A 65,699-nucleotide genomic window follows, 5' to 3' on the forward strand; every position below is an offset into this window, starting at 1 on the left:
TCCGCCTGCATATACACGTGTGTACCATGTGTGTACCTGGTGCCCACAGAGGCCAGAAAAGGATGTTGGGCTTCCTGGAACTGGAGTTGAATATAGATGGTTGTGATGCCATGTGGTATGGGGTGCTAAGAATCAAACCTAGGTTCTCTAGAAGAGCAGCAAACACTCAGGCTCTCCAGCACCCCATTTTAATTAAACAAGGAGACCCCATATTGACTTCCATAGTGGCTACACCAGTTGTATATTTCCACCCAAAGTGTATAAGGGACTCTCCATAGATTCACCAGTATTTATTGGTTCTCTCTCTCTCTCTCTCTCTCTCTCTCTCTCTCTCTCTCTCTCTCTCTCTCTTTCTTTTTTAAAATTTTATTTTTTATTTTATTTATTTTTATGTTTTGGTTTTTCTTTTTTGAAATATTTATTTATGTATTATTTATACGTATTCTGCTTGTTTTTGTGTGCCTGCCTGCCAGGAGAGGGAACCAGATCTCATTGTAGATGGCTGTGAGCCACCATGTGGTTGCTGGGAATTGAACTCAGGACCTCTGGAAGAACAGACAGTGCTCTTAACCTCTGAGCCATCTCTCCAGCCCCTGTTTTTTGGTTTTTCGAGACAGGGTTTCTCTGTGTAGTGTTGGGTGTCCTGGACTCACTTTTTAGACCAGGCTGGCTTCGAACTCACAGAGATCCACCTGCTTCTGCCTCTTGAGTGCTGGGATTAAAGGTGTGCGCCACCATTCCCAGCTCTTAAAAATGTTATTTTTATTTTATGCATATGAGTGTTTTACCTACATGAATGTATGCACACCACATGTGTGCCGTGTTGGGCTTTTGATTCCTTGAAACTGGAGTTACAGAAGGTAATTTATTTTTTATGTTTTCAAAACAGCGTTTCTCTGTGTAGCCCTGGCTGTCCTGGGCTCATTTTGTAAACCAGGCTGGTCTCAAACTCACAGAGATCCAACTGCCTTTGCCTCCCAGAGTGCTAGGACTAAAGGCATGAGCCACCACTGCCTGGCTTACAGAAGGTAATCAGGTAAGCTTCATGTGGATGCTAGGACTCCAACCCAGGTCCCCTGAAAGATCGATAAATGCCCTAACTGCTGAGCTATCTCCCAGATCTTATTGTCTTATTGTTATTTTCTTGACCATAGCCATCAACGGCAGGGCGGAGGTGGGGGGGGGTGTGTGCTTTTGGCAGCTGAAGCAAAATGGGCCCCTGGGAAATTACGACATGCAACAGACCTGGTGAAAAAAAGGTTATTGGGGGAAGAAAGAGGAGTGCAGACTTCGGAAAGGGATAGAGGTGGGCAGACAAGTGGATGTGTAGAGGAACAGACAGGGAACTGAGAGAGCCATGGGGGGTGGGGTGCAGAGAGGGAGAGAAAGTGGGTGTGTGCAGGGAACAGAAAAGAGAGATGAAACACAGGTGAAAGAAAGAAAGAACCCTCTCTCATCTTTCTCCTCTCTTGCTGTCTCTGTCCCTCAGTCTCTGTCTTGCTCTCAGGGGTGCCCCCCCCCCCCGACTTCCCTGCTCTCCCATGCTCATATAATAAACTTCTCCATATCATAAAAAAAGAAGAGAGAGAGAGAGAGAGAGAGAGAGAGAGAGAGAGAGAGAGAGAGAACCCCAAGAACAGAAAGAGAAAGCTGGGGTTCTGCTTTTGGTTTTTTGTTTTTGTTTTTGTTTTTTTGAGACAAGGTTTCTCTGTGTTAGCCCTGGCTGTCCTGGAACTCGCTTTGTAGACCAGGCTGTGTGGGAAAGACTGTAAGCTTTGACACAAGTGAGAGCAGTCTTGGGGGGGCCTTTACCCTTGGGCACCCCATGGATACCTTGTGATAGACTGAGTGGAGCCATCCTGGGCCTGGAATTCAGGAAGCAGACCTGGGGACTTGACTTGGACTATTGTTTTTCTAATCGACCCGCAATGGGAGAAGGAGACCGCCCTTCCCACGTGACACAGACAGGCGGAGAGGAGAGTGCAGCAACAGGTGCAGATCCGGCTTGAGCGCACGTGGATCAGTGAACAGGCTGGACCAGCATGCAGGCCAGAGACACCTAAGGACCCGTCCCGTGGAACAGATACCGGAAGGTTCACTCTTTGTCCCTTTAACCTTTTTTCCCTCTTGGGTAAGCTAGTTGGGTTGTATAATAAAGTTTAATTGTTAAGAAACAGAGCCTACAAGGCTGGCCTCGAACTCACGGAAATGCTTCTGCCTCCCGAGTGCTGGGATTAAAGATGTGCCACTGCCACCACCACCCGGCCAAGCAGGGCTTCTTTTATAGTAGCACAGACCTGGTGTTGGCAGGTGATGAGGTAAGCAGTTGCTAGGTCCCCGAGAGCAGGCTAGTGGAATGCCTCTATGCTAACACCCGGGACGTAGGTTTAAGTCTCAGCACCCACATGGTGGATCAGAAGCACTCATAACTCCCGTTTCGTGGGATCCAATGTCCCTTTTTAGTCACCAGGCACACACGTAGTGCAATAGACACACATTCAGGCAAAACACCCATGCACATTAAATCTAAAAAAAAAAAAACTTAAAAAAAATTAAAAGTAGGTGTGCATGCATGACTGGTTGAATGAGCCCTGTAGCAAATCAGTTGAGGTTTCTATTGTAGTTACCAACTGAGGCATGTCGCTTGCTAGGCTGAAACCCTGTGAGCATAGGGTCCTCTTGGGTCCCTATACCAAAAACACGGTATGGGCAATTCACACTTTATTTTTTATTTTTTCTTAGATTTTATTTATTGCATATAAGTACTTTATCTGCAGGAGAGGGTATCAGATCACATTATAGATGGTTGTGAACCACCATGTGGTTGCTGGGAATTGAACTCAGGACCTCTGGAAGAGCAGGTGGAGCTCTTAACCACTGAGCTATCTCTCCAGCCCACGGCAATTCACACTTTAATGAAAAAGATGCACTGGAAAGGCCTGAGTCCCTCAGGTTCTGAGTTGCTCAGAACTGGCCGCTTGGAAGGACAACCCGCAGTGGACTGGGAGGGGCACCAGCTAGAGGGCTGTTTGCGTTTAGGGTGGACCGAGGGATTTCCCCAACCCAAGCTTGGGGGGCGGGGAAGAAGGTGGTTCCCAGTTAGCCCACCCACACTTTCCAGCCCACCCACTAGGGTACAGGGGGAACAAATGGTTATTTTTCTTTGTTTTTATGTCATCACCGGTGCCATCACTCCAGGACTTACAAAAAAAAAAAAAAAATCCAGAACCTCAGGAGACCCAGCACAGAGGTAAGCTTTAGGTAATACTGGTATCACCAATTCCCTGACCATTAGACTTAGATTTCCTTAATGGACTCTGGATGGCGATCCTAAGAAAACCTGAGAACCTGGGACTAGGGGGAAATGTCTGTGGAACTATGCGGTTCTTTCCGGAAGGGCCTCTGTCGATGTCTCCAACTGCCCAGCTTGTCCCTTCCAGAACCCGTGGGGCTAGGTCACAGGGTGGCACTAGCAAACTGGGCCCCAGGAGAATTCGAATCAGTGGCTGGCTGCCAGTGTGTGTGTGTGTGTGTGTGTGTGTGTGTGTGTGTGTGTGTGTGTGTGTGTGTGTGTGTGTGTGTGTGTGTTTTGACTGTCCATCGCGAAACGGTGAGAGAAGGCAGAGGCGAGCGGAGAGGGTGAAGGGATTGCACATTAGGAGATGGCGTCCTCCTGCACATCCCGATCTGTGCAGCTGGATCAGTCCATCCCCAGCGTTCCAGTGTCGCAGATGTCCCAGGCACCACCGCTCCACGCCGTTAGGTACCCGAGGATGCTGTAAGTGAACACCTGGGAGTGGAAGACACTAAGGATCTCTGGTTCTCTCAGGGATTCTAGGGGGCGCCGTTGAGACGCGGACGCTACTCCTTGTCTCTTTAAAAGAGTTAGAAGAAGGTGCTGTAGAGTGCACGCCTTTAATCCTAGCTCTTGGGAGGCAGAGACAGATGGATCTTTGTGAGTCCCAGCCACCCTGGTCTACAAAGCAAGTCCAGGACAGCTGGGATTAAAGGCTTGCCTCACTACACCCTGCTGGGAATGGGATGACTTCTTGGTTTTTTGTTTGTTTGTTTTTGTTTTTTTTCCTTTTTCGAGACAGGGTCTCTCTGTGTTAGCCTTGGCTGTCCTGGACTCACTTTGTAGACCAGGCTGGCCTTGAACTCACAGCGATCCGCCTGCCTCTGCCTCCCGAGTGCTGGGATTAAAGGCGTGCACCACCACGCCTGGCTTTGGGATGATTTCTAAGACCCTCTAAAAGGGAAAAGGAGAAAGCTAGAAGGAAGACGGACGTCACCAGTCACCAGGGGAAGCAGCTGAGGGCGGCTGCTTTTGTCCTATGTGGAGAGGAAGAGGACAGAGCAAAGGTGGTGGGAGGCCTTCACTGTGAGACAGGCTGAGGGTGACAGGCTGAGGGTGACAGGCAGCCTTGAAAAATCTCTCTTCAAAGACCTGGGAGGAAGCCACTTGACCTTGAGCAAAGCAGTCCCTGGAAGGTAGGAGCAGTTGCAGATCCCAAGGATGCTGATCCTCAGTCACATTGGGGGTTTTCAGGGCATTCCAAGTCCCCTCAGAGCAATGTACCCCATTGCAACAAGGTGGATTACCCCAAGGGTTGTAGCTGTTCCTCATTTGAATGTGGAGCCCTCAAGGGAATAGAATAATTTCCATCAAACCAGGGCTTTTTTTTTTTTTTAAATATTTGTTTATTTATTCTTATGTATATGAGTTTTTATCTGCTTGTACGCCAGCATGCCAGAAGAGTGTATCAGATTACATTATAGACGGTTGTGAGCCACCATGTGGTTGCTGGGAATTGAACTCAGGACATCTGGAAGAGCAGAAACTGCTCTTAACCACTGAGCCATCTCTCCAGCTCCCAAATCAGGGCTCTTCAATGGTGTGGCAGTTTGAATAAGTATGGCCCCATAGACTTGCCTATTAGAATGCTTGGCCCAAAGGGAGTAGCACTATTAGGAAGTGTGGCTTTGCTGGAGAAAGTGTGTCACTTTGGGGGTGTTTCAGGACAACCAGGGCTACACACAGAGAAACCCTGTCTCAAAAAACCAAACAAACAAACAAAAGAGTTGATGTGGTCATGGTGTCTCTTCACAGCAATGATACCTTAATTAAGACAAATGAGCCCCATCTGGGCATAGTGGTGCATGCCTTTAATACCAGCACTTGGGAGGCAGAAGCAAGTGGATCCACGCTGTGAGTTCGAGGCCAGCCTGGTCTACAAAGCGAGTACAGGACAGCCAAGGCTACACAGAGAAACCCTGTCTCGAAAAAACCAAAAAAAAAGAAAAAAAAAGAAAAGAAAAACCAAACCAAACCAAACCAATGTGCCCCATGTCTCGATAGACTGGACTCCCCAAAGGGTCCTTGTTTATGAGGCGGGCTTCTGGGAGGGTTGTGTCTCTTTTGGATAGAACACTTGCTCTATCCCAGGCTGGGATCACCAAGAACCTGAGCCAGGGAAACAATGACCAACCGTCATTTGACTAGAATGTGTAGGAGGAGACCTGTCCAGGAGAGCCTGGGAGGCCACTGAGGCCAGAGACAGAGAGAAGCACATAAGAACGTTGTCTTGGTTGGCTAGAATGTATGTATGAGGGACCCGGTGCTATCTTCCTGGCAGCCCAGAGCATAAGATAAGGTTCCTACCCCAGGAGACTGAGGGCAGGCATAGCTCTCAACCCTGGCACAAAACCACGGCTTGGTGAAACACTCACACCTCTTTACTTCTTTTTTTTTTTTTTTTTTTTAAAGATTTATTTATTTATTATTATATATCAGTGCTCTGCCTCCATGTACACTTGCAGGCCAGAAGAGGGTATCAGATCACATTACAGATGGTTGTGAGCCACCATGTGGTTGCTGGGAATTGAACTCAGGACCTCTGGAGAACCTCTGGAAGAGCAGACAGTGCTCTTAACCTCTGAGCCATCTCTCCAGCCCCCACACCTCTTTACTTCTAAACATACAGTCTAGAACCCAGCGAGCATATTTTATTTTTGTCCTGGCCACCCGGGCAGGGAAGGCTCCAGTTGCCGGTGTTCATAAGCCCTGGGCCCACAGGGGAGGGTTCTGTATCCTGGCACACAAGGTTGAAGGGGTTTGGGATTTTGCTGTCTGGGCCCTTTGAGCTCCCCACACTATTCTCTCTTTGGCACATTCTTTTCTTCTTTTCTTTCTTTCTTTTTTCCAAGACAGGGTTTCTCTGTGTAGCCTTGGCTGTCCTGGACTCACTTGTAGACCAGGCTGGCCTTGAACTCACAAAGATCCACCTGCCTCTGCCTCCTGAGTGCTGGGATTAAAGGTGTGCGCCACCACTGCCTGGCTTGGCACGTTCTCTTCAACAGTGGAGAGGTGAGCTTGGAGAAGAGAAGCCAAGGGCAAGCAGAAAATGGCAGATGCCTGCTATCTCAGTGGCCCACTTTTAAAAGATTTATTCATTATGTGTACAGTATTCTGCCTGCCATGTGCCTGCTCACCAGAAGAGGGTACAAGATCTCATTACAGATGGTTGTGAGTCACCATGTGGTTGCTGGGAATTGAACTCAGGACCTACCTCTGCAAGAACAACCAGTGCTCTTAACCTCTGAGCCAGCTCTCCTGCCCTCGATTTTTTTTTTTTAAGTGAATCTTCTCTCCAGTTTCACACTTCTTTTCAACTTCCAAAAACCCAGAAAGCTGGTCCACAGCCTACTCCACTCCCAGCCAGAACTGCACTCCTACCTCAGCAATGATTACAGAGCTTGCAGGGACTGTGGCGATTTGAATTATAGCCCCCAAAGGCTGGTAATTTGAATGCTCTGACACCAGGGATTGGCACTATTTAGAGGACTTGTGTGACTAGGGGTGGGCTTTGAGCTTTCAAAATGCCCATTCCAAGCCCAGCTGTTTTCTTTCCCTGCTGCCTGTTTAAACTACGCCTCCAGCACTGTGTCTGCGTGCTGCCATGCTCCCCACTATGAAGACAATGGACTGACCCTCTGAAACTGTAAGCAAGCCCCAATTAAATGCTTTCTTTTCTAAGAGTTGCTGTGTTCAAGGTGTCTCTTGCCGGCATCGAACACTAAGGGGGGAAGAGAGCTTGCTCTGCACACACAAGGCTCAGGCTCACTCTCTAGGACCACAATTAAATCATTTTTCAGACATGGGTGGCGACACAGACTCCTACCACTTGGAACACAGAGGCAGGTAGCCTGGTCTATACAGTGAGTTCTAGGACAGTAGGGGCTACACAGAGAAACCCTGTCTCAAAACAAACAAGCAAACAAATAAAAAAACACCCAAATATATTTAGGGGCTGCAAAGAGCTTAGTGGCTGAGTATTTTATTTTTGTTTTTTTCAAGACAGGTTTTCTCTGTGTAGCCTTGGCTGTCTTGGAACTTACTCTGTAGACCAGGCTAGCCTTGAACTCACAGAGATCCATTTGCCTCTGCCTCCCAAGTGCTGGGGTTACAGGTGTGTGCCACGCCACCACTGCCTGGCTCAGTTGAGTATTTATTATTCTTGCAGAAGACCTGGGTTTGGTACCCAGCACTCACATGGCAACCCACAACTGTCTGTAACTCCAGTTCCAGGGGATCTGATAATCCTCTCTGGCAAACCCACAGCACATATGTTACAGTGTGTGATATATGCATGTAGGTACAGGAGGGTCAGCGGACAGCTTCCTGGTGAAGCACACAGGCCTATATCCTCCTGGCCTGTATGAGGGTCAAGGGACAGTTTTTGGGTTTTTTGTTGTTTTTTGACACAGGGTTTCACTGTGTAGCTGTGGCTGTCCTGGACCCGCTTTCTAGACCACGCTGGCCTCGAACTCACTGAGATCTGCCTGCCTCTGCCTCCCAAGTGCTGGGGTTAAAAGTGTGAGCCACCACCGCCCAACTAGTAGAGAGTTTTGAAGTGTTGATTCTTTCACTTTGTGGGTCCCAGGATTAAACTCAGGTTACCAGGCTTGTATGGCTACAGGCAGTTGTGAGCTGCCCGACATGGGTGCTGGGAGCTGAGAGCCACCCTTTCTATATCCCCAAACCCTTAGCCACGCGGCTTTTTGTGGAGTCCCAGAACCTGTGCCTATGGTGAGGCAGCCCCAGCTGCTCCCTGGGAGAAGTCTCTCCCTGCTGGGTTTCTTTGCCTTTCTTCCTCTTTAGGCCTTTTTCTCTGCTGGTCCCATCCACCCAAGCCAAATGAGTCAAATAGTGACAGAACAGGAGAGAAATTCTTAGCCCTCAGGCTGAGCCTGAGTCCCACCTTAACACTCACTTCCTTCTTGAAGGTGGTGGAGTGGTTGGTACTAACCCTCCTTTGATGAAGGTGTCTGCAATAAAGGCTAGCCCAGAGCATTGCAGCAGATGCCTGGGGCAGACAGAAGGCCTGAATAATAGTCCTTATTATCAGGAATATATGAATATTTTATAGGAATTATTATATGAATATTAAATGAATTATTACATGAATGGTACTCCTTATTAACAGGGGTGGGGAGTCAGTGATGAGAGAAAACCAGACAGGCTGTGCAAAATGTCCAACAAGTAACTATTTTTAACAAACTAATTTATTTCTCAGCCTCCCTGGTGTGGATGGCGACTCAGCCCCTTAGGCCTCAAACTCAAACTCAAAGTACTGTGGGTCGAAGTAGTGGATGCGGACGTAACCGTCTTCGCCACCGCTGCTGTAGCTGGGAAGAGAAGGAGAGGGGTGGTCAGACGCCGCTGTGGGCGGGGAGCCACACAGGGCAGTGGGCAGAGGCCGGCCACTGAGCCCAGTCCCTCACCGCGGCCGTACCTCTTGCCATCGGGGTGGAAGGCAACGCTGTTGATAGGTCCAAAGTGGCCCTTGACCCTTCCAAACTCTTCCTCAAAAGCCAAGTGGAAGAACCTGGGGAGGGTGGGGAGAGGAGACCCAGTTACTTAAGTGTCCACTTCTTTCCAAAACACATTTAAGGCAGCTTTCTAGAAAATGAAGACTGCTGAGGCAGTGTCCTATGTAACAAAACAGAGGGGAGCATTAGAATAAAGGAAGGAGCAGAGGAAGTGAGGGGAAGACTTGGCCAACACCTGCCTCAGCATACAGCAACCACCAGCCTTCAGGGCTCTGAAGCTTGGTCTTACGTCGCTTACTTAATCTGCACACATTTCTGAGGTGAATATATTATGCCTGCCCAGTAAACAGTCGAGGATCCCGGGGACAGACAAAGACAGTGACACCTAGGCCCTCAGAATTCAAGATCTCTGCTGCTGTTTAGAGTTAGGGTCCCACGTAGCCCAGGTGAGTTAGAGCTGACGGAGGCCAAGGACGACCTTAAAGTCATTCTGCGCCTCTGGAGCGACTGGGACTGTATTACAGGCTTGGGGCCACTGCCCGTTGGTAGTGCCAGCAACACAACGTGGTGTGCTAGGCAGGCACTTTAGCCAGCTGTCTGCCCAGCTGAGTTCATGACCCCATCTGCTACATCCAACATCTGCTGCACGCCCTGCGACCCTTAGCGGTCAAGGAGGCTGGTGTTCATTCTGGAAGGAGTTCGCCGTGTGGTTTCAGCATGGAAGACTGTTCTTCCCTTTACCTGGCCTCGAACTTGCCAATCCTGGTGGAGGTGGTTGTTACGTCCATGGCTTCCTGACCACCTCCCAGCACCACCTAAGGAAAAGAAAGTCCAGTGCAGCCAGGACTGACTGACTTCAGCTCTCTGCTCCCACCCAGAGGGAGGAGCCTCAGCTCAGGGACTGGGCGAGCAGCCATTTAAAGGACCTCCAGCCCAGTTCCCTGAGCTACCCAGTTGATCAGCACTGGAACAACGCTAGGAGTCCCCTCTGCCTGAAACCATTTCCCCCAGCACTGCTGGGCTAGCATCCAGACTCCAGAAGTTTTAGCAGGAAGCCTGAGCCACTTCTTCTTACATGATCATAGTTGGGAGAGAGGGCGGCTGAGTTGACAGGACGCTCTGTTCGGAAAGTCTTCTGATGTTCCAGGCTTGTGGAGTCGAAGAGCTGGAGAGAAGAGAGGGGCAGAAGCCGTGATGGGCACCTCTCCGACCAGGTCAGACTGGTCCAGTGTGCATCACAGGGCAAGCGAGGCTCCACCAGACCCTTACCCAGGCTCACCTTAGCAGTGTTGTCCTTGGATGCGGTGACAAACATGGTCATGTCTCTAGACAGCTGGATGTCGTTGATCTGCCGGGAGTGTTCCTTAACGTTCACCAACACCTCTCCAGACTGGGGGGGGAGAGGAAGAGGAGGGGGAAGAAGAGTTAGACTAACTTGCCAGAGTCCCAGGTCACTACTCCCCAGAAAGGGAGACAAGCTAGACATGACTTTACCCTTCCTTACCTCCTTGACCTAAGCTTGGACCCAACCCCGCCCTGCAAGCCTCATTCTTGGCACCAGGATTGGCTGACCCCAAGCGCTCTATCACTGAGCTGCATGCCCAGATATATTCTTTTATTTAAAAAAAAAAAAAAGGTATGTGTATGGGTGTGTGCCTGCACATACACTTTATGTCAGTGCCTATGGGGGGGGGGGGCAGGGGGGACCACGGACACAGAATCCCCCTGGAATTAGAGTCACAGGTAGTTGTGAGCTGCCTCCTGATGTGGGTGCTAGGAATGGAACTCAGGTCCTCTGCAAGAGTAGCAAGTGTTTTTTTTTTAAAAAAGATTTATTTATTATTATGTATACAGTGTTCTGCCTGCATGTATACCTGCAGGCCAGAAGAGGGCATCAGATCATATTACAGATAGTCATGAGCCACCATGTGGTTGCTGGGAATTGAACTCAGGACCTCTGGAAGAGCAGACAGTGCTCTTAACCACTGAGCCATCTCTCCAGCCTCCTCCACGCCCCCCCCCCCTTTTTTAAATAATTTATTTTTATTTTTTTGGTTTTCGAGACAAGGTTTCTGTGTAGCCTTTGCTGTCCTAGATGCACTTTGTAGACCAGGCTGGCCTTGAACTCACATCAACCCACCTGCCTCTGCCTCCCAAATGCTGGGATTAAAGGAGTGTGCCACCAGGCCCGGCTAGCAAGTATTCTTAACCAATGAGCCATCTCTCTAGGACAGATCTTTTTTGTTTTTTAGTTTTGAAATACAGCCCCACTAAGCTGTCTAAGGTCTGTCCTGAACTCACAGTGTAGCCCAGGCACACCTGAACCTTTGCTTCTTTTTTGAGACAAGTCTCACTACGTGTGCTTGATTGGCCTGGAACGGGCAGTGTAGACCAGACTGACCTCAGACTCAGATTCGCCTGCCTTTGCCTCCAAGGACTGATATTAAAGGTGTGTGTCACCTCAGCTTGCCTCAAGCCTGGAACTTTCTGTCCTCCTGCTTCACTGGTCCCACCTATTACTAGGTCGGTTACAGGTCTACCACCACGCCCACCTGTAAATGCGGTGTTTTCTTTTTCTTTTCATTATCCTCTCTCCTCTAACTATGGTCTTAGACTCTTGTTACCCGGCGATCACTCAAACTTAGCTTCCCAGGTAACTAGGACTACAGTGTACACTCTTCTACTGGACGTCTAGATATCATGTGACTTAAAACTCTATATCCTCCTGTGTACTGCCTAGTTCAGGCCTATTCTCCAAGCTGTAGCTGTAGAGGCTTTTTGTTTTGGTTTTGTTTTTCCCAGACAGGGTTCCACTGTGTAGCCTTGGCAGTCCTAGACTCGCTTTGTAGACCAGGCTGGCCTCGAACTCAGAGATCTGCCCACCTCTGCCTCTTGAGAGCTGGGATTAAAGGTGGGTGCTACCACGCCTGATCTGTAGAGTCCTTCTGAATGGAAAATAAACCATCCACTGCCCAGAGAACCAGATCTGTGCTTTCTGATATTCAGACCTTCAAGCTCTAGTCCAGCCCACTTTTCAGAGGACAGCGTTCATGGGCTTTGACTATACCACTTGCCCTAGGACTGGGAGACTGAACTCAAGGCCTAATGCACGCTAAGCAAGCGCTCTGCCCGTGGGCCATACATGAAACCTTCACTGCTACTATTCCTTCTGCCTATAGAAATCTACCCTTCTAGCTGGAAGATATTTCTATTTTAAACATTTGTTCATTTTTGTTTTGTTTTGTTTTTTATGGTTTTTTGAGACAGGGTTTCTCTGTGTAGCCTTGGCTGTCCTGGACTCACTTTGTGGACCAGGCTGGCCTTGAACTCACAGCGATCCACCTGCCTCTGCCTCCCGAGTGCTGGGATTAAAGGCGTGCGCCACCACGCCCAGCCATTTGTTCATTTTTATTTTATGTATTGTTAAGTATTTTGTCTCTCTGAGTACGTATGCGTGTGCCACATACATGTCTGGTGCTCAAGGAGCCAGAAGGTATCAGAGCCCCTGGAACTGGGGTTCAGGACAGTTGGGGGCGGCCATGTGGGTGCTTGAATCTAGTTCTTCTGCAAGAATAGCTCGTGCCACCCGGCTTGGTGGCACACGCCTGTAATCCCAGCACTCAGGAGGCAGAGGCAGATGGATCACTGTGCGTTCAAGGCCAGCCTGGTCTACAAAGCGAGTCCAGGACAGCCAGGACTACACAGAGAAACCCTGTCTCGAGAAACCAAAAAGAACAGCCGACCATCTTCTCTAAGTGCTGAAAGCTGTACTTGTTTTTCATGACTCCATGTACACATGTACACGCCACCTCCTCTGTGACAGAGGACACTCTGGATTTAACTGAAATCTCTGTTGTGGCATAAACTCAGCCTGACACACGTACTGGCTGTTGATAAGCTGGTGTCTGATTCTCATTGTTTTCCTAGGAGCCTCACATACGGCCTAGCATTCTCTACGGGCTTACTGTGACCACCGTAACATGTCCCGAGTGCCTGGCGACACTTCCCCACATCTCCTGTGTCCTTACCTTGGCGCTGTACTGGTTGAGTTCACCGCTCTCGTGGCCTGCGATGATGCACTCCCCCAGTGGCCCCCACACGGCACTGGTGATCTTGGAATCATTGCACGGGATCTTCATGTAGGGCTCATTGCTGTCTGCGCAGAGCAGCAGAGGTCGGACCCTGGGACCTGAAGCCACACCCTCCCTTTAGCACCGCCCCCCCACCCCCACCCCCCCATCCTGCCCTCACCGATCTGGCTGGGATCCCGGAGGTCAAAGAAGCTCACGAAACACTGGTACCCCATCTGCTTGTCTGTGGAGAACATGATGATGTTGCCTCCGAAGTCAAAGCCACAGGTCCGGACGGCCGAGTTGGTCTTGAGGAGAGCCAGCTGCTTCCCTGGGGACGGGCAGCGTGGTTACTCTGGTCTAATGGGGTCACAGGGAGGACTCACCTACCACGTCTCACAGGGTTCCCTCCCTGATGACTGCAGGCCACCAGTCTCCTCCCCAGTGCTGCTTTCTAGTCCCTTCCTCATGAATCCTGCTGATGTGGCTCTACGCACAGTGGGTTCCAAGATGTCTCCCTCTCAGAGTCTGTTTCTCTTGAGTGTCCCAGCACACAAGCAGCTGCACAGCAATCACTCAGTAGTAAGAATATAATGCCCCCCCCCTCGCTCCCCACGGTCAGTTCCTTACTGCATGGATTTGTTCAAACCCACCAGTCCAAGCCGGGCGGTGGTGGCGCACGCCTTTAATCCCAGCACTCGGGAGGCAGAGGCAGGCGGATCGCTGTGAGTTCGAGGCCAGCCTGGTCTACAAAGCGAGTCCAGGACAGCCAAGGCTACACAGAGAAACCCTGTCTCAAAAAACCAAAACCACCAGTCCACTACTCTTCCCTGCTGATCAAACTCCTCAGGGCTATGTTTTACCAAGTTCTTTGTCTTTTAAGAGCTTAAACTAGACAGGTGGTGGCTGCGCATGCTTTTGATCCCAGCACTCAGGAAGTAGAGGCAGGCGGATCTCTGAGTTTAAGGACAGTCAGGGGTACAAAGAAACTCTGTCTCTAAATATAAATAAGGAAATAAATATTCTGAAGAAAAAACACTAAAACTTATACCTAAACTGGAGAGATGGCTCGGTGACTAAGAGCACTGGATGTTCTTTTTTGTTGTTTTTTTCGGGACAGGGTTTCTGTGTGTAGCCTTGGCTGTCCTGGCCGTGCTTTGTAGACTAGGCTGGCCTTGAACTCAAATCAATCTGCCTGCCTCTACCTCCCAAGTGCTGGGATTAAGCGCCACCATGCCCAGCTGCACTGGCTGTTCTTACAGAGGACCTGGGTTCAATTCCCTGCACCCACAAGCTGCTCTTCAGCTTTCTGGAACTCTGGTCCCAGTACATCTGATGCCTTCTTCTGGCATCCATGGGCAGTGTACACACATGGTACCAAGATGCATGTGAAGGCAAAACAGCCATCTACAAGAAAAATCAAAAAACAAAAACTTGGGATGGAAAACTGGAGTAGCAGTCAGGAGGGCTGGCTACTCTTCCAAAGATGCTGCATTCAATACATGGCGGCTCACAACTGTCTATAACTATAGAGGCATCTGAAGGCCTCTTCTGGTGTGCTGACCAAGGCAGCCAAAACATCCTACACAAAATGCAGAAATCTTAAACTGGTGCTTTTTCTTTTTATGCTTTTCTTTGTTTTGTTTTCTTCAGACAGGGTTTTTCTGTAAAGCCTTGGCTGTCCTGAAGCTTGCTGTTGGCCTCCAACTCACAAAGATGCACCTGTTTTTGCCTCCAGAGTACTGGGATTAAAAGTCTGTGCCATCACTCCCTGGCTTTTTGGTTTATTTGCTGTTTTTCGAGACAGGATTTCTCTATGTAGCCCTGGCTGCCCCAGATTCGCACTCACAGCAATCCACCTGCCTCTGCCTCCCAAGTGCTGAGATTAATGGCGTGCACTACCATGCCAGGCTTTTTTTGTTTGTTTGTTTTGAGACAAGGTGTTAGCCTTAGCTGTCCTGGACTCACTTTGTAGACGAGGCTGGCCTCGAATTCACATTGATCCGCCTGCCTCAGCCTCCCGAGTGCTGGGATTAAAGGCGTGCAGCATCACGCCCAGCTCGCTTGATAGTTTTATATGCATAGATAATATATTGACTACTCTCCTTCCCACAGCTGTCACCACTCTTCTATGTCACCCAGTCTATCTCCTAGGTTCATCACTTTCTAGTCTTGTTCTGTGGCCCATTTAAGTTGACTAGGGCGGTCCGTATGGCCACAGTGGACTGGAGTGTCCACGAGAACCTGCTGGGATCTTCCTTCTTTCCTTACTTAGAGAAATCCACCTGTTTCTGCCCCTGGAGCACTGGGATTAGAAGCATGTGTCCTCCACCGTCCATCTTGAAACTAAGTTTTTTGTTTTTTCAAGACAGGGTTAGCCTTGGCTGTCCTGGAAATTGCTTTGTAGACCAGACTGGCCTTGAACTCAGAGATTCGTCTGCCTTTGCTTCTGAAATGATGAGATTACAGACATGCGCCACCAAGCCAGGATGAAACTAAATTCTTTTTTTCTTTTCTTTTTTTTTTGGGGGGGGGGATGTCTTTCAAGACAAGGTTTCTCTGTGTAGCCTTGGCTGCCCTAGACTCACTTTGTAGACCAGGCTGGCCTCGAACTCACAGCAAGAAACTGAACTTTTAACTTCAACACTCAACGCTTGTCTGGCCTCGGCCTCTTGTTTCATCTACCCCACCCCAAGCTAGCCTACAATTCTCCATTCTCCTGCCTCAGCTCCCCAGTGCTGGGATAGAGGTGTGTGCTATCACACAGCGTGTCCTAGTCTTTTACCTGGAAAATACTTGCTTTGATTCCTGCTGGTGCCAAAGTGAGCAAACACTTTGCCACTCATGAAAGCCCAGCTCACAGGACAGTTCCCTAGATACCTTCCAAGGCCACTCCTCCCCACTCCACGAGGTCCACTGGCTCTTTCTCGCCCTCCTTAAACATGGCTCACTATCAATGTAAAGCCTCTTTTCCCAGCTCAGGCCCCTGCTGTTTTGTTTGTTACCTCTTACGCTCTGGACCGGAAACCATCCGTGAATTTGCTTAGACAGGCACACTGTAGTTGGCAATTTTTTTTGCTGAAAAAGTGAATGACCCCCAGGCTTACCTGTTTCACAGTCCCAGAGACGACAGCTGTTGTCAGCTGAACCAGTAAGGACGTGCTTGGTGTCCCCTGGAAGAGGTGTTAAGAAGCATGACCAGGGCTGGAGAGGTGGCTCAGTGGTTAGGAGCACTGGCTGCTGTTCTAGAGGCCCCAGGATAGATTCCAGTACCCATGTGGTGGCCCGCAACTCCAGCTCTAGGGCATCCAATGCCCTCTTGTGGCATCTAAGGGCACAGGCACACATACATACATGCAGGCAAATCACTCCTAGACACAATAAAATAAAAACAACTAGGGCTGGAGAGCGCGCTCAGTGGGTAAGGTGCTTAGTGTGGAAATAGGAGGACCTTAATTCAGATCCCCAGCACTTACATAAAGACTCAAGTGCATTACCTAGGTGTGGTGGCGCACACCTTTGATCCCAGTACTTGGGAGGCAGAGGCAGGCAGATCTCTGAGTTCGAGGCCAGCCTGGTCTACAGAGAGGAAGTTCATTCCAGCACAGCCAGGGCTATAGAGTGAGACGCTGTCTCAAAAAGGTAAATGAATGAATGAATGAATAAATAAATAAATAAATAAATAAAAGGCAGGAGACCGAAGAGATGGCTCAGTGGACCCAGGTCAGATTCCCAGCACCCACTTGGTGGCTAACAACCACCTGTAACTCCTGTTTTAAGGGCTCTGATGCCTTCTGCTGGCACTGCACACACACGGTACACAGACACATGTGCAGGCAAAACATGCATACAAATAAAACTAAATCTCCCCCTCCTCCTTAGTTTTTCGAGATAGGGTTTCTCTGTGTAGCCCTGGCTGCCCTGGAACTTTCTCTGTAGGCCAGGCTGGCCTCGAACTCAAAAGATTCATCTACCTCTGCCCCACTGAATGCTGGTACTAATGGCACGCGCCACCACTGCCTAGTTATAAAACTAAATCTTTAGGGGGAAAGAAAAGGTTGAAGAATGATTGAAGATTGCCGGTCGTGGTGGCGCATGCCTGTAATCCCAGCACTCGGGAGGCAGAGGCAGGTGGATCCCTGTGAGTTCGAGGCCAGCCTTGTCTACAAAGTGAGTCCAGGACAGCCAAGGCTACACAGAGAAACCCTGTCTTGAAAAACAAACAAACAAAAAAAAAGATTGGTTGAAGACAACGTGATGCCGACTTCTGACCTCCACAACACACACACACACACACACACACACAAACACACACACGTGCGCGCGCGCACACACACACACACACAGGAAAATGACTCAGTCCACCTGAATCCATGTCCTCTTGGAAGCCATCAAAGCATCTCCCAGTTCAGCCCCAAAGAGCCTGGCTCACTTTTACCTCTGAGTGTTCTGACCTTCCCATCCAAAACTCGAAGCACCCGGGAGGAGGGAGTGTTTTTTTTAGACCACTGTAGCATGTCAAACTCCCATCCTCAAAGGCGGCATCTCCAAGATGGGCCTGAGCCACAGCAGGAAGGATACAGTCGGCGTCCACACACCACACAGCTCCAGTATGGCCCATGTAGGTGCCTAGCCTCTCTCCATTCACAGAGTACCACACATTGACGATCTGGAAGAGAAAAATGACAGGACGGGTCACATCCCTGCAAACGCAATAGCTTGTTTTGCCTGACAAACCCTCTGTAGACTCCAGCCAAGCCAAGTCTGAATTTTGCTCATTTATTAGTGGAGAGCTGATTTAAAAAAAAAAAAAAGCCAGGCGTGGTGGTGCACGCCTTTAATCCCAGCGCTCAGGAGGCAGAGGCAGGCGGATCGCTGTGAGTTCGAGGCCAGCCTGGACTACAAAAGCGAGTCTAGGTCAGCCAAGGCTACACAGAGAAACCCTATCTCACAAAAAAAAAAAAAAAAAAAAAAAAAAAAGGACAAGCTCAGGTGGGCACAGTGGCGCACACCTGTAATCCCAGCACTTGCCAAGGCAGAGGCAGGTGGCTGGCTCTCTGTGAGTTTGAAGCCAGGCTGGTCTACAGAGTGACTCCAGGACCACGACCAGCTCCTGGGTTTTCTTCCCTTCCTAAAGGTGAACAGAAGTGGAGTCAGGCCTGCAGTAGCATCCTCATTATCTACTTTTGTTTGGACCCGGCATCTCTCTGAAGAATCGAAGGCCAAGTTGAGTTCCAGTCTAAAAAAAATACCTTGCGTGTCCTGTCCAACAGGGAACAGATGGTAGTAAAGACTGTATGGGCCTCCAGTGCCCCATCACTAGCTCACTGCATGAACTTAAATACAGTGCTTCTTCCCTTGGCTGCTCTTCCGAGGAGCTGGGTTCGATTCCCAGCACCCACACGATGGCTCACAACCATCTGTATCTCCAGTTCTACGGGATCTGATATCCTCCGCCAGCCTTCTCTGGCACCGGGCACACACATGCTGCACAGATATGCAAAGCAGGCAAAACACCCTGTCATTCTACAGATACAGAATATATATATATATATACATGCATTTTAAAAAGACTGGGACGAGCTGTGTGTGGTAGCAGACACGTGTATTCCCAAGACCAAGAGGCTGAGGCAAGAGGATGCAGCAGGTGCAGGCCAGTTTGCAAAGATACCTTACCCCCACCAACAGCTCTCTTCAAAGGGCAGCTTGTGAAGCGCCAATAAAATGCTGTCTACCGAGACTTAAAATGTTAAGTGACTAACATACACCAGGTATGGTGAAAAACTATTTACAAGGATGACTCACTTTGTTGAGGGAGGTACTTAAACTACCCATGTTTTATTAAAAGGGAAAATTGTAGTTTAGAAATCGAAACGTCATGTTCGGAGACACACGGCTAGTAGGTGCAGGAGACCTCAGACTCCTCACCTGTTAACCATCAGTTTACTAACTCCTTACGCAAATGCCTCAAAAAGCAGAACCCAAAGGGACTGTGCACTGAGGACCCTTTATGGCGTTAAGGAACCAACCCCAGGGCTGGTTGGATATAAACCACTCCAGTTTGAACTACAACCCCAAGACCCCCATAATGACACAAGCTCACTGCCATGGACCAACGTTATCCTCTGAGATACCGGTTCTGATTCTTCCCATCCTCGGAGCCATTAGAGTTGACCTCGTCCCCGTCCCTGTCTCCAGTCCCCCTTCCACAGTCTCTAATTTTTCTTCTCCCCAGGTACTCTTTCTTTTCAACCATCAAGTTCTTCCAAGTCTGACGCTAACCTATCCCCGTATGGATGGCTTTCCTTTTTATAGGAATACCTCTCAGGAGGCAAAGCTCGTTCACCCACTGTCCCGGCGGCGCGAACTCGCCCCTCCGGCTGCCCCACCCGCCCGCGCGCGGTAGCTCACAGGGTCTTTGGCCACAGTGAAGAGGAGGTCTCCTTCGCGGTTGTACTTGATCTGCGTGATGGACCGCTCATGGCCCTGCAACAGGATGGGCTTCTGTAGGGACAGAACCGGAGTGTCAGTGCCGTGAACCCCATGCCATGCTGACAGAAGCCCCGGGACCTTGGCGCCCGCGCATGGAACTCACCATCCTTGCGGTGACGCGAGGAGAGAGGCAATGTGAGTAGGACCGGAAAAGGACTAGGGTGACTTCCGGATGCATGCATGGTCTCCGCCTTCTCGCTCCCGGAAGTAGAAGGGCCTGGCGTTTCCATGGCGGCGTCCCTGGGTGGGTAGCCGGCCCCGCCCCTTCACGGATTCAGACTCTGGCTAGAGAGCATCTTTTCTTACTCTCCTGGGACCCCAGAAACCTAAGCTTGTTAAGCCCTGGACCCTGGTCCCTCGGACTCACTTCCGCCGGCCTCCGGGCGGGTCCTCACTACCTATCGCTGCCGGGTGCTCCGCGCGGGAGGGAGATGGAGATGGGTCAACCGGGCTGGAGGAGGCCGGGTCGGGCCCGGGTGATTCTCTGCGCTTTTGCTTTCAGGGCAGGTGCTTGCCCTGGTACTGGTGGCCGCACTGTGGGGAGGCACGCAGCCGCTGCTGAAGCGGGCCTCCTCCGGCCTGCAGCAGGTGCACGAGCAGACATGGGCCCGGCAGCTGTTACAGGAGATGAAGACTCTCTTCTTGAATACTGAGGTACGCTCTCTGGGAGGAGCCGCTGAGCTTTTGATCACTGGTCGGCCAGATGTCCAGCCCACCTCCTACTCACTAGAAGCAGCTCCAGGAAGATTCATTTCTCCTCTGTGAGCCTCAGCTTCATCATCGGTAAAATGGAAATGTTAATGACAGCCTATGTCTAGGACTAATAATAAGAATTGAGCCGGGCGTGGTGGCGCACACCTTTAATCCCAGCACTCGGGAGGCAGAGGCGGGCGGATCGCTGTGAGTTCGAGGCCAGCCTGGGTTACAAAGTGAATCCAGGACAGCCAAGGCTACACAGAGAGACCCTGTCTCGAAAAACCAAAATAATAATAAGAAGAAGAAGGAGAAGGAGAAGGAGAAGAAGAAGAATTGAGGATAGACACGCAAAACACTAGCATTGAGCGTAGTACAGCATATATGTTCAGTCTATGGTTGCTATTTTTTAAATTTTATTTTAGTTTTTTGCTTTGGTTTGTTTTTGTTAATAGTTATATATAGTTAATAACGTTAATAGTTATTGTCACCCTATCAATTATATAACTGTTGTGAGCCTTTGCAGAAGCTTCTCCGGGCTCAGCTTGTCCTAGGGTAGAGCACAGGGCTATCCGTGGCTGCCAGTGTAAACTAGCGAGATACGCAGCACGCTCAGGACTAAGGGGAAGGAGGGAGGAGGGCCATCCAGGCGAAGTACTGTATGAATTGGGAGTACAGAGGTGGAGTTGCAGGACTTGGAAGGGGTGACAGGGCTTACACCTGTGGGGAAGATGGGGCCTTGGCCACGAGGAGGGAGAGGACATTTAGGGCAATAGTGTACACTGAATGTGTTTCTCTCTTTGCCCTAAAGGGTCCTCAAATACACCAGGTTTCCTTGGGCATTTATTTTTTTAAATATTTTATTTAATTTTTAAAATTTTTTTTATTTTTTTATTTTTTATTTTTTGGTTTTTCCAGACAGGGTTTCTCTGTGTAGCCTTGGCTGTCGGGACTCGTTTTGTAGACCAGGCTGGCCTCGAACTTACAGTGATCTCCTGCCTCTGCCTCCCGAGTGCTGGGATTAAAGGCGTGCACCACCACCGCCCGGCTAATATTTTATTTAATTTTTTAATTTTATGTGCATGTGTTGGTATAGGGGTGTCAGATCTCGGAGTTACAGACAGTTGTGAGCTGCCATGTGGGTACTAGGAATTGAACCAGGGTCCTTTGGAAGAGCAGGCAGTGCTCTTAACCACTGAGCCATCTCTCCAGCCCTCCCTGGGCATTTATAACCATCCTTGCCCCCCTGGGGGAAAGGCATATGCTGGAACAGGAGTTCTCAAACTGTGGGTCAAGATCCCAAAGGGGTTGAAAATCAGATATCCTGGGGCTAGAGAGATGGCTCAGTGGTTAAGAGCACTGCCTGCTCTTCCAAAGGACCTGGGTTCAATTCCCAGCACCCACATGGCAATTCACAACTGTCTGTAACTCCAAGATCTGACACCCCTACACCAATGCATATAAATTAAAATAAAATAAAATATTAAAAAAAGAAAATCAGATAGCCTGCATATCAGATATGTATGTTATAATTCATCATAAGAGCAAAGTTAGTTATGGAGTAGCCATGAAAGTAACTTTATGGCTGGCGTCACCACAGCATGAGGAACTGTGTTAAAGGTTCGCATTATTAGGGAGGGTGAGAACCACTGTGCTAGAAGATTAGAGAGGCTGTTGCCTATGTAGCAATCCCTGACAGGTTTCATCTCTTTCCAGTACCTGCTGCCCTTTCTCCTCAACCAGAGTGGCTCCCTTCTCTACTACTTGACCTTGGCCTCAACAGGTAGGTCTCTGGCTTGGACCTCCTCTCCAGGGGCAATAACCTGAAACACTTTGCACCTGCCAGTGAGAGCGAGCACCTGTTTCTGGTCCTTCGCTGGGCCACAGGGCAGTGAGGGGCCTGTGAGTGTGTGGCAGGCACAGTGGCTGGCTTGACAGCCTTGTGCAGCAGTGCAGGGAGGTTCATGTTGCTGTTATTTTGTGAGAAGAGAGAATTCTTTTTTCCTTTTCTTTCTTTTTTTTCCTTTTCTTTTTTCTTTTTTCTTTTTTTTAGACAGGGTTTCTCTGTGTAGCCTTGGCTGTCCTGGACTCGCTTTGTAGACTAGGCTGGCCTCGAACACACAGCGATCTGCCTGCCTCTACCTCCAGAGTGCTGGGATTAAATGTGTGGACCACCACGCCTGGCGGAATTTCCCTTTTTGGTGGTAATATTTCTTTTTGTTTGACAGTTTTAATTTTGGGAGGGGCGAGGAAGGTTGTTTTTTTGAGACAGGGTCTCTCTGTGTGGCTGTGGCTGCCCTGGAACTCACTTGGTAGACCAGGCTGGCCTCTCCGGAGTGCTGGGATTAAAGGCATGTGCTCCACCACCTGGCAGTTTAAATTTTTTTATCAATTTATTTGTGTGTGTGTGTGTGTGTGTGTGTGTGTACACAGAGAATAAGTTTTGGGAGTGGGTTCTTTCACCTTGAGATTCTAGTCATGAAGTCAGATCATCAGTCTTGAAGGCAGGTAGGTATCTTACTTACTGAGCAGTTTCACTGGCCTTTTGGTTTTGAGGCCAAGGCTCGCTGTCTAACTCAGGGTGGCTCCTAGCGTCTGTCTTCCAAGTGATGACAGGTGTTCACCAAATCCACATGGAAGTGATGCTCTGATGCCTTTGATCCCACTGTGCACTGCCTGCCTGGCCTAGAGTAAGCCCCTTATTTGAGCCTTGGTATTTTATCGTGGGCTTCATAGCATTGTGAAGATCAATTCAGTGTATGAGAAGAATCTAGCAAGGTACCTGACATGCAGTAGAGGCTCCAGAAATAAACATCCTTCCTCCTGATGTGCATTCACTGTTCCTACTACATCAGATTACACATTTTATTTAGATTATGACCTTCTGAAACAAGCATGCTTATCCTCATTGAGGAGAAATTGTAACACTGGGCAATTTACTATGCTTGTCCTGAGCCCAATAGCGTGCTAGTGCAAAGGGATTTAAAGGTTCATATTAGCGGTGTGAGCTGGTTTATAACCATGGTGGCTCATGCTTGTAACCCAGCACTCTGAGACTGAAACAGAGAGCCACACGTTCATGGCCATCCTGGGATACTTAGTGAGTTCTAGGCCAACCTGTCCTTTAAAAAAACCAGTAGGGAGCCTGGCAGTGGTGGCGCAAACCTTTAATCCCAGCACTTGTGAGGCAGAGGCTGGTGGATCACTGTGAGTTGGAGACGAGCCTGGTCTACAAAGCGAGTCCAGGACAGCCAGGGCTACACAAAGAAACCAAGTCTTGGGGCGGGGGTGGGTGGTGGTGGTGTGGTGGTGATGTGAGAACCAGCAGGAGACAAAACAAAACAAAACGAAAAAACAAAAAAAAAAATGATTTAATTACTAGGTTTGAGAGCTCCACAGGTTAAGGCACCTACCACCAAGCCTGCTGACCAGAGAGCTAATTCCTGCAACCTGCCCCCTGCTCTCTTGCCTAATGCAGTTCCTTCGGGGAGGACAGCACTTACTATCCCTTGGCTGCCTCTAGCTATATGTGAAGTTTTTAGTATTCTTCCCCCCCCCCTTATTTATTTATTTTTATTTTGAGACAGTTCCTCTGTGAAGCCCTGACTGTCTTGGAACTCACTCTATAGACCAAGCTGGCCTCAAACTCAGATCTGTCTGCCGCTGCCTCCTGAGTGCTGGGACACCACCTGGCTTGCTTATGAAGCTTTTGTCTTTCAGTGTTAGGGATAGAATTCAGGGTGTTAAAATTGGAGCAGCTGGGCTGGAGAGATAGCCCAGTGGTTAAGAGCATTGGCTGCTCTTCCAGAGGTCCTGAGTTCAATTCCCAGCACCCACATGGTGACTCACAACTGTCTGAAACTCCAGTTCCAGAGGATCTGACACTTTCTCACAGACACATATGTAGGCAAGACACCAATGCAAATAAAATAAATAAATTATTTTTTAAAAAATTGGAACAGCCAGCCTGTCATGATGGTGCACGCCTTTAATCCCAGCTCTCAGGAGGCAGAGGCAGGCAGATTGCTGTGAGTTCGAGGCCAGCTTGGTCTACAAATGGAGTCCAGGACAGCCAAGGCTACACAGAGAAACCCTGTCTCGGAAAAAAACAAAAGAATGAAGTCTTTACACTCAAAGAGAATGCAGATTTCAAAGTTATCAGACAGACAGGCACCAGAAGGCACATGAGAAGGCTCATCTCCTGTTGCTAGGTGCTCCCTGGGTGCTCTGTGAACTCTAATGCATTTGCACAGCACAGCAAGAATATTATCACCATTTGCTGTAAAGGAAACAGGCTCAATAAAGTCATACACTGAGAGCTTAAGGTTTGTTTCTTTTTGAGAGAGGCTAAGCTAGGGATGGGTGAGACGGCGTAGCAGGCAAGATGCTCGCTACCATCCTAACAACCTGACTTTGATCTACAGGACCCACATGGAGAGAGCCAACTGCCAAAAGTTGTTTTATGAGCTCAACATATATGCAGGAACACAAACACCTACACACACACACACACACACACACACACACACACACACACACACATGTTTAACGATTGTAGGGGTGCAGAGACATGGCGCAGAGGTTTAGAGCACCTGCTGTTCATTCCCAGCACCCACATGTTGGGTCGCAACTGTCTGTCACTCCTGTTCTACTGACGGAAGCCCTCTTTCCACCTCTGTGACACCAGACACGCACGTGGTACATAAATATCTAGGCATGCAAAACACTCATGAACATGAAATAGTCTAAAGGTTTGGGTTCTTTTTTTGTTTTTGTGTTTTTTGAGACAGGGTTTCTCTCTGTAGCCCTGGCTGTCCTGGACTCACTTTGTAGACCAGGCTGGCCTCGAACTCACAGCAATCTGCCTGCCTCTGCCTCCCAAATGTTGAGATTAAAGGCGAGCGCCACCACACCTGGCTAATTTGGGTTTTATTTTTTGTTTTTTGTTTTTTCTTTTTTAAAAAGATTTATTTATTTGTGTACTTGTGTATATAAGCACTGTATTTACATGTATGACTGCATGACAGAAGAGAACATCAGACAGAAGAGGCACCAGATCTCACTATAGATGGCTGGGAGCCACCATGTGGGTGCTGGGAATTGAACTCAGAACCTCTGAATGAACAGCCAGTGCTCTTAACCACTGAGCCATCTCTCCAGGCCCTATTTTTTGGTTTTTTCGAAATAGGGTTTCTCTCTGTAGACTTGGCTGTCCTGGACTCGATTTGTGGATCAGGCTGGCCTCAAACTCACAGAGATTCACCTGCCTCTGCCTCCCGAGTACTGGGATTACAGGCATGTGCCACTGTGCCCAGCTCTAAAAAAGTTCTTTAAAATGCAGTTTGCTCAACCTCTTATTTTTCTTTTCTTTTTAAATAATTTATTGTTTGTTTGTTTGTTTTTAGAGACAAGGCTTCTCTGTGTGCTCTTGGCTGTCCTGGACTCACTTTATAGTCTAGGCTGGCTTTGAACTCACAGACATCTGCCTCCCTTTGCTTCCCAGAGAGCTGGGATTACAGCATGTGTCACTGGGTCCAGCTTCTTTTTTCTTGAGGCAAGTTTCTCATGTAAACCAGGCTAACCTCAAGCTCATGTTTCCACTTCCTGAGGACTCAGATTATAGGTATATACCAGCATGCCTGGCTGCTCCAATTTTTATTTATTTATTAGATTTCTTTATTTATTATGTATACAATGTTCCCCCTGCCCACCAGAAGAGGGCACTGGATCTCATTAAATATGGTTATGAGCCATCATGTGGTGCTGGGAACTGAACTCAGCACCTCTGGAAGAAGAGTCAGTACTCTTAACCTCTGAGCCATCTCTTCAGCCCTTTTTTTTTTTTGTCTTTCGAGACAGGGTTTCTCTGTGTAGCCCTGGCTCTTTGTAGACCAGGTTTGCCAGTGATCCACCTGCCTCTGCCTCCTGAGTGCTGGGATTAAAGGAGGCTCACCATCATGCCTGGCTGGGTTGTTTTGTTTTTCCAGAGTTTCTATGGGTAGCGTTGGCTGTCCTGGACTTGCTGTGTAGAAGCTGTTGGTTTTTTTAATGCTCTCACTCTGTAACCCAGGCTGGTTTGACTCCTGCTTATCTTCCTGTGTCAGCCTCCTAAGACCTAGGAATACAAGTGTGAGCTGCCACACCTAGCAAGGTCTCATTATGTTATCTAACCAGGCTGGAGAGATGGCTCAGTGGTTAAGAGAACTTATCCTTACAAAGGACCCCAATTCAATTCCCAGCTCACACTGTTCCAGAAGGTTCTGACACTCTCTTCTGATCTCCATATACACAACACATGCATAAAAGTAAAACACTCATACAGACATAAATCTTTAAAGAACGAAAGGAAGAAAACAGCTGGGCTGGGCTCAGCCCTCAGCGTCAGGTGACGAGGCCACAGCCCTGAGGAAGCACTGAACTTGGGGCAGGAAATCTCCTCAGCCCAGAGCCTTGAGTCACTTCTGTGGAAATGAGCTCATTTTCTGTGCTGTTTCTTTTTCTTTCTTTTTTTTTTTTTGTTTTTTGTTTTTTTGTTTTGTTTTTTTGTTTTGTTTTTTTGTTTGTTTTTCGAGACAGGGTTTCCCTGTGTAGCCTTGGCTTTCTTGGACTCGCTTTGTAGACCAGGGTGGCCTTGAACTCACAGCGATCCACCTGCCTCTGCCTCCTGAGTGCTGGGATTAAAGGCGTGCACTACCACGCCCAGCTTCTGTGCTGTTTCTTTGACTCAGTCTTCTTTGTAAGCCTTGCTGGCCAGGATGGTGTTCAGTGTGTAGAGCAGGGTGACCTTGAGCTGGAAACAGTCCCCTTCCCCTGCCTCCTGTGTGCTGGGAGTACACCTGTGCACATGCTACTCGGCATTGTTTTTTGTGTGTATCTGTGTGAACATGTATGAGTGCATGTTCGTGTTTGCATGCATATACATGTACAAGCCAGAGGCTGATGTTAGGTGTCTTTTTGAGTTACTCTCCACTTGAGTGTTTAAGGCAGGGTCCAGAGCTCACTGGTTGTCTGTCCTGGCTGGCCAGCCGCAGGGCTCTATCTCTGGTTGTCTGTCCTGGCTGGCCAGCCCCAGGGCTCTATCTCTGGGTGTCTGTCCTGGCTGGCCAGCCCCAGGGCTCTATCTCTGGGTGTCTGTCCTGGCTGGCCAGCCCCAGGGCTCTATCTCTGGGTGTCTGTCCTGGCTGGCCAGCCCCAGGGCTCTATCTCTGGGTGTCTGTCCTGGCTGGCCAGCCGCAGGGCTCTATCTCTGGTTGTCTGTCCTGGCTGGCCAGCCCCAGGGCTCTATCTCTGGGTGTCTGTCCTGGCTGGCCAGCCGCAGGGCTCTATCACTGGTTGTCTGTCCTGGCTGGCCAGCCCCAGGGCTCTATCTCTGGGTGTCTGTCCTGGCTGGCCAGCCCCAGGGCTCTATCTCTGGTTGTCTGTCCTGGCTGGCCAGCCCCAGGGCTCTATCTCTGGGTGTCTGTCCTGGCTGGCCAGCCCCAGGGCTCTATCTCTGGGTGTCTGTCCTGGCTGGCCAGCCGCAGGGCTCTATCACTGGTTGTCTGTCCTGGCTGGCCAGCCCCAGGGCTCTATCTCTGGGTGTCTGTCCTGGCTGGCCAGCCCCAGGGCTCTATCTCTGGGTGTCTGTCCTGGCTGGCCAGCCCCAGGGCTCTATCTCTGCCACCCCCTATCTCACAATACTTAGGTTACAGATTCGTGCCACTTTGGCCAACTTTTATACAGGTGCTGGGGTGACCCAAACTCAGATCTCCACACTGTCATGGCAGGCACTTTACTCATCATCTCCCTGGTTATACCCCTCCCCCCCACCCCCTTTTTTTTGGAGATGGGGGCGGATCTCCCTGTGTAGCCTTGGCTGTCATGGCATTCAATTTGTAGACCAGGCTGGCCTCAAACTCACAGAGATCTTACTGCCTCTGCCTCCCAAGTGCTGGGATTAAAGGCGTGTGTGACCGTGCCAGGCCCATCTCCCCCCTCCCTTTAAAAAAAAGATTTATTTATTTATTTATTATTATGTATACAGTGTTCTGTCTGCACGTCAGAAGAGGGCACCAGATCTCATTATAGATGGTTATGAGCCACCATGTGGTTGCTGGGAATTGAACTCAAGACTTTTCAAAGTGCACCCAGTGCTCTTAACAACTGAGATGTCTCTCCAGCCCTTATTCCCCCCCCCTTTTTTTTTTGAGACAAGGTTTCTTTGTATAGCCTTGGCTGTCCTAGACTCACTTTGTAGACCAGGCTTGCCTTGGACTCACAGCAATCCTCCTGCCTCTGCCTCCCGAGTGTTGGGATTAAAGGCATGTGCCACCACACCTGGCTATATCTCCCCTTTTTAATAGAGTCTTCCTATGTGGCTCAGGCTGACCTCACGTTTGAGCCCGTCCTGCCGCAGCCTCCTGCCGGCTGGGATTGCAGATATGTTCTCCAGCGTCTGCCTCATGGTACTTAGTTTTGTTCACTTATTATTTCTTCATTCATTTACTTATTTTTGAGACCAAATCTTATTATTTAGCCCCAGCTGTCTTGGAACTCCTAAGGTAGATCAGGCTGGCTTTGAACCCACAGAGACCTGCCTGCCTCTGCCTCCAGAGTGACTGAATGAAAAATGCATGTCACCAAGACTGTCTTGAGTTGCTCTTGTAAAGGTGGTGATGGTGATGGAGAAGGGGACGGAGAGGAGGAAATGTTGCAAGTATTTTGTCCCTAGAAAGGCATTCTTTGCATCTAGGGATTTTTTTTTTCTTTTCTTGTTCTGACTGCCCAGATCTGACCTTAGCTGTGCCCATCTGTAACTCTCTGGCCATCATCTTCACACTGATTGTTGGGAAGGTTCTTGGAGAAGATATTGGTGGAAAACGTAAGTCGCACGGCAGGTGATGGCATTGTGAGCATCTCCCCTGTGTGAGAGAGGAGAGGCCTTCCCTTATCTTGTCCTTTGCTCTGCAACAGCTCCCCTGCCTGATTGTGGCTGTCAGTTTCCTTCCCCTGGGGAATCTGGGGACAGAGGCCGGGTGGGAATCAGGACTAGGCCCATCAATCTTCTTCCTTGGCCGTGCTGACCCCCTGCCCCTTGACGGTGTTTTCTTTACCTCAGAAGCTGTGGCCGGCATGGTGCTCACCGTCGCAGGGATCACACTTTGTATCACAAGCTCAGTGACCAAGACCCAGGGTGAACCATCGGCCTCGTGAGTGGGCCAACCCCAACTTTCAGCTCTACTGTGCTCAGCCGGGCACTGAGGTGCAGGCGAGCCCCCTCAGCCCTCAGCCACACCTACCTCATGGGCCACTAGAAGAACAGCACTGTCCATCATTCCAGGACAGCCAAGGCCACACAGAGAAACCCTGCCTCAAGACAAACAAAGACTACACTGGCAAGATTTTGTAACCGTGGGTGGGTTCAGCTGTTGGGATTTAGCACTGGAACCAGGTATGGTGGTCCCCGACTTTGATCCCAGCACTTGAGAAGCAGAGGCAGACAGATCTCTGTGAGTTCCAGGCCAGCCTGGTCTACAAAGCAAGTTCTAGGACAGCCAGGGCTACACAGAGGAACCCTGTCTCAAACAACAACAAAGGATTTAGCAGCAGAGACTTTACACACAGCCTCAGCAGCCTCCGCCCCAGCAGCCGTTTGGTTTTCCTACTGCTGTCTCAGGCAGCTGCTGTCCAGCCTCTATCCCCTGACCTGCCGGGCTGCTCTAGACTGTCAGAATCTGGCTGCCGTCTCTGAACCAGGAATGTCTGGAAGTCTCCACAGCTCCATGACAGTGCCTTTGGTGGCTGGCGATGGAATTCTGGGAGAGGGGTTACATTAGAATGGCAGATGGAAAAAAACCAAACTAGCTGGCCCTGGGCAAGAAATGCTCAACTGTCCTCAAGTAGACAGCTGTGTGCCGAGCAGCACCTAGCTGAAGCAAACACCTGGCCAGTAGCGGCTTTTAATAAATCTGCAGCAAACAAGCTTAGCGAAGACTATTTTATTGTGATGAGCCTGCTCCTGAACCTAGTCTGCGGTGCCTTTCTCAGGCAGGAATCACTTAAGGAAGTAGCCTCCACAGAACTTGCTGGGCTATGACTGGGGAGGGGCTGAGAAGGCCACACCCACGGTGAGCCCAAGGAGGAGGCATGGTTTCTCAGGAGCAGGAGCTGCTGGAGGCTGAGCCTAGCAGCTGCTTTTAGCGGTTGTCCTGGGTTTCTGTCTGGAGCTCTTGGCTCTTAAGGTGATGGCGCAGAGGTAGAGGGTGACACTACAGCTCGGGGCCCAGGCTGGTGTTGAAGGGACAGGGCTTCTTCCACTGTCTCTGCTGCCCCCTGGTGGACGGGTGGAGACACAGTGCTCTCTGTACTGCCTTGTTTGACTGCCAGAGGCCCCAACCCAGAAATGGAAATTAGACCCCCTCGCAAGGAAAACGGGAAGCCAGGCTTTCAGATTTAGGTCCACCCAGTCACCGGGAAGATGTGTCTTGGAGCCCAGACTTTAGCTAAGCCCTCTGCCCATCTCAATGTAAGCCCTACCTGATCCGCGGGCTCCTCTATGCCGGTGTTTTCATCATCATCCACTTCCTGAGCCCCTGCTGTCTCCTTCCTTGGGTAGGGAGCCTCATACACTCCCTTAACTCCTGATAAGGAGGCAACATTAGCTGAGCCCAGGCTAGCCCAGTTCCTTCCCCTGAGCCTCATTCTCTACTGCCTCAGAGGGAAGTTCTCTACCTGCAGGCCAGAACAGGGCATCCGATCACTTTATAGGTGAATTATCTTTTCCCTTTACTTTTCAGATAAGTCCCTTTCACAGAAGCAAGGGACTGGGCAGGAAGGTGGCTCAAATACTAAGGGCTTGCCGTGTGAGCGTGCCATCCCTCGCTCACTGCTCTAGAGACCCATGTGAAGCTGGAAGGAGGTAACTGACTCCGCAAGGCTGGCCGCTGGCCACCGCAGGGGCCATGGCACTCGTGTGCACACACAGCCGCCGTGCTCACACACCAGTGAATGCAGGAAGCAAATAGAAGGCACAAGGGAGATGCGGGTAGAGAGAGGCACCCGCCTCCGCGGAGGCATCCTCCTGCGGCAGACATCCCCCCAACAGCAGCAAGGACCAGCCGTCCTCTTACATCAGAGGAGGACTGGTCTGAGTCCCTGCTCTCATAGCACGGGCAAGCACAGGGGTAGGGATGTGGAGGGCCAGCCCCAGGCCGCCTACCTGGTGCAAGCGAGAGAGTAGAGAGCTTGCTCTGTGGCTGAGTGGGCTGCTGGGATCTGGCATAGAAAGGGGACGGCTCAGTGTCCTCAGGCTCCTTTGGAGAGAACTGGGCTGCCTGGGCCTTGTGGCCCTGGGCCTACAGAAGGGACACTGGGTTAGAACCCCACATGTTGATTGTTCTCACCTCTCCTGCTCCCCAACCATGCCTCAGTGTGCCCTGCCGCAGGCTTAGGAGAGGGCATGTCCCATCCTCAGAGTCTGTATCCTTCCTGCCTGCCTGTGTTCCTGCTGGGCTCACTCTCCAGGCATAGTGCAGTCGATGCTGGCATTCAAAGATGCCCAGTGAACCCAGGCTGCTTTCTTCTCTTGTGCCCCATGGTCACTGCCTTGCCTGGATTAGAGGCCTGGGACGGGATGGTGAGTGAGGGTCCCCGAGCCTCGCTATGCCAAGTAGCCAGTTCCAACATCCAACCTCGTAAGGCATTTGGTGTGGCATGCGCCACTATGTAACTGTCAGCCTGAATGAGTGGTTTTTTGTTTATGTTTGTGAATGTCAGTTCCCTTCCCGAGAAAGGTGGAAGGAATCACTGCTGCACCGGATTGCTGAGCAGGTGCCTGGGGTAAGGCCAGGGTCCTCACACTCCCCTCACCCCATGCAGGTGTGCCCACGGTCACCTACCCCCTGCCTCTGCCTGTGGGATTTATACTTGAGGCCTGGAGGATACCTGCAGTGAAAGGAAGATTTGTGGTGGATAGAGGAGAAGACAGTCGTAGCTCCCAGGCCAGAGGCACTTCCTCTGCTGTGACCTGTGACCCTCCACCTCAAACATACCAGCAGCCCCTGGACAGACAGGGGCTGGGCACCAGCAGCTCCATATAGGGGAGGGCCTTGAACCCTTCTTCTCCAACAGCCACGTAGTAACGGCCATTCTCCAGAGCAGTCCCTGGGGGCAGTGGGAGCCCCTCCAGGGTGCAGAGTCTGGGAGGAGAGGTGATGAGGGCTGATGGGTAAGGAAAAGGCTGTTTCCTACCCAGTAGGCGTGGAGCTCCGTCAGGACCTTCTGACTCTGGTCCTCTGGGCAAGTTAGCCTAGGTTCTGCCCTAACTAGAAGGGCTGGGTTAGGGAACCCCTCTCCTGGGGCACAGGAGGAAGTCCCACTGGAGAGAACACACCTTCCCTTTGGCCTTTTTGACAAAAACACTGGGGTTCCTTGGGGGTGCCTACTCTTCCTTGTCCCCATACTCACGTGTATACAGCCCCACTCTGTAACCTGGCCTTCTCAGTCAGCAGCTTCAATACGGTTTCCCAGTCCTGGGGGGCAGTCTGGGGCAGCTTCAGACTAAAGGGGGGGCTCAGTAGGTCCCCATTCCTGAACACACTGAGACAAAGAACAGCCAGGTAAGGGGAAGGACCCCCAAGACTCCCTACACGTGAAAGGGGGCACGGGAAGCAAGTGTCCAAGAACCATTTACTGGCTGGGTTTTTTAGTCTTTCCACTTGTATTAGGGCCTCCTGGAGAAAGCCCGCTCCCATTCGCTTGGTCCCCTGCGGCACCAATCTATCCCTCGACTCCCTGTTGCTAACACTCACTGGATATAGCAGGGGGTGTCTGCTGCCAGCCACTGTCCAGAGGCCCCATCACACGCGTGGTGAGACCTGGGAGGCTCCTGAAACCAAGTGAGAAGTTCAGGACTGCGGTTGGGCCTGGTTGGTTTAAGAAGATGGGGTGAGCAGGCAGGAGCCAGACATGACAGGGCAGCGAGTGAGCAAGGACTGCTCTGGTCACGGAGCATCCATACTCCTGTCCCCTGCCCTGTGTTTCACAATTTACTCATTCATTAGGGGATTAAGTAAAAGGCTGGGACTGCGCAGGAGTTAGTGTCCTGAAGTCCCAGAGGGTTCTGGAGAGGGTGTGATGTGATCCCTGAAACCGGCAACTCCTGCGGCATCTGGGAGCCTTTTCACCCACCAAAGTGGAACAGTCCTAGGAGGGATGGGACAAAAGAGGCTGCAGACAGTCTCCCCCAGGACGTACTTGTTGTGGTCGGTTCTTCCCACCGGGGTGTTTCCTTCCAGGAGGCAAATAGCTGAAAGGACAGATAGGTGCCAGGTCACCTTAAGGAAGTCTGGAACTTGGCCAGCCAGGATTATGCCCGGCATAGCCAAGACTCCATCATCACCAGGGCTGGTCTGAGGAGACCGTTCTGCAGGTTGACCTTCCCCTGACAACACTGAGAAGGGATGGGTATGGCAGCCCATGCCTTTAATTCTAGCACTCCTCTGGTTAGGTGGTGGTGGCTCACGCCCTTAATCCCAGCTCTTGGAAGCAGGCGGATCATTGAGGCCAGCCTGGTCTACAGAGTGAATTCCAGGACTACACAGGGAAACCCTGTCTCAAAAAAAAATCCAAACAGCAGGGTGATGATGGCACATGCCTTTAATGCTAGCACTTGAGAGGCAGAGGCAGGTGGATCTCTGAGTTTGAGGCCAGCCTGGTTTATAAAGCCAGCCCAGGACAGCCAGGGCGACACAGAGAAACTCTGTCTCCAAAAACCAAAACCAAAACCAAACATTTTTTTTTTTTTTTTAATTCTAGCACTCCAGAGGCAGTGGCAGGTGGATCTGAGTTTGAGGTCCGCCTGATCTACCTAGTGAGATCCAGGCCAGCCAGGGCTGCAAAGTGAGACTGAGATGGGAGGATGGAGTTTCTCAAATAGTCCAGGCTAGCCTCTATTCAAGGGGCAACAGAAGATGACCTTCAGCGTCTGGCGCCCACACCTCCCTGTCCCCATGTTCCTACGCCCATTTGATCTCCTACCCTCGCACCCCACCCCCACCCCTCCTCCCCAACAATCATTTGTCCATACTTTCTCCCTGCTGTAGCTAAGCATCTCGGCTAGGACCACACCCCTCTGCGGGATGGTGCCATCTTTCAGCTCCTTAAGCATCCCTCCTCACTGGAGCACTGTCTTCTTGATCCAGGAATGTGGGTATCTGAACCTGACTTAACATCGCTGAGTACCGAGAGGCAGGCTATAAATCCGGGAGCCTTTTAGGCAAACCACACTGTTGATGGCCAAGGGAAAGCCCTAAGCATTTTACTATAGTACAGACATTTCTCTACTCATAGGGTGAGTTTCCTTAAAAAAAAAAAAAAAAAAAAAAAAAAGACAGGGTTTCTCTCTGGAGCCCTGGCTGTCCTGGAACTCACTCTGTAGACCAGGCTGACCTCGAACTCAGAGATCTGCCTGCCTCTGTCTCCCTAGTGCTGCGATTAAACGTGTAAACCACTATGCCTGGTTTTAAAATAAATTTTAAAAAAGTAACTCCTAGGCTAGACAAACAAAAAACAGAGCAGAAAAACATCCAACTTGCAGAATTGTCCCCACAGGCTGCTCCTGGTTGTGGCGGACACACACCTTTGTCACAGAATGCAATCTGAGTTACAGCTCCACTTAATCTCAGTCACGTAGCCTCAGGCCGCTTTCTCAATGTGTTTCTGCCCTCGATAGTCCAGCCTCTCCTAGGCTTTTGAAAACTTGGCCTGTTGACTTGGAGGTAAGTCCCAGACACTCCGCTAACCCCACCGCCCTCCGCAGGCGCTTTGGCCTGCCCCAACCCACTCACTGGAGCTTGTGGAACCGTTCAAAGCCAGCAGCCACATACTGCCCTCCATGCTGTAAGTCGGCCAGGTCAGTGACAGGGCGGCCATCACTAAGGGTGTAGAGGGCACGGACAGCCAGAGGTGCTTGCACAGCTGATGTCACCTCATAAAGGAAAGCCTCCATGGTGGGGTAGCGGCGTTGGGTCACCACCAGCTGGTGGCCTGGGAAGAAGGGGTCCCCATTTCGATATACCAGCACCCTCTTGGCGGCCATAGTATATCCTCACTCACAGACGCAGAGCTGTTGCCAAGCAACTAAGCCAAGGCTGGAAACTGTGCCAAAGTTGGAGTCCTGCCCTCTTACTCAGGAATGTTTCAAGCACTTTGGAGAGGAGCACTTCCTTGCCCGGGGGTCTGAGATCCACCCTGGATGGGCCTCCAAGGAGCAGAGCAAGTATAAATCACCCTTTCCTCTGTTTTGCAGAGTTGAGACCAAACCTTAGCCCTTGTGTGTTTGGCCAGCGCTGGCACTGAGCTGTCTCTCCAGCCGGGCTGGTCACATTACAAAAAGACAACCTTGGGCTCAGTGAGAGGCAACAGCTCCCCACGCTCATGTCCAGGCTTCTCCAGGGTTTGAGCTCCTTTGAAGACCTGAGACTGAGGACAACCAGCTGGGAGGCTGCTCCCCAAGGAACATGGCTAACTTGCTTGGCCATGGCTGCTAGCTGGCTCTGGAGAGGATGCTCCCTGTGAGGGAGGTGAAGCAGATGGCCCACAATCTATCCTGCTCAGAGGCAGGAAATGAAAGCAGACAAGCTCAGAACCCGAGACACTTTTATTCTCCACAATCCCCCCACCCTGCTTACCCCAAGAGAGTGAACTCTGCTTTAAGTCACAAGCAGAGGCTAAAAGGGAAATGTCCTTCATCTTTCTCCTACTGTAACAGCCCAACCCGGCTGCTTCTCTCAGCCTCAGAGCTACCGATGGCCAGGGGCAAGGACAGGAGATACGGGTGGTACCAGGGAGGCAGGACAAGAAGCTGCATCCCTTGTCTCCTCACAGCATCCATCCCCTTTGGGACTCCTCTTCTCCTGGATGCCCAGGTCCTGCCTGATGGTGCTGCTCCTCGCCATCTGCTCCTCCACTCGTCCTCTCTCCAGTGGTCTTCACGTCCACAGCAGAGTCCTCTGCTCTTCCCATCCTTCCCGCCTAGGCTCAGCGGTCGGTCCATGGCTGGAACTGCTAGCACTGGGAGGTCGGCTCTTAGGTGCTTTAGTCCTTCTGAGAGCCAGGCTACCATGTTCATGCCCTGCCAAAGTCCTATCCTGAATCCTGTGGCCTTCCGAGCTACTCAGATCGTGTGGCCTGGCTCTTGGGCAGTCAGCCTCCTTGTAGCTTGGCTCTCTGGAGTATCTGTCCTCAGTAACCGGGTTTTCACAGAGTGTGGCCCTCTGTGTCACAGCCTTTCCAGAATAAGGACTCCTAGGCCTGGGGTCCCCACGAGTCTGATCCTCTAGGAGTTTCAACTGCTGACGGCAGGTTCCTTTAAAGGGCTGTTGTGTGTGGTCTGGCCCTTTGGTGACCCTGTCCCCTCCAGCCTGGCTCTCTAATGCAGGCAGCTGTGGTCCAGCCTTCTTATAGCAGAGTTCCCTGCCCTTAGCCCCAGCAGGGCCTCTGCCTATACTGGTTATACTGTCTGGGGATTCCTGGGGCTTCGGTTTGTCCTCCTGGCAGGCATCATCTGCACAATGTAGCTCTTCCATGGTCCTGTCTCTATAGGATTGAGTCTCCAGAAAGCAGCTTGATTGCAGCCAGGTGTTCTCGCAGGCCTGTCCCCGGGGGTTCAGGCACATGGTAGCAGGCTCGTCTCTGGTCTGGCCTGCTTCCGGGGATCTCAGTGTTTGCTTGAGAATTAGGTACTGTTGTTAGGAAAGAACAGAAGCTTGCTCAGGCATGGCAGAAGGCTCCTCCCCACCCCTGATGTGCTTAGACCGGGCGCTCCGTCAGTGCCTACCTCCTTCCGACTCCTGATGGCCTGTTGTAGCCATAGCAGTTCCATGGCCAAGTGGTTGCGCTGGTCCTGGAGCTCCTGTTGGCTCTGGGACAGTCCTAGATCTGTGACGTCAATGAAGGAGGACAGGAAGGAGAACGCCTTAAAGGGTAGACACGGGGAGCTAGTCTAGCCCTAGATTCTGGCAAACCTTCACTCCCATCGGGCAAAGGGGAGGAGGGAGAGGAGGGCGGCAACTGCTCCTGCACACCCTTTTCCTGTGTCAGAGTGGAGGCTGCGCCCCAGAGGAGGCTGGGAAGTACCTGCATCAGTTGCCATTTTGGAGACTCGGGTATCGCCGGTGTTCCTCTGGCTGGCTTTCCTGCCCTGCTCTGCCTGAAGCCAGGCGCTGTCATCTCTGCAAAGGCTTCCTGGTTTTGGGGGGCTCTTTTCTCTCTTCTCTGGGTTTGCTATGTTCTCTGCTTTCTAGGGGCAATGGGGTTTTGCCTTGTGAGAAATCAGAGAGGGGGAGAATCATGGGGCTGCCCCCACCCCCACCCCATGTCTGGAAAACATAGTCTAGTGGGCAAGTGGGTAGAACTAAAGACTGGCAAGTGAGGAAGAGATGCTGCCCTCTCTTTCCAATGCCTACTGAGACTTCCGGGCGAATGAATGGGGCCCAGCCTATCTTTACTCCCAGCACCTGGGGAGGCGGAAACAGAAACATCCACTGAGTTCAAACCCAGCTTGTGCTACGTCTCAAGTTCCAGACAAGCCAGGGCTACCGGGTGAGGCGCTGTCTGTACAGCGTTTTTGGAGCTGGCTGGAGAGATGGCTCGGCATATAAAGGAACGTACTGGAGGTTCAATTCCCAGCACAGCTGTCTGTAACTCGATTTCCAGAGCGTCTAACGTCCGCTTCTGACCGCTTGGGAGACGCCAGGCAAACACATAGAGTACAGACAGAGGGCAAAACACCCCCACACATAAAATAAATCTTTAAGAGGGGAGCTGCACCATTCCCCAGAACCCTGAACCAGGGTCGCCTTTCCTTTTCCTCTGGGGTGTGGACTACCTCTGGGAGAAAGATGGGCTTGGGAATGCAGCCTGCAGACCAACGAAGCGTGCCGAGGTCACCCTCGATCTCCCGTACAATGGCCTCATACTCAGCTCGAAGGTTCTGAAATTGACGTCGAACCAAGAAGCCCCGGATGCCGGCCTAAAGTGGAGAACAAGCAGGAGAGCTGCCTCTTAACATTTTTAGAAAAGGGGTATCTTGGCAAGCACGTTCGACTTTGTGGTTGTTAGCAGCTGGAGAAGCAAGTCCAGGGCCTTCCACTTGCTAGGTAAGCGCTCAGCCTCTGAGCTACACCACTAGCTCAAAAGGGAGAGGGCTGATGTTTCTGGAGAGGTCATTCCGGGGGATGCCGGGGAGTACACGGTCATGGGGAAGGTTTAGGCAACTCTGCTTAGGGCTCTGGCGTGGGAAGAGAGATGCTGGGCTGGACCCTCGTTCTCTATTCTAACTCTTCCCTAAGCACTCTCCAGCTCGGCATTCTTCAGTGTAGTGCGTGTAAGGGACATTTTGTGACCGCTGCATCTCGCCGGAAGGTCCCGGTCCCTGACCCAAATCCACTCGCAGCTCCATCCCGACCTGCAATAAGGACACCTTCCGAAGGAAGAGGTCGGGCTCCATCTCATCGCCAACCGTCCGGTGCTGTGCGTCGCCCGAATGCGTGCGCTTGCGCGGTGAACCTTTAGGCCGCGCCGCTTTAGGGCAAGCGCAAACTCAAGAGCTCCGCCCGCCGTTTCCAGGGTCATGTGGCAGGCTTTTCACGCTGACCCGCCCACACATCCGGGTCCGACCGAGGCCTTCTGCCCCCCGCCCCGCGCCCCCCCTCCCCCCGCGCCCGTACATGGCGCAGTGAGAGCAAGAACACTGAAGAGTTGCTTTTCAGTTTGTTTAATTCCAAAAAGTGCCCCCCACCCCATAGCACCTGGGGGGCTGCGGAATACCATCTCCAATCCGTAAAAAGTCACAGTTTGAAGGGAAGAAAAGAAGCCGACTAGGCGACACCTACGCCGCTGGCTGCTCCTCCGGCTCGGCATTCTCTGCCAGGTGCAGTTTCTGTCTGTGCCAGTTAAGGACTGTGACACATTGGACCCCAGCGTTTCCACCTGCCTCCCCATCCATCCTACACCTGTGTGTGTCCACTGTCTCCACACCAGTCCATAATCTAAGTAAGGATCATTGTTAAAAGCGTGGTGACGCATGCCAGCACTCAGGAGGTAGAGGCAGATGGATCTCTGTGAGTTCGAGGCCAACCTGGTCTATAGAGCTAATATCAGGATAGCCAGGACTAAAAGCTGAAAGGGTAGGAGACTATCAGATAAGTCTTGCTAGGTACTGGTGTCAGCTTCAAACGATTTTTACGCATGCCACAGCTTACACAGTGCGACTCTATCTCAAAACAAACTAAAAGATATTTTAGCAGTGTGTGAGCCACGGTCCCTATGTGCATTTTTTTTTCTCTCCTCCACCCGCCCCGTTTCGGTTTTAGCTTCTGTTGTTTTACATCTTGGCTGTCTTAGAACTCACTATGTAAATCTGGGCGGCCCCAAGCGCAAGAGACCCACTTGTTTGCCTCTGCCTCCTGAGTGCTAAAGTTTGCGCCACCACACCTGATGCGTTTTTCTCTTAGAATTCAGGGAAATTCTACATTCCTCTTCTCAAGTGGGGGCAGGCTGTGGCTAACTCTGTGTCAAGGCAGGACTGCAGGAGGTAGGAATGTTTGTTATGTGTGGCCACCTAAAGGAAGGCAGGAAGAAAGAAACTGATTTACCGCCCCTCCTTTCTTTCTTTCTTTCTTTCTTTCTTTCTTTCTTTCTTTCTTTCTTTCTTTCTTGTTTTTCGAGACAGGGTTTCTCTGTGTAGCCTTGGCTGTCCTAGACTCGCTTTGTAGACCAGGCTGGCCTGGAACCCACAGTGATCCTCCTGCCTCTGCCTCTGCTGGAATTAAAGGCGTGTGCCACCACGCCCGGCTCCCACCCCTCATTTCTTCCTCACCTGAGAGACTCCCGGACCCCATCAAGTCCCTTGGAAAGGATACATGGAATTGCTAAGGTCTTCTAGCTGCCGACAGAGGGAAAAGGAGGCTCTTGTCAGGGTACCCAACACAAACGTGGGTGCTCCGGGAAAAGCTCCACTAGTCCATTGGAGCTCGAGGGGCTCACAGCTCTTGGGTTCATGCCCTCCAACCTTTCACTAGGAATTTGGAAGCCTGCACCCTCTCCACCCAAGGCGTCCCCCGGATCTAAGACAGACAGCTTTTTTATGACTCACATTGCTGAGCAGCTGGTCCAGGTTGCGGTCAGCCATCGTCTTCTTCTGCTCCTCAGGCAAGCCCTCCGAGACGCCGTCTTCTTCCTCTTCTTCATCCTCCTCTTCCCCGCACACATCCAGGCTGAAGTGCAGTCTGGCCAACTTCTCCTGCATCTCCCGCACGTGCTCCAGCTGCTCGAAGGAGCATTCCTTCCCTGGACACCGCCTGAGTTTAGGAGCCAGCCTGGGACCCCTAGCCCCAGCATGCCGCCTGGCAGACGGGGACCCCAAAGCCCCACCCACAGAAGCACCCTGCCCCTGGACTTACCAAAGGCTTGCAGGCGGCCTGAGTGAAAGTCATTGAGCAGGTTCAGCAGTCCCCCCTCCATCTCATAGACATCGGTCACCTCGGTCAGGAAGGAGTGCTGCAGGGGGGTGCCTGCCGAGCCGCCCCCACCTCCAGCCAGAACCGGTCGGCACTTCTCCTTGCCCGCTCTGGGTAAAGTGGAACATGACCGTGGTCATGGGCGTGGGGACCTGCCAGGCACAGCCGGATCTCTCGTGCCACCTCTCTCTGCACCACCCTCCGCCCACTCACCAACACAAATGGATGTCTGTCCTCAGCTCCTGCCCTGAGCGGTGGGATGGGTCGAGGGGAAAGAGGGAATGACGGGAAGAAAGGAAGAGGATGCAAATGCTGCGGCCAGAGCTGCAAAGAGACTCCCTGTGGCCCCTATGGGTCTGGATAGGTGTCGCTGGGCTCAGCCTTTAGAGCATCCCCCTTTACTGTGAGGCACCTCTGGTCCCACACCTTCCGCTTTTGTTCCAGCGGCTTCCTGCAGGTGTGGCTCTGGCTACAGCAGGGTACCACATTCCACGTGAGTAACACTGAACACTGGCCAGCGAGGCCTTCCTTCTCCCTCCAACAGCCCTGAGCTTCAGATACAGCCTACTACGGCCATGCTGGTAGGCGCTTGCGCTTGCCAGGCAGATGGTATGGCGTCCCACAGGGGACACTGGTTTTATTTAGAACACTAGGGAAAAGGACACATTGTATTTATGGCAACAAATATGGACATAGGGTAGGATCCGAATAATTTTTTTTGTTTTGTCATTTTGAGATAGGGTCTAACTGTGCAGCTTTGGCTGGCCTAGAACTCACTGTGTAGACCAAGCTGGCCTCATAGGGAGCTACTGACCTCTGCCACCCAATGCTAGGATTAAAGGTTCCTCCTCACTAGGTGTTTGCTCCCTACGCTTCTGGAGCCTTTCAGTCAGTACCTTTGTTCTCATGGCATGCAAGGTTTTCAGCCTTGAGAACCCTCCCCTTGAGCCGGGCGGTGGTGGCGCACGCCTTTAATCCTAGGAGGCAGAGGCAGGAGGATCTCTGTGAGTTCGAGGCCAGCCTAGTCTACAAGTGAGTCCAGGACAGCCGAGGCTACACAGAGAGAGCCTGTCTCATTTTGTTTTGTTTTTGTTTTTTCAAGACAAGGTCTTGAAACCCTGCTTCAAAAATATTTTAAAAAAGAAAGAAAAGCCAGGTGGTGGTGGCGCACGCCTTTAATCCCAGCACTTGGGAGGCAGAGGCAGGAGGATCTCTGTGAGTTCAAGGCCAGCCTGGTCTACAGAGAGAGTTCCAGGACAGCCAGAGTCGTTACACAGAGAAACCCTGTCTCGAAAAACGGAAGGGAAAAAAGAAAGAAAAAGGAAAGAAAAACCTTCCTTCTTCAGTGTCCAGCAGCTTCCTCTCTCACATTCACTCACTCCCTTCGCTGTGTGGGTCCAGTGATCCCCCTGGCTCTCTCTCTCTCTGTGCACTTGAGGTCTCCATCACTACTGAATGCTGAGCCAGCACGGGGAAGGCATCAATCACTGCTTAGCGGCTAATGTCTGAAGGCTTTCCTTCTCACAGTGCTCAGCCCGTGGGGTGTGTGTGTGTGTGTGTGTGTGTGTGGGTGTGTGTGTGTGTGTGGGGGGGTCTCTGTTCTTGCCAAGCACCCCTTCCCTTCCGTACTCACCTTTTGAACTTGGCTCGTTGCTTGGGTGACGGCAGATGAGGGAGTCCCAGGGCCAGGGAACCACTGTGACTGGTGGGCACAGGGACTCTACGCAGTGTGCCTGGGGCCTGTGCTGGTTGGGTCAGGCAGGGCTTAGGGCTCCGTTTCTTCTTTTTGTCATCCATTGGGTGCTTGTTGGACCTCAGGCCTGGGAAGGAAAATAGTGAGAAGGCGAAATCATCCCTTCATTCAGCAACCCCCTGAGGACTGACAAGAAGGGTCTTCAAATTTGTCCTTTGTCCAGCAGTCAGGGGCTCTGTCCCCCTTGTCTGTACAGGGCCAGGTGCCAGCCTGCTGCTGGACTGTGGCTACGCATCTGAAGGACCCTCCCAGGCCACCGAAAGCCCCTTTGTTCCTGAAAGCCCCATGGGCCTGGAGTGGACCCCGGTCATCTTCCTCTTTTCCTGTTGCTGCAGCCCAGAATCTAGGGCTGGAGAGGACAAAGGTCACAGACAGGGTGGATGTGACTACGGAGCCAGCTGAGGGATCAGCAGTGTTTTAACTTAGTCCCACTGTGTATGTGGTAGATACTGACACTGCAGGAGATGCAAAGGGAGTAAGGTAGGGGCGCCTGGAAATGCCCTAGTGTCAAGCTGCCAACCATATCGGCCAGGAATGGCAGACTCATCACTTACATTACTGGCATCTCTCTACTACTTCACTTCAACTACACGGTGCCAGGGATGCCTAGAAACTCCACGGAACAGCTTCTCCTCTCTTCTTTTTCCCCCCGTTAGAAAATCTCTAGGGCTAGACCTCCGACAATGTCTGTAACTGTGGGACTTCCGAGCAGAGCAGCCTCACCTCCAAGTCTTGTCCTCTCCAGGGGGCGGGGGTCGGAACTGTTGTTAACTGGCTTGTGCACTTCGCTTCTGAGATGTGGAGGGTGGGGTGAGCACTTAAGCCAGCATGTGACAGCTGGGTGGCATCAGTGGGGCTGGGGTGGAGAAGGGAGCCGACTTCAGTCTCTCCGTACAGCAAGTGACCCGCTATGTGACCTAATGGAAGCGGCTGCTAGAGCCGCTGTCTGTGCTCAGCCGGGGAAGCTGTATCCATCAAAGGAATCGCTCAGTTCTCAATTCTGGCATCAAAGAAGAGCATCAGGTGTGCTACCCTGCCCCCTCCTTCGTCACTCCCTTACCACATCCCTCGGGGAGCTACTGACCTGGATGTTTGGGGTCTGGAGTGTGGAATGGTGCTTCTTTGCAATCTCCCTCCGCCCAGCTCTCTCTCTCCTCCCGGGAACTAGAGCTAGTGGGAGCTAAGCTGATTTGCATTTAAAGAGAAAGTAGCACTGTTTGGGTTCACAGGGAACTGACGGGAGGAGACTCCTCACGTTTACTAAACAGATCCTCTTACCCCACCTCCCACAGGAACTAAGAGAACTCAGTTAGTTGTGGGATAGGGATTTAAGAATACTTCCCTTTTCTTGTTACGTTGGCAGGGAATCCCTCACAAAATGGTGGTGGCTTTGTGTGCAGGAGTGGGTGATGGGAATAAATGAATGTGTGGGTATAGGCAAAATAGTACGTAAGAAAAATAAACAGCAGCCACCAAAAGAGACAAAGACAGCCATGTACACCCCAGTGCCCTGTTAAGCCTTTTATGTACATTTAATCCTTATAATCTTGAGACATAATTGTTATCCCAATTTTACTGAAAGTAACCAATTTTTACTCATTTACTGAGAAATGTCACTGTTCCGTCACATCCAGATACTCCAAGGCTGTAGGTGCTGATGAACTGGCAGGACCTCTTCCCACTGCCTACATAGGGAGAACCAGAGCAAACAGGCGCCCTGGCGACCTGGCAGGAAAAGGGACTTGTGGCTCCTGAAGGAGGCTGACCCAGAACTGTCGGCTGTAGAGCTGGCCAGGAGGGAGGTCTGATCAATGAGGCAGCTATTTAAAGACCTGGCAGAGGCTCCGGCTCAGTGCTCCAGAGCAGCAGCTGATGCCACCGGAGAGGAGGGAACCCTTAGCCAGGCTCCCCAGCGGCTCAAATTAAGACCTAGGAAACAACCATCTTCCTCCCCTCTCTTCCTCCCCCCAGCAACAGCAGGCTTCCCTGACCTGGGCCCCTAGCTGTTGGGTACCCAGAGGTGGTGTTTCTTTGGATGCCAACATAGGAATTTTCCTAGGTGCCTTTTAACACCCAGACAGCTCTAGAAAGCGGTATTAATTCAAAACTTCTGAACAGCTGAGGGCCAGAGGAAGGGCAGGACAACGGGGCTGTTCCTTTTCTCTTACCAAAGTGGCAGAAGGCACAGAAGCACCTCGGGGGTTCCTACCTTCAGCTACCTCCCTGAGGAGCCAGGAGAATTTGGAGAGCCTGCTGCATCTGGAAGCTCCTGAGTTGAAGCAGGAAATGAATCCCCTCCTGGAAGATCTTTGGAACCAATGTGGTGTGCAGTGCGCATGGAATATTATTAGTCTATTGCCTCTGGCTAGAAGGGGCCAAGGCATTGCCCTCCTGGGCCAGTGAGCTAGCTAGCATTGCTCCTATAAGGCTGAGCATTCACACCTTTTCTGCCTAACCAACCCAAAGAGAATAGGTGCTGGGTGATGTGGCCAGTAGGTTCCCTCCTACAGGAAAGCAGCTGAATTAAGGAACCAACAAGTCCCTGTGTAGTCCCTTGAGGAAGGCCAATGGCGGACCCCAGTGGCTTATTCTGTTCTCAGCTCTGCTTGAACACCGTCCATGGGTGCTTTCTTGCAGACTCCTAGGATGACACCTAAGCTCTAGGCATAAGCCTCGTCTCCTCCCTCACCCTCTCAGCACCTTGCACAATTGTAGGAAAACTGAGATCAGGTTCCATTAGCCCTCACCGGGCTGGAACTTGGTGTGTAGACCAAGCCGGCCCTGACCTGCCTGTCTTTGGGATTAAAGGCATGTTCTACCATGCCATGGTCAACTAGATATGAAACGAGGCCTTTTCTGCCTGTCCTTTTCAGAACCTCTCCTGCTTTAAAAGTACCCCCCCTTTCACTTATTAAAAAAAATTACACATAGTTGGGTGTGGTGGCACAGGGATGTAACCCCATCACTTGGGAGGCGGCGGCAGGTGGATCTCTTTTGAGTTTGAGGCCAGCCTAGTCTACAAAATGAGTCCAGGACAGCCAAGGCTACACAGAGAGACCCTGTCTAAAACAAAACAACAAAAAAATTACACATACTATATGCATACCTGTGTCTTAGGGAGAGCAAATGACAAATTGAAGGATTGACTTCTTCCCACCATGTGGGTGTTAGGGACAAACTACTGAGCTACTTGGCAGCCACCTGCCCACTGCATTCCCACTCTATTTTCTGTGAGATAAGGGCTCACTATAGCACCCTTGCTAAGCTGGACCACTACATGTGTAGATGCTGACAGCCTCAGATAGAGGAGATCTTCCTACCTTTCCCTGTAGAGTGCTGGGACTAAGGGAACGCCCCCCTCCCCCCCCATCCTCTGAGCTAGGGCTTCAGTTTATAACCCTAGTTGATGTAGCCTTGAACTCAAGAGGAACCCTGCCTCAGCCTTTCAGTGCTAGGATTACAGGTGTGCACCACACATTATTGAAATTTTAAAAAATTCTATTAAAGTCCTTTGATGTTCTATGCCAAGTGCAAACATAGCATAAGCAAACTGTGAAGGTCCTGAACTTATGGCTACCAGTAGAAGGCAGGGCAGTCTGGAAGATGCAGGATGCCAGGACACTGCCATAGCCACTTTGCAGACCTAGACAAGTCTATTACAAAAGAGGAGACAAGATGGATCCAGAAACATCAAATGCTGATTAACAGATACAAGTAAGGCAATAGACTATTTAATGCGGTGTAAAATACATCAATATCAAGTCCCTGGCTGTTGTGAATACCAAAAGTAGACTGGGAAGGGGAGAAAGAGGAAAAGAAAAAAAGAAAAAAGCTGTCAGCACAACCTCCAGCAAGTGTGGGTGGCAAAGGAAAGTTATTATGGGGACAGAGGCGGCCCTCCTACCCCACCCGACAGGAGCAGCAGCCAGATACCATCAAGCCTCCAAGTGGGAGGGCTGGAGCAACTCTCAGGCAGCCTCAGCTTCCTGCAGATGCCGCCTGGGCAGCTCCACTGGCCTCTGGGGCAGTCCTGACTAGGAACACCATGATTGGGATTATATTGTTAGATAACCCCTATTTGTAGGGAAAAAAAGCATTCTTATAGAAAGTGCCTGAGCTTTGCCCATGGTCCAAAAGCCTCATAGAAAACAAAGATAAAATAAAAAGTGCTGCTGACTGGCAGACACGAAGCTCTCAAGTGGACAAGGACCTATCACTGTCAAAGGCATAGCCAAGGCCCCTTAGGCTCTAAGCCATACCCACTGTGGCCCTCTAGAGAAAAAGCTAACAATCTAAGAAACCAGCACAGCTCTTGGTCCTAAAATGAGGTCACATGCATGGGACTCACCTAAGTGAGGAAGGCAACAGCCCTCACTCAGACAGGCCATCTCCCTGCAGCTGGCCCAGGCTCCTGGGCTGACTTTGGAAAGCAGAGCATATGTAGTGACTGTTAAGATTTGGTCAGCGTTGAGGAAGAGACTGCCACCCACACATTGCTCTGGGTGCTAATAGTCAAGGTCCTACTGACACTTTAGCCTCCTAGCCTACCACAGAGACCTAACAGCTGTAACCCCTGCACAGGCTTTAAGAGGTAGCTAAGTGAGGCAGGCCAATTAATGTGGGCCACAGCAGGCTTTTCCGTTTTTTTCTTTTTGAGACAGTTTCTCTATGTAGCATTGGCTGTCCTGGACTCCCTTTGTAGACCAGGCTGGCCTTAAACTCAGAGATCTGCCTGAGTGCTAGGATTATGGGCGTGTCACCATGCCCAGCTGGCTCTTCCATTTTTCAAGGAGGCAGAAAGATGCCTTATCTCTCTCTATACCTGTGGCCTAGCAAGCCCCATGGGTTAACAGTTCAGATCTCAGCCTGTGAGAGCTGTGAGGCCTTACTGCAATAGGAAGAACACTGATTTCCAGGGGAAAAGACCTTGGGAGAAACTCCACAGGAAAACAGATCCCAGCTGGAGATGGAAGAGACCTCAACACTCACCCAGCTCCTGGGCACCGAGTGAATAAATATACCAGGGCATGAGCACTTGAAATGGTGCCCAACATGGGAATGGGGGTATTAATTTGTAATTTCTGGTCTTAAAACACATGATTATAAGCATGTGATCTCTCTCAGTCTTTGACTTTTTGGTTTTGGTCTTGCTTAAGCCCAGACTGGTCTGGAGGTCACCACCTTGTTGAGCTCTGGGATTACAGGAATATACCAGAGCCAGCTCAATCTCAATGTGTGTATGTGGGGCTCAGAGGCTGGCTATGAAAGATGGCAACTTGCAGGGTATGCAATACAAGAAGCAAAATTTCATCCAACCTCAGTCTCTGGGCCACTTAGCTTACCGACGCTGAGACTGATTGGAAAGCCGCTGTGGACACTGGCTAGCCCCCGGCAGGTGTGTGGACAACAAGAACTTCTGCAGAGCCCCCACAGAGCGCGGGCCCAAGTCTCTGCAGCTGTCTGGTTCTTGACCTAAGACACCTGGAGGCCCAGGCGGAAGGAAGGAAACGCCAAGGATGCAGGCAGCAGAGCGGTCCTCACAAATTGCTCATCTAAGTTGGGAGGGGACAGGAGCAAAAAAAGTGCCCATAAGCGAAGGAGCATCTGGATCTAAGGCCCTTGTTGGCAAGGGGTGCAGGGAGACGGTGACAGCAAACAGTGGTAGCCTCCCAGGCTGAAATCCATGGGCAAGTTTGTGGCAAAGCCAGCAGAAGTCTCTTCCTTTCTCTTAATCATGGCATCGTCCCAAACAGGACACCTTGGTACCCACACAGCAAAAGACCCTGACAGGCTGGTTCCAGTGGGGCACTGGACGCCAGGCACCTGGGACCACTGGCACAGTATCCGCCTTCCCTCCTTTGGAGACCTTTACTATGAACTCTTACGCAAAATGAACAAAAATATAACAGAAAAAAAAATCCTTTGGGTGACCTTCTGTCAATCTTTTGTGCAGACTAGAGGCACCTGTGCGTGATAAGGCTACTGAGAACTGAGAAGCAACACTGGCCTAGAACCGGAGCTAGCAGAGGGGAGCGGTGCCCAAGGGGCTCCTTCCCACACAGGCGCACCCTCAGCTTCCTTGTCTTGGGCAGGAAGGAAGCTCACCAGCAGCTGTTCCCCACAAAGGCTCTGCCAGGAACACCACTCCCAGGTTAAGAGAAGCAGTAGAACCTCCAGGGCAGTGACAGGAGCCAAAACCACCCAAGTTTTGCTTACAAAAAAAGAGGAGTCCAGGCCTCAGTGTTTTCACTTGTCGCGAGCTCTGAAAAGGGCCAAGAGGGGTCTGAACCTCAAAACCAGGCAGGTACAGACGACATCTCCTGAGACTCTTCAATTTACAGGAGTCACCAACTTCATCTGTACACCCAACCCTTGATCAAAGTCCACAGTACACCCACAGGTGTTAGCTATGTAACTGCATGAGGTGTTGTTGCACATCGGCCCCATCCATGTAAGACTAACCCACAATATTCAAATTTGCAAGTGTCCAATGCCCTCCACGTCAGGACACTCTGGCTTCAGCACGGGCTGCTCAGCGTGGAAGCCTTGTGTGGACCAGGCCTGACTGGGCTGCTGCTCCCTTCCAAGCATGCCCAAGCGCCATCATCTCTAGGCGGTGGCTGAGGTAGGCTCCCGGGGCCCTGGCTGGCCTATTTCTCTGCTTGGTGCTCCAGGGCAGCCAGGAGCTTCTGTGGCCTTTGGAGAGCTGGATGGTTGAGCCCCAGGCCTCTCAACACCTTGTTCCTTGGAAGCAGTGGCGGCCTCTGGCCTCCGTTCAGTGCCAATGGCAGTGGGGGCGGCCTGGCCCCCCGCAGTCAGGTCCTGCACCCGCTTGTTCAGGTCATTGCGCTCTGTCTGCAGTGCTCGGCACAGCTTCTCCAGCCGCTGGATTTTCACCTGCAGGCCTTCCAGCTCTTTGTCCCGGAGAGTTTTCTAGGTAGAGAAATGGAATATGCAGTGAGACACTCATTTCTTCAAGTTTGGGCAGCCTAAAACCAAAAGCTGGCCACTACCGAACCCAGCGCTAGCTCAGGGTGTGACTCTGTCGTCAGATGAGGTGCTCCTTTACTGTCTACCAGCTGACCATGGCCGAACCCTTGCAGCTTCAAACTTTCAACTGTTCAATCTCAGGTATCAAATGAAGGTTCAGAGAAGCAACAAATATGAAACATTTGGGAGAACTACTCCTTGCAAAGAAATTAATTAATTAAAGTAACAGGGGCTGGAGAGATGGCTCAGAGGTTAAGAGCACTGGCTGCTCTTCGAGAGGTCTTGAGTTCAATTCCCAGCAACCACATGGTGTCTCACAACCATCTAATGAGATCTGGTGCCCTCTTCTGGCCTGCAGGTGTACATGCAGGCAGAACATTGTATACTTAATAAATAAATAAAATTTAAAAAACACAAAACAAAACCCCAACAACAAAAAACTGGCTGGCAATTGCTGCCACACCACTGTTCCTGTCTTGTACACTGCAAGCCACAGTGACAACTGTCTCCAATGTGACTACACCAACCACTAAGTACCATGCTGACTGACTGTCAGCTGTCTGCTCCATTGGGTTCCACCTGAGCCATAGCCTGGTGCGTCCCTGCTAAGGGCAGCAGCCAGTGCTGTCAATGCACTTGGATAAACAGCCTGGAAATGCAGTGTGCAGGTCACTGACAGACCCAAACTGTCCCCAGCCAACTGCTGTTCACTGACCTCTTCAGCCATCTCCAGCAAGGCTTTATTGCTGCTCTCCCACCGGGAGCGATACATGGTGGTTTCTTTCTCCAGCTTCTTGATCTTCTTTGTCATCTGGTGCACCACAGATGGAAGGAAAAGGTCAGAGCTGGGCAGTCTTCACATCTATGCCAACTGCCAGCCTCAAGTTACAGAGACCACTGAGGGACCAACAACACTGCTTAGGAAGGGCTGGAGAGATGGCTCAGCAGTTAAGAGTGCTGCCTGCTCTTCCAGAGGTCCTGAGTTCAATTCTCAACAACCACACAGTGGCTCACAACCATCTATACTGTGATCTGGTGTCCTCTTCTGGCCTGCAGATGTACAGGCAGGCAGAGCACTATATACATAATAATGAATAATTAAATCTTAAAAAATAAAAAATGCAGGTTTATCCCAGTACTCTGGAGGTACTGTGGATTAAGAGTTCAAGACTAGCCCACTCTACACAGAGAATTCCGGGGCAACCAGGGCTATGTAAAGAGACCCTGTCTTGCTGGGCGTGGTGGTGCACACCTTTAATCCCAGCATTTGGGAGGCAGAGGTAGGTGGACCACTGAGACTTGGAGGATAGGCTGGACTACAAAGGGAGTCCAGGAGTCCAGGGCAGCCAGGGCTACACAGAGAAAGCCTGTCTTAAAAAAAAAAAAGGGGGGGGGCTGGAGAGATGGCTCAGCGGTTAAGACCACTGACTGCTCTTCCAGAGGTCATGAGTTCAACTCCCAGCAATGACATAGTGGCTCACAACCATATATAATGTGACCTGATGCCCTCCTCTGGCCTGCAGATGTACATGCAGGCAGAGCACTGTATATGTAATAAATAAATAAATATTTAATAAAAAAAAAAAAAAAGGCCACTACTAAGGTCCAGTACAAAGTGCATGCTTTCTGCTATTTTAATTTCAGCATCAGTAAAGAAATCAAACCAAACAAGGCGTGAGCCCTTTAAGCAACTCTTTATGATATATGAACTGCTCCTGTGAGTGCACCGAATTAAGTGGCTTGAGCCTCCTCTTGCCCAGGCCTGAACCCTCTGTGGTTACCTTTTCCATTTCCTGTTTGAATGTGGTGAACACTTCGCTGCTTTTGGAAAGCGTATTCTGGAACTCCTCAAACTTCTCTGTGTACAGGGCAAGCTGCATGAGAGAAGCACAGATGAGGCTGGGTTTCTCTGAGGGCACCTCTGGGCAACACAATTCAGAGATTTCATTGGCCCTTGATAAAACCATTCTCCTGAGATACCATTTCCTAGTAAAACAAAACCGAAGCCATGTACATGAAGGATGAGCTCCAACATGAGAAACCTTCAGCATATGGAGACATTCTTCTTGTAAAAACAAAACACACACACACACACAAAACCCAACAGCCAGGGGATGGTGGCACACGCCTTTAATGCCAGCACTCAGGAGGTAGAGGCAGGCTGCTCTCTGACTTTGAGGCCAGCCTGATCTACAGAGTGAGTTAGTTCTAGGACAGCCAGGGCTACACAGAGAAACTCTGTCTGGGGAGGAAGGGAAAAAAAAAAGTCACACACACACACACAAGCCGTGGCTGAAACCAGCACGCCACAGGCACAAAGCCAACCCAAGGGTCTTGTTTTCACTCTCCTGGAGATGGGCCCTTGTAAAAGTGTCTAGGAAAGCACAGGTCGCAGGTTCTAGCCTCACCTGCTGCTTTAAGTGGGCCTCCTGCTGCTTCATCAGCTCGCACATCCTCTGGGACTCCACTGCTTCCTTCAGGAGCTATTTCAAGACAGGACCCAGAATCTGTCAGGCGCGCCTGGGTGTGCGTGGACTGGAGCCACTAAGGCCCCGCCCTCGCGTCAGTCTGCACGTGCAGCTACTGGACTGTGCAGGCCAACCTCTCCCATCCATACTAACTAGATTCCGAGCTAAGGCAGGAACAGCCCACCCTGTGTAGTCCCCACCGCAGCCCTGGGGCCCGAGCCTCACAAACTCCTTCTCCCGCTGGTGCCGCTCCTCTGCCTCCTTCAGCATCTCCTGGGCCTGCTGGAGCTTGGCGTCCACCAGCTGCTGCTGCAGGTCCTTATGTTTGAAGACTTTGTCGATATGCTGCAGAAAAAGTTATTAACGAGGTCTGCTTGTCAGGGGTTCCCTTTCAAGGAAACCCCAACTCCAGGCATTTCATCCAGTCTCATCCTGATGCCAATGTCCCTGGCAGGCCTCCTCCTAACCCCCGATGGGTCTGACATGGAGCTAGGGTGAGGACACATTTCCGCTCTAGAAGGGAAGAGTCTACGATGTGGCTCACACACCAGAGATAAGCAGCAGGGTCAAAGCTTTCTTCCCATTTCAGTTCCTTGTCTATGACTAACAAATCCTGTGAAGAGCAGCAAGAGGCTGCAGAGTGCTGCCCCACCCGCGGGCCCCCACCACAGCCTCACAGGCGGCTGGCCGCCATCTTACCTCTTCACGAAGCTCGTACTGCTCAATCAACTTCTTGAGTCTCTCAGCCAGCTCCATATTCTCCTGGCGCAGCTTGGAGTTTCGCTCGTTATGCTGTTCCATCTGCAGCTGAATGTCATTCAGTGTCACCTGGAAGTGTGACGTCACCTCTTTGCGCTTCTCCTCTTCCTCACGGGCTCGCTGCACACCTTCTTCCTACAGAGAGAAGCCAGCCCTGGAACTATCAGCCGTAGCTCTAAGCACTGCCCTCCTACCTAACCAGCCCACAGTGTGCCAACAGCGCTCCTGGCCCCGCAATGGGGGAGTGCCTCGGCCGCGGGATGCCACACAGCAGGGCTTCGTAAGGCGCCCTCTGTAAATCAGGTGTTATCTAGTGACCCTGCCCCTAGAGAGACATGTTGAGCGGCACTGGGAAGCAGCTTGCATCTCCTGAATTCCTCTTCAGTTTTAGTCCCTCTTGTTCCCCACCGAGAACAATAGAAAGTTTAGTAATATTCAGGACTGGCAGAGTCATGAAAAATTAGGCAATTAGTTGGGCATGGTGGCGCACGCCTTTAATCCCAGCACTTGGGAGGCAGAGACAGGCGGATCGCTGTGAGTTCGAGGCCAACCTGGTCTACAAAGCGAATCCAGGACAGCCAGGGCTACACAGAGAAGCCCTGTCTCAAAAAACCAAAGACCCAAAACAAACAAACAAACAAACAAAAATTAGTCAATTAGACATTGTTGATGGGATTATATTGCCCCCTTGTTGGGCGGCAACCTGGAAAATTCTATTAATATCTAGTGCTGCACCCTCTGACCCAGCCATTTCACGTCTAAAATTTAGTCAATACATAAATCCCACACCACACAACTGGTCAAGAACATGGATGGACGGACACACATTCCTACGTAACAAGAATTTTGTTTTTGCTTTTTTGAGACAGGGTTTCTTTGTGTACAAAACCCTGGCAGTCTCCTAACTCATTTTGTATACCAGCGTGGCCTCGAACTTGGAGATCTGCTTGCTTCTGCCTCCCAAGTGCTAGGATTGAAGACATGCACCACACTGGGCAAGAATATTCAATGAAGTTCTATTTGTAAGTGAAACATTATAAGTAAGTGGTGGTAGCTGCCTTTAATCCCATCACTTGGGAGGCAGAGGCAGGCGGATCTCTGAGTTCCAGCCAGCCTGGTCTACAGAGTGAGTTCCAGGACAGCAATATCAACACAGTGAAATCCTGTCTAGAAAACAAAACACGCCACTGAAAACGAGCAAAGTAATTACAATATGTCCTCTGTTCACATATTGATACATAGTGAGCTGCTTTACACAAAGATTACATTAAGATCTCAAGGACTAACCTCTGGGATAGGAGCTAAGCAAGGTGTCAAGAGTGTTGCACACATGCATGAGTGTGCATACACACGTGCAGAGGCCAGAGGTCAAGTATCATCACCAGTTTTTCTTTACCTTATTATTTATTTTTTAAAGAGGGAACTGGCTGTCCTGGAACTAGAGATACAGGTATGAGCCGCCTCACGAGTGCTGGGCACTGAACCTGGATCCTCTAAAGCAGCAGCCTACGCTCTAACCACCGGGCCTTCTGTCCAATCCCCACACCCTTTTAAAAATAATTATGTATTTTTTTACTTAGGTGTATTTAGGTGTCTCTGGGAATATATGCCACACGTATGCAGGTGCCCAGAGGGTATCAGATCCCTTAAAGATGGTTTGTGGACAACCTAACGTGTAGAAACAAAAATAGGGCCCTCTGAGAGACTAATACACGCTGTGAACTACTCTGGCCCTCCAGACCTTCTTTTAAAATACCCTCTCTCATCAAAGCTCCAACCTGCTAATTCAGCCAGACCAGCTAACCGTGAAGGCCAGTTCCTGCTGTCTCTAGCTCCTAGCACTGCAGTTACAGAACTCTGTGCATGGCGGACAGGAACCCAAACCCTAGGGGGTTGTTTTGTTTTTTAAAGATTTATTTAATTATTATGTAGTTAGTGTTCTGTCTGCATGTACACCTGCAGGTCAGAAGAGGGCACCAGATCACATTATAGATGGTTGTGAGCCACCATGTGGCTGCTGGGAACTGAACTCATGACCTCTGGATGAGTAGTTAGTGCTCCCTGTGGCTGAGCCAATCTCTCCAGCCCCCCAAACCCTAGCTCTTGCACTTGCAATGGGCAGCGCTCTCTTGACTGACCCTAATGGTCCATACAGGCTTATTTTGCAGAGGACCCTGGGACCTACTGTGATGCTACCAGGAAGCGGAACCTTCAAGGTCTGTTGAAACATCTGAGGTTGCTGGAAGCAACCTGGCACCTCCTGAGCAGTTTCGCTGTACTGTATTTTCTGGTCATATTCTGTCCCCCTCTTCCTCATCACAGATCTGAAAAGCAGTAGGGTCCACCAGTTCATGGACTAGAGCTTCTAAAAGTGTGGGTCAAGACGAATTCTTTGGTTTCTTTCTTTCTTTCTTTTTTTTTTTTTTAAAGATTTATTTATTATGTATACAGTGCACATCAGATCACATTATAGATGGTTGTGAGCCATCATGTGGTTGCTGGGAATTGAACTCAGGACCTCTGGAAGAGCAGTCAGTTCTCTTAACCACTGAGCCATCTCTCCAGCCCCCAACTCTTTGGTTTCTTAAAGATTATTTTTATTTCTTTCTGCAGATGAATGAATGCTCTAGCCACATGTACATCTGCATGCCAGAAGAGGGCATCAGATCTTTCCTGCCTTTCTAAGCTAATTAGCTCGGTATTTGCAGAGGGAATACTGACTAGTGCAGCAGGGGACTGCTATCTAATTGGGAAAGATTTTGGCTGTGGCTTCTGGACCTGGAGACAGACAGACAGACAGACACCCACCCACACAGAGCCAGTTGCAGGACTGAGCTATTCTGTCCCCAAGCTTTTTATTTTTTATTTTGGGTGGGTGGTGGTGTTCCAAGACAAGGGTTTCTCTGTGTAGCCCTGGACTTGACTTGTAGACCAGGCTGGCCTTGAACTCAGGTCTGCCTGCCTCTGCCTCCCCTGCCATCACTCCCAGGTTTTGTTTTGTTTTTTTCATTAGTCTTCCTCCCTATGTAATCCAAGCTGGCCTAGAACCCACTGTGTGTCACAGGTGCAGCCAATTCTAAGACGAAATCAGTTTAAGTCCAGTGACCACTAGCTGCCCTACCTTCAGGGACCTGTTGTGGCGCTGCAGCTCCCGGCACAGGCTCTCCAGCTTGCTCCGGGCCAGGACGGCCTTGCTGTGCTCCCCGCGCAGATGGTCCTTCTCCTGCACCAGCTGGCTCTGCTTCTTCTGCAGGAGCTTCATCTGCTTCTGCGAGTTCCGGTGCTCCTCCAGCTGAGAGCAGCAGGGCAGTGCGTGTCGGGAGGGAACCATTCCTAGGCTCTGGAGTCCCCTGAGCTAATCATCCCTCGCTCTACCCATCTGGTCACAACAGCTCAGACAAGAGCGAGCTCACAGAGCAGCACTGCCAGTGTCACAAGCCCCTCCCAGTAACTTCTCAGATAAGGGAAGGCAGCAGACCTCAGCTTCACTCTAGCTCTGACTCCAGATACCTCAGGCCACCACCACACGGTCCAGACTTGCTGCATCTCCAAACCCTAACAGACAACCGATCTACCTGCAACCCATCCAGGGAGACTGTCAGCACCGGACAGCAAGAGGCTGTTGTCTGGGGCAGCACAGGCCTAACTTTGTCACTCCAGGCCAGGCCCGCCACCGTTTCCTCAGGTGGTTCCAATCAGTATCCAGTCCTCTACTCCTGGTAGACTGCCCACCTACTGAGCAGTCACTCCGCTCTCCTACCTGACCCGCCGCCTTCTGTTTTGAGCCTGAGTTGGATCACGCTCCTAGAGCTAGCTTGCACTTTACTTAGACCTGAGCGCTAAGGAGGAGAAAGGACAAGGGCTATCACAAGGATGGGAAATCAGAGGCCATACTTCAGAGAGACGCATGTAGAACGTTATGACCACGCAGTATCCAGGCCTGCCACCTGATAATGATTCCTGATTCCTTGAAGAATTTACTTATAAAGTTTCTCCTCTTTGGTCAGCCTTTAATTGACTGACTGGAAACTTCTCATTTTAACAGGTAGGGGTGGGAGAATTTAAAAAAAAAAAAAGTTAATAGGAATTAAGCCAAACACCTATTCCTGCACCCCAACCCCCTACCCTGTGTAGCCTGCTGACTTTACAAAGGAGAGAGGGTACCCGGCTGGAAGGCGGAGGACTGACCAGCTCAGCATACTTCTTGCACAGTGCAGCCAGCTTCTCCTCTGGGGTACTCAGCGTGTTCAGCGTCTGCATCAGCAGAGTGATCTCCTTCCCTGGAAAGCACAGGGAATAAAGGTGTGCGCCCACTTCTCGGGGCTCCTCTCTGCCCAGGCGGAGGGCTCTGCGCGCTAGGGCAGCTTTCCCTGTTAGGCTACTGCTTCATTATGAACGGGGACCAGCTCAGCCCTGCAGCTGAAGTAGTGCCCATAGAGCCACTGACAAATGCTCACTAACTGAACAGACTGTTCTTTTTGGTAAGCAAAGCTAGTGAGAGGAAAACCTATCTGAAACCATTATCAAAGGAAAAAGGCAAGCCTGCTGAGAGATAAACCCAGGGATCCCGCTTCAGCACAAAGGTCCTTCTGATGGGGGGGGGGGAGTCTTTAAAAAAAACAAAACAAAACAAACTTAAGCCAGGCGGTGGTCGTGCACGCCTTTAATCCCAGCACTCGGGAGGCAGAGGCAGGTGGATTGCTGTGAGTTCAAGACCGGCCTGGTCTACAAAGTGAGTCCAGATAGAGAGAAACCCTGTCTCGAAAAAGCAAAACCACCACAACAAAACAAAAACCAAACACAAAACAAAAGGCCTGACATTCCTTGAGAAACTAGCCGACCTCCTGTAAACAGACATGGCTACACAGCTATGTTTAAAATGAATGTCTCTTTCATATATGACCCAAGTTAGGAGAGGTAACAAATGGAGGGAACAGGGACAATGACATGGTTATAGCATCACCTAGCCTAGACTGTCTTTTTTATTTTTGAGACAGGGTATTACTATGTAGCCCATGTGGCTTTGAACTCACCGTCTTTCTGCCTCTGCCCCTCCTGATTAGAGGCTACACCACCACAGCCAGCTCAGTCTAGATGCTAAATTCATATTACCCATCCCCACCCGTCAAAGAACTAGCATTGCTCTCTCTCTTTTTTCTTGAGACAGGGTTTCTCTGTGTAGCCCTGGCTGTCCTGGACTCACTCTGTAGAGGAGGCTGGCCTCGAACTCACGGAGATCTGCCTGCCTCTGCTTCCGAGTGCTGGGATTAAAAGTGTGGCGCCACCACGTCTGGCTTTGCCTGTTTCTGAGGTGCTAGGAATAAAGGTACATGCCTTGTGCCTGGCCGCCACTGCCTGTATCTCGTTAAGGAAGCCTCGCAACTGCCTCCCTTTGGCTTCCACTGTGCTGGGCACAGATCAGATTCCTGAACTGTCAGGCCTGGGAGGCTCAGGAGATCAGCAATGAAGGCTACAGATGCAACCGGTGGGCGGCTTCTGCTTGGTTTCTATGATTTCAGCTGCCAATTATTCAGCCAGTCAGGTGAGAGCAGCAGGGGCTAACCAGGTGAGAGGCAGCTTTTCAGATGAAATGGGCCCTCTCTTGATTCTCAAGAGGTCCATAGCTTTCCTGGCTTATGTTGACATCTGACATTTCCACCTTGGTGTAGCCCAATTCGGCTGCTGTAAAAAAGGGGAGACTAAGACCCAGGAGCGATGAGCACATTCAAAGTGATGCAACAGGCTGAACGTAGTGCTGCCGGGTGGTACAGCGCCTACTCAGGCCTCCTGCTGTCTGGATCCTCAGTGAGAAAGGTGGTTGGATTCCTGCCTCCATCTGCTCCCAAGGCCAGGAGGCCTTGCACAAGTGAGTTATCTCAACAGCTCAAAGCTACAAGCCTCTATTCCTGCTTTGATTGAATCCTGACAGAGCAAGCCGGCCCATGAAATGACAGGCCTTACCACCCTCTACCCCACCCCACCCCGCCCAGTACCTGCCCCTCACTCACCCAGACCCTTGGCTTTCTTCTTCTCCTGTGGCCTTCGGTGGTCTCGGTCTCCGGCCTCATCACTTGTCCGGATCTCTTCTGCGCTGGGCTCCCCCTTAGCGGCCTCCTTCTCACCATTGACGACTGGGGTGCCTGGCCCAGGCTCCCCATTCCTTGCCGCATAGGTTCGGGACTTGTCCCCTTCTTCTGGCTCTGTGGGCTCGCCCTGCGCTCCCTCCTCACCGGGGCCTCCCTGGTTGTTATCCACACAGTACGTACTCAGAATGTCCTCCAGCTGCCGGCTCAGCTCCTCAGAGACGTCACAGAGGGCCCCGGACTGAGCTGCTTTGGCTCGAGCTCCTACAGCAACGAAGATGAAGACACAGAAAGAAAATAAGATGGTTAAACACTGGCTTGGCTGTTCTTTTTCCTTAGGTCCAAATACACTAGTTTGGGTTAAATGTCTCTCTCTACAGAGCCCTGGCTGTCCTGGAACTCACTATGTAGACCAGGCTGACTTCTAACTCAGAGACCTTCTTGCCTCTGCCTCCCAAGGGCTGGGATTAAAGGCGTGCGCTGCCACCCTCCCAACCCCACTTTCCCCCCCCTTTTCTTTGAGACAGGGTTTCTCAGTGTAGCCTTGGATGTCCTGGACTCACTTTGTAGACCAGGCTGGCTCTGAACTATCTGCCTGCCCCTGCCTTCCTAGTGCTTTTAAACACTTTACTTATAAGAAAACGATACGATTATTTCTTACTAACTCGTTACAACCATAAAAGACAACTGTGTTTAGCACCCCTGCTCCAGGGAAGGTTGGCAAGTAGTAGAAACTCCCCCTTTAATATATCTTTTCTCACTCAAAACCCATTCTTGGTCAGTTTTATAGTTCCAGAGACGCCTCAAGCATAAAGGACAACTGCACCCTCCCCTCCACACACACTGGCAAGTGTTTTCTGGCTTGTGGGGTGCCTCATTTGATTTGTCATTCGGTTTAAGCCAGTCAGAGCATGCTCCCAGGATTCCGTTCTGGGACGTTTCAACACCTCCCCAGGCAACAAGAGGATCGCACAGACTGGGTATTGTTTCATGGTTATAGTTCCTCTTTTCCTGGGTAAACACTGGCGTCAGGAGTAAGGCCTGCCTGAGAGAAACTCCTCCCTCTGCCCTGGTGGAAAAGCAGAGCGCTGCTGGCACACACCCTCCGCCTTCCCAGGAGCCTGGCTGCTGGAACCTTCAGCAGCTTCCGCCGCAGGAGCTGTCGGTCTGGACCGTCCCTGGGTTGCGTCCGCTCCGGCTTCCCGTTGCCCCGGGCTGCTCTTCGGGTTGGAGTGTTTGGCAGGCCCATTCTTTTTGTCTTGGTTCTTCATTGTGATCTGCAAGGCCAGACAAGGGGCAGATCCTCTAAGGACACAGTTGCTGTTCTCTAGACTTCAAAATTCCCCCCACAACCTAAATCAGAGATCTCAAAAATCAGGCGTTCGGAGCTTCAAACAAATAAAGCCGGACTTGGCCGGAGACTCCAAGGTGGCCCCCGCGACGGCTCTCAAGAGCTGGCCCCGCAGAGAGCGAGGGAAGAGGCCTCCTTTCTCCCGCAAGCCGCTTCCCACCACCACTCGCCTCCCTCTAAGCTGCCGGAGCTCGCGATTGGCTCAGCGCCGCAGACTGACGTGGCGGGATGCTCCAGTGGCGAGCGGCTCCCCGCCCCCCAGGTCCCACGTGGGACCCCCCACTCCGCAGCCGCGCGCGCGGAAGCCACCCCTCGCCCCGCGCGCCATCTAGTCCCACGGCACGCATGCGCACCGCGGCGGCAAGGCACCCCCCCCCTTCCTCCCCCCCCTCCCCCCGCCCCGGGGCACGAAATTAGTTCTTTCTCTGCCGCCAACGCGTCCCGGGCCGCAGACCCACCGAAGAGCTCGTCCCACCTACCGCCAATAGACGTCCTCACGGCGGACATCCAACCCCGTACCCCGACTCTAGCCGAGAACCGGAAACCCCGGGGTAACCGCTGCCAGCAGGACCGCCCGCTCCTGCCGCAGCCAATCAACAGCAAACGCTGGCGCGGAGCTTGCCGGGAATAACGAGGCCACGGAGTCTTTGGAGGCGGGAGTGGGAAAGAACTATGAGGCCCTGCATGCATTGCGGCGGGGCACAACTCCCGCGATGCAATCGAAAAGGCTCTTTACACGTTGGTTCGCCAAACACCCCGAGGGTCCGAAATTATGTCATTCGGTCTAGAGATCGCGTCTGCCTCGTTTCTAGTGCAGAAGCTATGATTGATCCTTAAACCTGGGCACTCTGCTCTTTTTTTTTTTCCAATACATTTTTCATTAGTCCCAATGTGAACATGACTGTTGCTAGGACCTCTGTTTTTGTTTTTGTTTTGTTTGTTTTGTTTTTCGAGACACTGTTTCTCTGTGTAGCCTTGGCTGTCCTAGACTCGCTTTGTAGACCAGGCTGGTTCCGCCTGCCCTTGCCTCCCGAGTGCTGGGACTAAAGGCTTCCGCCACCATGCCCGGCTTCTAGGACCTCTGAGGACATGAAAGAAAGATAGAAGGCTGAGCTGAGAATTAGAAGATATTTATTCCATGCATAAACCACTAATTTGTTATGTGCCTAGCGTTCTTTCCCTCCTCTTTTCCAATAGAGGGGTTTATAATAGTTCAAACACTTAATATATTCTTTCTTTGTGTTTAATAGCTTGGTCCTCATAATTACTTGGAGAAAGTACAGAATAATATGTGATTTGAGAAATATAGGACAGTATGGAAAAGCTACTGTTTAAAAATACTTATTGTTTATTTGAGACAATGTCTCATTATGTGTGGCCTTGGCTGGCTTGGAACGCTCTATTTAGAACAGACTGGAACTGGCCTTGAACTCAGAGATTCGCCTGTCTTTGCCTCCCCAGGGCTGGGACTAATGGCCAGGGCTACCATGCCCTGTTAAAGGCTAAATACTTTTAAGTGGTTATAACAGAGTCAAAGGTGAAAGCCTGGCACCAGCACCCATCTTTTTGTTTGTTGTGTTTTGTTTTCGCTGTGTAGCCCTGGAACTAGCTCTGTAGACCAGGCTGGCCCTCTAATTCAGATCCCCCTGCCAGCACTCATCTTAACCATTCTCCAGAATAAATAATCACCGTCACAGGCTTTCTCTGAGGCAGTTTACTCCTCAGGAAGGGGGTGTAGAAGACGGAGTTTGGCTTCAGGCAGATTCCCCAGCCCCACCACCCCTGCCCCACTTTATGCAAAGTCCCATGAACTCACACATGGGCTAAAGTTTTTTTTTTAAAGTTACATTTCCTTGTCTTTGTTCTTCACTATGATCTGCAATGCCAGCTCATAACACAACTGGGATTTCAGTTCCTTTGTTGTGAAGGTTTTGTTTTGTTTGATAAGGCCTTGCTTTATAGTGCTGGCTGGCTTGGAACTCTCTGTGTAGATCAGGCTGTCCTCGAACTCACAAAGATCTGCCTGCCTCTGCTTGCCCCCCCCCCTCCCAAAAACCAGGAGTGCTAGGATTGAAGTCATGCCACCACACCTACAAACAAGGCATGTTAAGGTCCATTTCACAGATCTCTTGGAGAGCCTGTACTTTACCCTAGTTTCTACATACAGCATTAGCCATGAAGTCTTGACATTGCTGTTGGCTAAATGGCTGCAGTCTCGGAGCCTAGAGTCAGGCTGTGGGTAGACTGTGTTTCAATTTGTGCTAATTAAATGTTGTTTTAGGATTTTAAAATTTTTATGTGCAGTGGTGTTCTGCCTGTATGTATGTCTGTGTGAGAGTGTTGGATCCTCTGGAACTGGATAGAGTTATAGACAGCTGTGAGCTGCCATGTGGGTGCTGGGTATTGAACCCGGGATCTCTGGAAGAGCAGACAGAGCCCTTAACTGCTGAGCCATCCCTCCAGCTCCGGCTTTAGGGTTCTTCCATGTTGACTATCTTTCTGTAACAGCTCTGTCCAACAGACTGAGAATAATGTTTTGTCTGTTCAGATGTCACTTTGCAAGGCAATAGTGTAAGCAGCAGCGAGCTCAGTGGTGGAGCTCTTACCTAAAATGATCAAAGCTCAGACAAGAAAGCATTACAATTTGCCAGCTTGCTGAGGGAACTGAGTCTCAGAAAGGTTTGGATTAAAGGTATTTGGAAATCAAAGCCCTGATAACTACCCAATAAACACATTGGAAATCTCTGAAGAGGGGACAAGTAGATCAGGTCTCTACAAAATTCCGTACAAAGACCATACCCTGGAGTAGCGGTTCCCACCTTCTTCTTCTTCTGTTTTTTAAAGATTTATTTATTTATTATGTATACAGCGTTCTGTCTGCATGTACGCCTGCAGGCCAGAAGAAGGCACCAGATCTCATTACAGACGGTCGGGAACCATGTGGTTGCTGGGAATTGAACTCAGGACCTCTGGAAGAGCAGCCAGTGCTCTTAACCTCCAGCCCCATTCTCAAGCTTCTTAACACTTAGTAAGCTCATCCCTTCTTTCTTTTTTTATTTAAGTAATTGATTCAGATTACATCTCATTTGTTATCCCTCACTTGTATCTTTCCAGTCCCCCTCCCTCCCTCTTTCATCCTATTCCCCTCCCCTAGGTCTGCTTTGTCCCCCACTATAAGATGACAGCTTATCAGTTCTCTTCCTGGTCGCCTGCTTACTCTTCCTCTGGGTGTCACCAGGTCTCCCCACCAAGGGGAAGTGGTCTAATAGGGGGAGGCTCACCCCCTTTCTTGTTCTGAGCTCTGGGCTGGCTGGTTCAACTCAGCTGTTCTGGCTCAAATGCCTCTCCCAGCTGACTTATTCAGTCTGGCTTCTCTCTCTGCCCTTGACTACTCTGCTTGGTCTCCAGCTAACTCCAGCAGTCTGTTCTGATCTCCTGGCTCCTTCTCATTCTCTGGCTCATTTAGTCTTCACCTGAGTAACCTCTCCGCAGCCTCTCTCATTACTATGCAGTAAAGCTGCCTCCTCTCGCTCTCATTGCTGCTTACGTAGCTTCCCTTTCCTCTCTCTTCTCCTGAGAGTTGGCCATACCCTAGTCTGTCAAGTCTTTCCCTGATTCTCACTGTTTCTGCCACTCAGATAGCACTTTCAGGGGCTGGAGAGATGGTAGTGGTTAAGAGCACTAGCTGAGTTCAATTTCCCAGCACCCACTTGGCAGTTCACAACTGTCTATAACTTGAGTTCCAGGGACCTAACACACTCATACAGATATATATGCAGTCAAAACACCACCACACATGAAATAAAAAATAATTTAAGGCCGGATGGTGGTGGTGCACACCTTTAATCCCAGCACTTGGGAGGCAGAGGTAGGAGGATCGTTGTGAGTTCAAGGCCAGCCTGGTCTACAAAGCCAGTCCAGGACAGCCAAGGCTACACAGAGAAGCCCTGTCTCAAAAAATAAAAAACAAAACAAAAAATTAAAAACAAGGGCATCACTTTCAAACCTGGGTGCTTCCTTCTACAAACTAACTTTACCTTCATCGTTTGGGAATAAAGGCATGTACCACCATGTGTGGACCTAAGCTTTTCTTTACCTGAAACTTGCTCTATACCAGGCTGGCCTTGAACTCAGATCTGCTTGCTTCTCTCTCCTGGATTAAAGACATGTCTGTATTCCAGCTGGATCACACACATCTAGAAAGTCGTTGGATGTGATCTCTTGCCAGAGCAGCCATGTTCTGAATTAAAATTTTTAAAAAAGGTGGACTAGAACTAAGGTAATAAGGGGTGAAAACTGCATTTATTGCCAGTTTACCTTCTTGTTTTGCTGGCTTTTGGGCCGGGATGAATAAATACCAGCATCTAAAGCTGTCAGTTTACCTTTTTTTGTTTTGTTTTTTGGGGTTTCAACACGGTTTCTTTGTATAGCCTTGACTGTCCTGGACTTGCTTTGTAGCCCAGGCTGGCCTTGAACTCACAGCGATCCGCCTGCCTCTGCCTCCCGAGTGCAGGGATTAAAGGTGTGAGCCACCATACTGGGCAGTTAGCCTGTGGATCTTTATCATCAACCAAAAAGAGTAACAAGCTTGAAACTTTCCCCTATGATGTTTCTAGCCTGCTTTTTTACTTCTTTGTTTTAGGGACAGAAACGTGTGCAATGCATTGGCATTACCCTTGAGCTACATTCTAAGCCTTCTCTCTAACCATTTTGAAACAGGTCTCAATATGATCTCATTCCAGCCCAGGCTGCTTTTAGAATTTTCCCCCATTTATCTATTTAGTTTGTGTATATAATGTATATGTATGGGTGTGCAAGTGTTACAGCACCTGTGTAAAAGCCAGAGCTTGGCAGAAGTGCCCTTAACAAGCCGGGCATGGTGGTGCACACCTTTAATCCCAGCACTCAGGGAGGCAGAGGCAGTTGGATCTCTGAGTTTGAGACCAGCTTAGTCTACAAAGCAAATCCAGGACAGCCAAGGCTGCATATGAGAAACCCTGTCTCGGAAAACAAAACAAAAATGGCCTGGTGAGGTTGCTCAGAGGTTAAGAGCACTGTCTGCTCTTCCAGAGGTCCTGAGTTCAATTCCCGGCAACCACAAGTTGACTCACAGCCATCTATAATGTGATATGATGCCCTCTCCTGGCTTGCAGGTATGCATGCAGGTACAGCACTGTATATATGACAATAAATAAATAAGAAAAACAAAACAAAAAAAGATATATAGTAAAATGGGAGTGGAGCAGGAAGGGGTCCCCCGGTCACACAGGAACTTAGGGAGTTGATGGATGTTTATAATAACCTTGACTGTGGTCATGGTTTCCTAGGTATGTCTCAATTTATCAAAATAAACATTTTAAACATACAATGTATTATATGCCAATTATATTTCAATAAAGCTAATTAACCTGTAGGAGCTGGGGAACTGGCTCAGTTGATAAAGTGCCTGCCATGCAAGGGCAAAGAACTGAGTTCCCTAACACCCAGGCTATTTTTTTGTTTTTGTGCTGGGATTACAGGCATCAGAGAGAGTGCAGTCCTGTCTCTACTGGGCTCACTGCTTCTGGCCTCCGGATTCATGGACGTGTGAGCAGCATGATGTTTTGCTGCCCAGCTGCCTTTAAACTCCTGGACTCACTCAGGTAGTTCTTCAGCCCCAGCAGGGACAACAAAGACTGTCCCCTAGCACCCTGACATAACTGTCAGTCCC

The 65,699-nt window shown here is 50.6% G+C and overlaps 6 protein-coding genes across 8 annotated transcripts; 1 reads left to right on the forward strand and 5 right to left on the reverse strand.

Annotated features, from left to right (window-relative positions):
• Positions 1-8,547: 8,547 nt before the first annotated feature.
• EIF3I (eukaryotic translation initiation factor 3 subunit I) lies at positions 8,548-19,624 on the reverse strand (the record flags this gene model as incomplete). Its single annotated transcript, XM_084785865.1, is given in 12 exon segments — positions 8,548-8,688; positions 8,796-8,888; positions 9,574-9,647; positions 9,908-9,997; positions 10,112-10,222; positions 12,861-12,988; positions 13,084-13,233; positions 16,010-16,075; positions 17,484-17,571; positions 19,314-19,406; positions 19,498-19,569; positions 19,571-19,624. Coding segments are annotated over 12 exon segments (1,101 nt in total). The 3' UTR covers positions 8,548-8,606.
• TMEM234 (transmembrane protein 234) lies at positions 19,562-30,047 on the forward strand. Of its 2 annotated transcripts, none has more exons than XM_084785869.1 (5): positions 19,562-19,638; positions 19,897-20,048; positions 21,804-21,870; positions 28,855-28,947; positions 29,185-30,047. In XM_084785869.1, exons 1-5 carry the CDS (start codon positions 19,575-19,577, stop codon positions 29,277-29,279), a joined length of 471 nt encoding a protein of 156 aa, XP_084641995.1. In that variant the 5' UTR covers positions 19,562-19,574; the 3' UTR covers positions 29,280-30,047. The 2 variants fall into 2 exon arrangements, with proteins under 2 accessions (XP_084641995.1, XP_084641996.1); XM_084785870.1 differs by having other exon boundaries at positions 29,188-30,047.
• Positions 30,048-30,122: 75 nt separating this feature from the next.
• Positions 30,123-35,367, reverse strand: DCDC2B (doublecortin domain containing 2B). Of its 2 annotated transcripts, XM_084785866.1 has the most exons (9): positions 34,913-35,367; positions 33,321-33,372; positions 32,876-32,952; positions 32,532-32,663; positions 32,117-32,263; positions 31,964-32,009; positions 31,285-31,420; positions 30,603-30,706; positions 30,123-30,398 (listed from the first exon to the last, which is right to left on the reverse strand). In XM_084785866.1, the coding sequence occupies exons 1-9, from the start codon at positions 35,161-35,163 to the stop codon at positions 30,303-30,305; spliced, it is 1,041 nt and encodes a 346-aa protein (XP_084641992.1). In that variant the 5' UTR covers positions 35,164-35,367; the 3' UTR covers positions 30,123-30,302. The 2 variants fall into 2 exon arrangements, with proteins under 2 accessions (XP_084641992.1, XP_084641993.1); XM_084785867.1 differs by lacking the exon at positions 31,964-32,009.
• A 362-nt stretch (positions 35,368-35,729) lies between these two features.
• On the reverse strand, positions 35,730-38,733 carry IQCC (IQ motif containing C). Its single transcript, XM_084785702.1, has 5 exons — positions 38,533-38,733; positions 37,954-38,097; positions 37,203-37,365; positions 36,904-37,004; positions 35,730-36,808 (listed from the first exon to the last, which is right to left on the reverse strand). Exons 1-5 carry the CDS (start codon positions 38,572-38,574, stop codon positions 36,056-36,058), a joined length of 1,203 nt encoding a protein of 400 aa, XP_084641828.1. The 5' UTR covers positions 38,575-38,733; the 3' UTR covers positions 35,730-36,055.
• A 92-nt stretch (positions 38,734-38,825) lies between these two features.
• On the reverse strand, positions 38,826-43,531 carry CCDC28B (coiled-coil domain containing 28B). The gene is made up of 6 exons (XM_084785868.1): positions 43,423-43,531; positions 42,219-42,405; positions 40,529-40,695; positions 40,222-40,415; positions 39,989-40,011; positions 38,826-39,010 (listed from the first exon to the last, which is right to left on the reverse strand). Exons 2-6 carry the CDS (start codon positions 42,380-42,382, stop codon positions 38,956-38,958), a joined length of 603 nt encoding a protein of 200 aa, XP_084641994.1. The 5' UTR covers positions 42,383-42,405; positions 43,423-43,531; the 3' UTR covers positions 38,826-38,955.
• A 2,522-nt stretch (positions 43,532-46,053) lies between these two features.
• TXLNA (taxilin alpha) lies at positions 46,054-60,625 on the reverse strand. Its single transcript, XM_084785864.1, has 11 exons — positions 60,469-60,625; positions 59,741-59,915; positions 58,564-58,902; positions 56,744-56,835; positions 55,677-55,847; positions 52,496-52,690; positions 52,022-52,141; positions 51,737-51,811; positions 51,110-51,202; positions 50,044-50,139; positions 46,054-49,271 (listed from the first exon to the last, which is right to left on the reverse strand). The coding sequence occupies exons 2-11, from the start codon at positions 59,907-59,909 to the stop codon at positions 48,948-48,950; spliced, it is 1,674 nt and encodes a 557-aa protein (XP_084641990.1). The 5' UTR covers positions 59,910-59,915; positions 60,469-60,625; the 3' UTR covers positions 46,054-48,947.
• Positions 60,626-65,699: the final 5,074 nt, after the last annotated feature.

The sequence above is a fragment of the Acomys minous genome, assembly GCF_964271855.1.
Source record: "Acomys minous genome assembly, chromosome: 6".
NCBI classification, from domain to species: Eukaryota; Metazoa; Chordata; class Mammalia; order Rodentia; family Muridae; genus Acomys; species Acomys minous.

What these genes read in the sequence shown, in the direction of transcription:
- TMEM234 (XM_084785869.1), top strand. Translation starts at nt 19,575, where the DNA reads ATGGTCTCCGCCTTCTCGCTCCCGGAAGTAGAAGGGCCTGGCGTTTCC. An exon ending in TTCCATGGCGGCGTCCCTGG is followed by an intron (nt 19,639 to 19,896) that starts GTGGGTAGCCGG and finishes TTTTGCTTTCAG; the next exon opens with GGCAGGTGCTTGCCCTGGTA. An exon ending in CTTGACCTTGGCCTCAACAG is followed by an intron (nt 21,871 to 28,854) that starts GTAGGTCTCTGG and finishes CTGACTGCCCAG; the next exon opens with ATCTGACCTTAGCTGTGCCC.
- DCDC2B (XM_084785866.1), bottom strand. Translation starts at nt 35,163, where the DNA reads ATGGCCGCCAAGAGGGTGCTGGTATATCGAAATGGGGACCCCTTCTTC. An exon ending in GGAAGAACCGACCACAACAA is followed by an intron (nt 32,953 to 33,320) that starts GTACGTCCTGGG and finishes ACTTGGTTTCAG; the next exon opens with GAGCCTCCCAGGTCTCACCA. An exon ending in CCCACAGGCAGAGGCAGGGG is followed by an intron (nt 31,421 to 31,963) that starts GTAGGTGACCGT and finishes TCCCTTCTGTAG; the next exon opens with GCCCAGGGCCACAAGGCCCA.
- IQCC (XM_084785702.1), bottom strand. Translation starts at nt 38,574, where the DNA reads ATGGAGCCCGACCTCTTCCTTCGGAAGGTGTCCTTATTGCAG. An exon ending in GGAAGGTGTCCTTATTGCAG is followed by an intron (nt 38,098 to 38,532) that starts GTCGGGATGGAG and finishes TCTCCACTTTAG; the next exon opens with GCCGGCATCCGGGGCTTCTT. An exon ending in CCATCAGGAGTCGGAAGGAG is followed by an intron (nt 36,809 to 36,903) that starts GTAGGCACTGAC and finishes TCCTAACAACAG; the next exon opens with TACCTAATTCTCAAGCAAAC.
- CCDC28B (XM_084785868.1), bottom strand. Translation starts at nt 42,382, where the DNA reads ATGGATGACAAAAAGAAGAAACGGAGCCCTAAGCCCTGCCTGACCCAA. An exon ending in CAACGAGCCAAGTTCAAAAG is followed by an intron (nt 40,696 to 42,218) that starts GTGAGTACGGAA and finishes CACTTTACCCAG; the next exon opens with AGCGGGCAAGGAGAAGTGCC. An exon ending in AGGCCGCCTGCAAGCCTTTG is followed by an intron (nt 40,416 to 40,528) that starts GTAAGTCCAGGG and finishes GGCGGTGTCCAG; the next exon opens with GGAAGGAATGCTCCTTCGAG.
- TXLNA (XM_084785864.1), bottom strand. Translation starts at nt 59,909, where the DNA reads ATGAAGAACCAAGACAAAAAGAATGGGCCTGCCAAACACTCCAACCCG. An exon ending in GCCACAACAGGTCCCTGAAG is followed by an intron (nt 52,691 to 55,676) that starts GTAGGGCAGCTA and finishes TTCTCTCTGTAG; the next exon opens with GAAGAAGGTGTGCAGCGAGC. An exon ending in AGTACGAGCTTCGTGAAGAG is followed by an intron (nt 52,142 to 52,495) that starts GTAAGATGGCGG and finishes CTTTTTCTGCAG; the next exon opens with CATATCGACAAAGTCTTCAA.